The sequence below is a fragment of the Eleutherodactylus coqui genome, chromosome 1 (genome assembly GCF_035609145.1).
Source record: "Eleutherodactylus coqui strain aEleCoq1 chromosome 1, aEleCoq1.hap1, whole genome shotgun sequence".
NCBI lineage: Eukaryota > Metazoa > Chordata > Amphibia > Anura > Eleutherodactylidae > Eleutherodactylus > Eleutherodactylus coqui.
Window position 1 is genome coordinate 198,747,947 of NC_089837.1, and position 60,948 is coordinate 198,808,894.

General features: G+C 45.0%; 1 protein-coding gene across 1 annotated transcript; it reads right to left on the reverse strand.

Moving 5' to 3' along the window:
* Nucleotides 1-22,471: 22,471 nt before the first annotated feature.
* Nucleotides 22,472-60,615, reverse strand: LOC136629200 (adenylosuccinate synthetase isozyme 2). The gene is made up of 13 exons (XM_066605378.1): nt 60,283-60,615; nt 53,070-53,172; nt 50,526-50,594; nt 43,182-43,232; nt 40,563-40,629; nt 36,035-36,142; nt 35,535-35,616; nt 31,334-31,460; nt 28,989-29,143; nt 27,912-28,036; nt 26,241-26,338; nt 24,890-25,039; nt 22,472-23,263 (listed from the first exon to the last, which is right to left on the reverse strand). Exons 1-13 carry the CDS (start codon nt 60,466-60,468, stop codon nt 23,211-23,213), a joined length of 1,374 nt encoding a protein of 457 aa, XP_066461475.1. The 5' UTR covers nt 60,469-60,615; the 3' UTR covers nt 22,472-23,210.
* Nucleotides 60,616-60,948: the final 333 nt, after the last annotated feature.

Genomic DNA, 60,948 nt, shown 5'->3' on the forward strand with positions numbered 1-60,948 from the left:
CCTACCCCTACCCCTCAGCATGCTGTATTACCAGTGATTTGATTTCCCAGGCAGGAAATAAATTGGCGCAAGCCTGCAGGCCAAATATAATTTTTTCGCTTTTTTGCAAAGGGAAGGCCCCACTGCGGATATTCAATGAACAATACGTTTAATAACTGAAAAAGTGTCACACAACTTTAGTGTAGCAGAGTTATTAACTCTGGCAGAGCAGGTATTTGCCAGTCAGGAAAGACAATGGCGCAAGCCTGCAGTAAACCGTAGCTGGTTGCGTTTGATTTTTGTACGTTCTCCACGCAGCACACACGTACACGGAGACCTTAGGACTGACACAGGCAGGCCAAATATAATTAATTCGCTTTTTTGCAAAGGGAGGGCCCCACTGCGGATATTCAATGAACAATACGTTTAATAACTGTGGTGTGGCCCTGAAAAAGTGTCACACAACTTTAGTGTAGCAGAGTTATTAACTCTGGCAGAGCAGGTATTTGCCAGTCAGGAAAGACAATGGCGCAAGCCTGCAGTAAACCGTAGCTGGTTGCGTTTGATTTTTGTACGTTCTCCACGCAGCACACACGTACACGGAGACCTTAGGACTGACACAGGCAGCCCAAATATAATTAATTCGCTTTTTTGCAAAGGGAAGGCCCCACTGCGGATATTCAATGAACAATACGTTTAATAACTGTGGTGTGGCCCTGAAAAAGTGTCACACAACTTTAGTGTAGCAGAGTTATTAACTCTGGCAGAGCAGGTATTTGCCAGTCAGGAAAGACAATGGCGCAAGCCTGCAGTAAACCGTAGCTGATTGCGTTTGATTTTTGTACGTTCTCCACGCAGCACACACGTACACGGAGACCTTAGGACTGACACAGGCAGCCCAAATATAATTAATTCGCTTTTTTGCAAAGGGAGGGCCCCACTGCGGATATTCAATGAACAATACGTTTAATAACTGTGGTGTGGCACTGAAAAAGTGTCACACAACTTTAGTGTAGCAGAGTTATTAACTCTGGCAGAGCAGGTATTTGCCAGTCAGGAAAGACAATGGCGCAAGCCTGCAGTAAACCGTAGCTGGTTGCGTTTGATTTTTGTACGTTCTCCACGCAGCACACACGTACACGGAGACCTTAGGACTGACACAGGCAGCCCAAATATAATTAATTCGCTTTTTTGCAAAGGGAGGGCCCCACTGCGGATATTCAATGAACAATACGTTTAATAACTGTGGTGTGGCACTGAAAAAGTGTCACACAACTTTAGTGTAGCAGAGTTATTAACTCTGGCAGAGCAGGTATTTGCCAGTCAGGAAAGACAATGGCGCAAGCCTGCAGTAAACCGTAGCTGGTTGCGTTTGATTTTTGTACGTTCTCCACGCAGCACACACGTACACGGAGACCTTAGGACTGACACAGGCAGCCCAAATATAATTTTTTCGCAAATTTGCAAAGGGAGGGCCCCACTGCGGATATTCAATGAACAATAACTGTGTTGTGGCCCTGCCTACACAATTCTGTCCCTGTAGTATCAATGGAGGGTGCAATGCTCTGCACAGACGATTTTTTGAAAAAAAAAAAATATGCAACACTGCTAACAGCAGCCAGCACAGTACTGCACACGGTTAAATTTGGCCCTAGAAAGGACCGTTGAGGTTCTTGAAGGCTACACTCACTCCTAACACTCTCCCTGCCTAAGCACCACTTCTGTCCCTAATACCGGGTGCAATGCTCTGCACTGCCGATTTTGAGAAAAAAAAAAAAAAATTTCCACTGCTAACAGCAGCCTGCACACACGTAGATGTGGCCCTAAGAAGGACCGTTGGGGTTCTTGAAGCCTACACTAACTCCTAACGCTCTCCCTACAGCAGCTCAGGCACCAGCATCACTGTCCCTCACTAACTCACAAGACATCTGAGGCGAGCCGCGGGAGGGGCCGACTTTTATACTCGGGTGACATCTGATCGCCCCAGCCACTCACAGCAGGGGGATGGTATAGGGCTTGAACGTCACAGGGGAAAGTTGTAATGCCTTCCCTGTCTTTCAATTGGCCAGAAAAGCGCGCTAACGTCTCAGAGAGGAAACTGAAAGTAACCAGAACACCGCGTGGTACTCGTTACGAGTAACGAGCATCCCGAACACCCTAATATTCGCACGAATATCAAGCTCGGACGAGTACGTTCGCTCATCTCTAATCCTAATAGACCGAGAGACATTATTTGCAGGATCCACTTCTTCAAAATAAAAGATATCATTCTTTGTAAAGCCAGAGAAAAAGGGGACTTGAACTATAAAGGCAAACCGATCATGCTCCTGCAGGACCTGGCTAGACATACCCTACGTTTAAGGGGGGCCCTAAGACCGATCCTAACAGCTCTGAAAAACCAAGGAATCCCGTATAGATGGGGTTTCCCCTTTTCTCTAACCGCCAGGAAAGATGGGAAGACGGCCACGTTCCGTTCTTTAGGGGACTTACCAAGCTAGCACACAGGAGAGCCACTATGCCTCTTAACTGTCGACGCAGAGAAGGCGTTCGACAGGGTGGGGTGGGGGTTTCTGGAGGCGGCCCTCGAGCAAATCGGACTGGGCCCACAGTTCTTGGGATGGGTAATGGCACTATATGCTGGTCCCTCGGCCCGGATTAGAGTAAATGGAAAGTTATCACCACAGCTACAGATAAAAAAAGGCACGCGCCAGGGGTGTCCACTGTCCCCTTACCTATACATCATTGTTATGGAGACCCTGGCAAGTGCCCTACGGGCAAACGAGAGCATCAAGTGGCTACAACTGAATAACGATGAGCAGAAAACAGCATTATATGCCGATGACCTGCTAATCTACATGTCCTATCTTAGAATTGCCCTCCCAAATATATTAAAAGAACTCCAATTATTTGGCCGACTCTCAAATTTTAAGGTGAATCTGAGCAAGTCTGAGATTCTTAATGTAAACATCCCAGAAAAAGAAACAGAGGCAATAAAGTCTGCTTTCCCATTTACTTGGAATAAAGACAGAATTAAGTATTTAGGAATTACAATCACACCTGATATAGCTGACCTGTTTCAGAAAAATTATAAGCCATTACTCACTAAACTAGAGGAGGACTTGGACAAATGGCGGACGGTACCCCTCTCCTGGTTCGGCAAAATAAGTACGATAAAAATGAACATACTACCTAGAATATTATACACTCTTCAAACCGTCCCCATTCAATTAGCCGGAGCATATCTAAACCGAATTAGGAAGGCGATGATGCGGTTTATATAGGGGCGCAGTAGAGATGAGCGAACGTACTCGTCCGAGCTTGATGCTCGGGCGAATATTAGGGTGTTCGGGATGCTCGTTACTCTTAACGAGTACCACGCGATGTTCGGGTTACTTTCAGTTTCCTCTCTGAGACGTTAGCGCTCTTTTCTGGCCAATTGAAAGACAGGGAAGGCATTACAACTTCCCCCTGTGACGTTCAAGCCCTATACCACCCACCTGCTGTGAGTGGCTGAGGAGATCAGATGTCACCCGAGTATAAAAGTCGGCCCCTCCCGCGGCTCGCCTCAGATGCCTTGTGAGTTAGCTGAGGGACAGTGATGCTGGTGCCGGAGCTGCTGTAGGGAGAGTGTTAGTAGTGAGTGTAGGCTTCAAGAACCCCAACGGTCCTTCTTAGGGCCACATCTATCCGTGTGGAGGCTGCTGTTAGCAGTGTTGCCCTTTTTTTTTTTTTTTCAAAATCGGCTGTGCAGAGCATTGCGCCCTGCAGTAATACTACAGGGACAGAAGTGGTGTTTAGGCAGGGAGAGTGTTAGGAGTGAGTGTAGGCTTCAAGAACCCCAACGGTCCTTCTTAGGGCCACATTTAACCGTGTGCAGTACTGTGCAGGCTGCTGTTAGCAGTGTTGCATTTTTTTTTTTTTTTTAAATCGGCTGTGCAGAGCATTGCGCCCTGCAGTAATACTACAGGGACAGAATTGTGTAGGCAGGGCCAGAAGACATATATTATTGATTGAATATACGCAGTGGGCCTTTTCTTTACCAAAAAAAGGGAAACATTCTATTTGGCCCGCCTCTGACAGTCCTCAGCGTTCTGGGTGCGTGTGTGGTGGGTGCAGAACGTAAACAAAAAACATGCGCAGCCAGCTACGTTTAACAGCAGGCTTGCGCCAATTTCTTTCCTGCCTGGGAAAAATCACCGCTCTGCTGTAGTTAATAACTCTGCAACCCTGCAGTTCTGTGACACATTTGCAGGGCCAGAAGACATATATTATTGATTGAATATACGCAGTGGGCCTTTTCTTTACCAAAAAAAGGGAAACATTCTATTTGGCCTGCCTCTGACAGTCCTCAGCATTCTGGGTACGTGTGTGGTGGGTGCAGAACGTAAACAGAAATCATACGCAGCCAGCTACGTTTAACAGCAGGCTTGCGCCAATTTCTTTCCTGCCTGGGAAAAATCACCGCTCTGCTGTAGTTAATAACTCTGCAACCCTGCAGTTCTGTGACACATTTGCAGGGCCAGAAGACATATATTATTGATTGAATATACGCAGTGGGCCTTTTCTTTACCAAAAAAAGGGAAACATTCTATTTGGCCTGCCTCTGACAGTCCTCAGCGTTCTGGGTGCGTGTGTGGTGGGTGCAGAACGTAAACAAAAAACATACGCAGCCAGCTACGTTTAACAGCAGGCTTGCTCCAATTTCTTTCCTGCCTGGGAAATCAAATCACTGGTAATACACCATGCTGAGGGGTAGGGGTAGGCCTATAGGACGTGGACGCGGGCGAGGACGCGGAGGCCCAAGTCAGGGTGTGGGCACAGGCCGAGCCAGTGCGGTGGCCAGGGGTAGAGGCAGGGCCAGACCGAATAATCCACCAACTGTTTCCCAAAGCGCTCCCTCGCGCCATGCCACCCTGCACAGGTCAAGGTGCTCTACGGTGTGGCAGTTTTTCACAGAGATGCCTGACGACCGACGAACAGTGGTGTGCAACCTTTGTCGCGCCAAGATCAGCTGGGGAGGCACCACCAACAGCATGCGCAGGCATATGATGGCCAAGCACCCCACAAGGTGGGACGATGCCCGTTCACCGCCTCCGGTTTGCACCACTGCCTCTCCCCCTGTGCCCCAACCTGCCACTGAGATCCAACCCCCCTCTGAGGACACAGGCACTACCGTCTCCTGGCCTGCACCCACACCCTCACCTCCGCTGTCCTCGGCCCCATCCAGCAATGTCTCTCAGCGTAGCGTCCAGACGTCGCTAGCGCCACAGTTTGAGCGCAAGCGCAAGTACGACGCCTCGCACACGCACGCTCAAGCGTTAAACGTGCACATTGCAAAATTGATCAGCCTAGAGATGCTGCCGTATAGGCATGTGGAAATGGAGGCTTTCAAAAGCATGATGGCGGCGGCGTCCCCGCGCTACTCGGTTCCCAGTCGCCACTACTTTTCCCGATGTGCCGTCCCAGCCCTGCACGACCACGTCTCCCGCAACATTGTACGCGCCCTCACCAACGCGGTTACTGCCAAGGTCCACTTAACAACAGACACGTGGACAAGCACAGGCGGGCAGGGCCACTATATCTCCCTGACGGCACATTGGGTGAATTTAGTGGAGGCTGGGACAGAGTCAGAGCCTGGGACCGCTCACATCCTACCCACCCCCCGAATTGCGTGCCCCAGCTCGGTGGTGGTATCTGCGGGGGTGTATGCTTCCTCCACTAAACCACCCTCCTCCTCCTCCTACGCAACCTCTGTCTCGCAATCAAGATGTGTCAGCAGCAGCACGTCGCCAGCAGTCGGTGTCACGCGGCGTGGCAGCACAGCGGTGGGCAAGCGTCAGCAGGCCGTGCTGAAACTACTCAGCTTAGGAGATAAGAGGCACACGGCCCACGAACTGCTGCAGGGTCTGACAGAGCAGACCGACCGCTGGCTTGCGCCGCGGAGCCTCCAACCGGGCATGGTCATGTGTGACAACGGCCGTAAGCTGGTGGCGGCTCTGCAGCTCGGCAGCCTCACGCACGTGCCATGCCTGGCCCACGTGTTTAATTTGGTGGTTCAGCGCTTTCTGAAAAGCTACCCCCACTTGTCATACCTGCTCGGAAAGGTGCGCCAGCTCTGCGCACATTTCCGCAAGTCACACACGCACGCTGCCACCCTGCGGACCCTGCAACATCGGTTTAATCTGCCAGTGCACCGACTGCTGTGCGACGTGCCCACACAGTGGAACTCTACGCTCCACATGTTGGCCAGACTCTATGAGCAGCGTAGAGCTATAGTGGAATACCAACTCCAACTTGCATGGCGCAGTGGGAGTCAGCCTCCTCAATTATTTACAGAAGAGTGGGCCTGGTTGGCAGCCATCTGCCAGGTCCTTGGAAAATTTGAGGAGTCTACCTAGATGGTGAGCGGCGATGCTGCAATCATTAGCGTCACCATTCCTCTGCTATGCATCTTGAGAAGTTCCCTGCAAAGCATAAAGGCAGACGCTTTGCGCTCGGAAACAGAGCCGGGGGAAGACAGTATGTCGCTGGATAGTCAGAGCACCCTCCTGTCTATATCTCAGCGCGTTCAGGAGGAGGAGGAGCATGAGGAGGATGAGGAGGAGGGGGAAGAGACAGCTTGGCCCACTGCTGACGGTACCCATGCTGCTTGCCTGTCATCCTTTCAGCGTGTATGGCCTGAGGAGGGGGAGGAGGAGGATCCTGAAAGTGATCTTCCTAGTGAAGACAGCCATGTGTTGCGTACAGGTACCCTGGCACACATGGCTGACTTCATGTTAGGATGCCTTTCTCGTGACCCTCGCGTTACACGCATTCTGGCCACTACGGATTACTGGGTGTACACACTGCTCGATCCACGGTATAAGGAGAGCCTTTGCACTCTCATTCCCGAAGAGGAAAGGGGTTCGAGAATGATGCTATACCACAGGGCGCTGGTGGACAAACTGATGGTAAACTTCCCATCCGACAGCGCTAGTGGCAGAAGGCGCAGTTCCGAGGGCCAGGTAGCAGGGGAGGCGCAGAGATCAGGCAGCATGTACAGCGCAGGCAGGGGAACATTCTCCAAGGCCTTTGCCAGCTTTATGGCTCCCCAGCAAGACTGTGTCACCGCTCCCCAGTCAAGGCTGAGTTGGCAGGAGCACTGTAAAAGGATGGTGAGGGAGTACGAAGCCGATTGCAGCACCGTCCTCGGTGACGCCTCTGCCCCCTACAACTACTGGGTGTTGAAGCTGGACACGTGGCCTGAACTCGCGCTGTATGCCCTGGAGGTGCTTGCTTGTCCTGCGGCTAGCGTCTTGTCAGAGAGTGTGTTTAGTGTGGCTGGGGGAATCATCACGGATAAGCGTACCCACCTGTCAACCGACAGTGCCGACAGGCTTACACTCATCAGGATGAACAAAGCCTGGATTTCCCCAGACTTCTCTTCTCCACCAGCGGACAGCAGCGATACCTAAGCAATACGTAGGCTGCACCCGCGGATGGAAGCATCGTTCTCTCTCACCATCCAAAACGGGGACATTTCTGCTTCATCAATCTGTGTATAATATTCCTCCTCCTCCTCCTGCTCCTCCTCCTGAAACCTCACGTAATCACGCCGAACGGGCAATTTTTCTTAGGGCCACAAGGCTCAGTCATATAATTTTTCTAAACAATTTTTATACGTTTCAATGCTCTTAAAAGCGTTGAAACTTTAACTTGAACCAATTTTTCGTTCAACTGGGCTGCCTCCAGGCCTAGTTACCACTTAAGCCACATTAACCAAAGCGATTAATGGGTTTCACCTGCCCTCTTGGTTGGCCATGGCCAATTTTTTGGATGTACATTAGTACTGTTGATACAGCAATTTTTGTGGGCCCTCGCCTACAGTGTAATCAAATGAATTTTTAGCCCACCTGCATTACAGCTGACGTTACATCCGCTGTGCTGGGCAATGCAATGGGATATATTTATGTACCGCCGGTGGCTTCCTGGCACCCACCCATGCTGTGGGTCCACAGGGAATTATAAATGCATCTGTTTCCACTTCTAAAGAACCCCAGTCTGACTGGGGCATGCAGTGTGGGCCGAAGCCCACCTGCATTAAGCACGACATTACTACCTCAGCTGTGTTGGGCAATGCAATGGGATATTTTTATGTACCGCCGGTGGGTTCCAGGGAGCCACCCATGCTGTCGGTCCACAGGGACTTCACAATAGGGAGTTGTACCTGCCTGTGTCTATGAATTAAAAAGCCCGGTCTGACTGGGGCATGCAGACACCTTGACAGAATGAATAGTGTGTGGCACATAGGTTCCCCATTGCTATGCCCACGTGTGCAGCTCCTGATGGCGGTGGCACAGGATTATATTTCTCATTGCTTCTGTACAGCATTGTGGGCTATCGCCCCGCCCCTTTTAAAGAGGGTCGCTGCCTAGCCGTGCCAACCCTCTGCAGTGTGTGCCTGCGGTTCCTCGTCATGGCAGACGCACTTATAAATAGACATGAGGGTGGTGTGGCATGAGGGCAGCTGAAGGCTGCGCAGGGACACTTTTGTGTGCGCTGTGGACACTGGGTCGTGCGGGGGGGTTGGGCAGCATGTAACCCAGGAGAAGTGGCAGCGAAGTGTCATGCAGGCAGTGATTGTGCTTTGTTGGAGGTAGTGTGGTGCTTAGCTAAGGTATCCATTGCTAATTAGGGCTTTTCAGAAGTAAAAGTTGTTGGGAGGGGGGGGAGGCCACTCTTGCCGCTATTGTGGCTTAATAGTGGGACCTGTGAACTTGAGATGCAGCCCAACATGTAGCCCCTCGCCTGCCCTATCCGTTGCTGTGTCGTTCCCATCACTTTCTTGAATTGCCCAGATTTTCACACATGAAAACCTTAGCGAGCATCGGCAAAATACAAAAATGCTCGGGTTGCCCATTGACTTCAATGGGGTTCGTTATTCGAAACGAACCCTCGAGCATCGCGATAAGTTCGTCCCGAGTAACGAGCACCCGAGCATTTTGGTGCTCGCTCATCTCTAGGGGGCAGACAACCTCGACGCAATTGGAGAGCACTTACTGGCCCGCGGGATCGCGGAGGGATGGGAATACCAAACATAGCATTATACATACTACAAGGCCACCTTATCTCGCTGCATTCTAGAACTAACACACAAGAACCCTCAAAAGCGCTGGGTGAGAATGGAGCAGGATGCGGTACCATATAAAGGACAGGGCCTGATATGGATACCGGGATATAAGGGTTTGAGAAACCTGGGATTGTCGCCCTTTGTGGAAAATATCATGGTGACCTGGATAGGCCCAGCCACAAAAACAAAACTAATAGCGAGGCCGGGCCTCCTGACACCCCTGGTAGGTAACGCAGGTATCCCACTATTTTTCAAAGGCACATCCCTTACAAGGATGATGATTGACATAAGACCAACAGAGATTCCTAGGGTGGGGGACATGTTGGGGACGGGGGGACTTAGGCCCCTGAGGGAGGTAATTGGAGATCGGGGACCCCCGGCTGGAGCATGGTACCAGTACTTCCAATTAAGCCATTACATAAGATCCCTAGGGAGGCCCGAGGAGTTAAACATGCCCTTAACATCATTCGAGAAGCAGTTTATCCATAATCGGGAAAAAAGACAAAAAATTTCAGAACTATGTAAATTCCTGTTAGAAGAGGACACACGGGATAAAGGAAAGGATTTAGAGAGGGTGTGGGAACAAGAGCTGGGAGTCACATACACAGAGGAGTCTTGGAAGAAGGCCTACATACTGACTTTCAAAATAAACGTCTCGAGCAAATTGCAAGAGCTAAATTACAAGATCATCACGAGATGGTACAGGACCCCGGAGAGACTGGCCAGATTTTGCCCCCAATGTCCGGATGTCTGCTGGAGATGCCTATCCGAGAAAGGTACCTTTACTCACATATGGTGGGCATGTGCATTGATAGGCCCTCTGTGGCGAGAGGTGGGGGCTCTCCACGCGTGGGTCAGTGGCAACCAAACACACTTAACCCCGGAATTAGCACTATTATCTATGTTTCCCGGGTCGCTGAGGCAGGCCAAAAGCTCACTATTGAGATTCTTCATACTAGCAGTGCGACAGGTGATTCCTAGAAAATGGAAATTCACAGATCCGCCTTCTCGGACAACGTGGCTAGAAGCATTAGATAATATCAGGCATCTAGAAGAGCTATATGCTAGAGATGAGATGAAATATAACAAACATCTGGCTGTTTGGTACACCTGGAATCAGCTCCGAGACTCACAGGAAGTGGCCGCATGGGTGGCAAATGGAACTACCCCGCTTCCCCGACCGCGCCCACAACTGGTTGCCGCGGGCCCTCAGGATTGGAGAGCTACTACCTAAATCATCTAAACTAACAGAATCATTTAAACTAACAGAAGCGGAACAGGTCGGTCCCCTCCCTTGTCCTAATCTTCTCTCATCCTCACCTCTTTCCCCCTCTTTCTTTCTTCCTACTCTTTTCTTAGAGTGAAACCGCAGGGTATGTAGACATGTTTTAGATATCTGTTTTATAAGTTAATAGTTGCGTAAGATTGTAACACGTAATTAACAGCAATAATATCAACCCCGGTGGCCAAAAAGGGACCCACCGAGGGAATACGGACGCTAGAAGAGACTTAATGTATAGAGCTTAACAACAATTTCATTGTAACAAATGTGATTTATTTTGATAAGAAAAGAAAGTTTTTACATATTATGCAAAAATCAATAAAGACATATTGAACCATAAAATCATTTAGCCCTGCTTTTTCAGCGCAGCGCTAAACGCTGTACAATGTTGCCCATTGAAATGAATGGGCAGCAGTTTCAGCGCTGCTGAAACACGGCACAACTTGGTACCACATTTTTGGCAGCGCTAAACGCCTTAGCTACACTACCTGGGGTGAAAAAAATCAATACGCACCTTTCAGGTGCTGTGTGGGTCCCCACCGCTGCTTTCACAGCTTGTGACCAGCTGCCGGGTGCTTGTAAAGAGAGCAAAGCATCTGTTGCTAGTGACAGGGATTGAATTCCCTGCCTCCCAGCAAGAGATTGCTCTGATTGGCTGTAACAGCCCGCTCAGCCAATCACAGCCAGATCTGGATGCTCCACTTACAGGCATTCATCAGTCTGAATAAAGTGACTGTGGGAGAGATTGAAATAAGCAGATCTGATATGGATCTAACCTCTTGAACACTTTAAAGACCAACCTCAGTACTTGGACAAGGGTGGAATATCTGAGGCACCCCTGACTATGTTCAGTTTTTATGAACCATAATTTGAAAGGCAACTAGGAGTCTCTGTATTAAAAAAAAACAACAACAGGGCACTGTTTCTGGACAGGAACCTCTGTAGTTCTTCTGTATATTTCAGGAGTCAGAGGCTTGTTACGTGTTGTCTCTCAAGTAATACGTGTTTGTTTGTCACAAGAAAATTAACTAACTATGGGTAATTCAAATTGTAAGGGTTTTTCTTATGCATATCTGTGCTGTTGTTGTCAGCGGCAAGAAGTCCTGGAGGGTGACAAGAAATATGTGCACAAATTAAATCCAGATTATGTAAAGCATTGTAATAAGTGGCAGAAAAAGTTTGGTTTCAGAAACAAGTTAATGGTTCATGGTTGTAAGGAATTATGTGACAAAATAAAAATAGGGAATCTGAAAGATCAGCAGAAATACGGCCTTGTCGCTGCTGAGGCATGGTTAAATGAGACTCAAAGTCGCCATGCCTATAAACAAAATAAGCCAAACAAAACAGAAATGATGCCTTTTTTGATAAGGAGACGATCATGTAGTCTGTAACGTATCACAAAATCATATAACTACTGATCAATGTCCAAATTTGACATCAGCACCACTGTATCAAGTTCAAATGGCCACTGCCCCACCTTTAACATCCACTCCTACTGGAGTGGGACCAAAAAATAAGACGCCTAAGTTACTATATACAGACTTAAAACAGAGCCACATTTATGGTAACAATATTAATGAAAGCTCTAAAAATCCCATGGAGTGGCATATCACCCCCTGTCCCCCATCTAGTCCTGAAACGGAAAGTAGTCCCAAATGTAGAATGAACAGGACTATGAAAGAAACAATAAAATTAGGGCAACCATGGATCAATAATTGTATGGAACAATTCCCAATGATAGATGTCCCTAATCCAAGGCTGGGACAACAGGATGGAGACGCAGTTGTCCAACCATGGAAGTTTGTCGACCATGGACAGAGAAAGATGTGGGAAAAGCTGCAGAACATATAAAACACCCTAAATTAGACTTCAGACAATTTGCAGAACAATTTAGGGGATTGATAAGAAGTTATAAATTAAATGGGGAAGAGGTAGAGAGAGTCGCTAGAAGGATCTTAGGACCAGATTGGAGTTCTATAGAGGCAAATTGGAATGGAGCCAATAGACAGGGTGGTTCACTCGCACATAATACAGCGGAACTCACAGTCAAAGTGAATGCCCTTTTAGAAAGATATCAAAACAAGTGGGCTAGAAGAACACATTGGATGGAAATAAATAGGTGTACTCAGAAAGATGATGAGGATGTAGATCAATATTACCACAGGTTAAAGGAAGCTTTTGATACATATAGTGCAGGGGTCCCCAACCTTTTTGGCACCAGGGACCGACTTCAAGCAAGACCATTTTTACAAGGCCCGGCAGGGTGGGGCGGGACATGGGCGGGGCTTTGGTTATATGGGGCGGGTTTATGAAGGGGGTTGGAGTTTAGTGCATATTTATTTAATTATGACATTTAGAATGTCCTGGCAGTACACACATAGGGCAGTATAATATATCCCTCCCCCTGCCTGGCAGCACACACATAGGGCAGTGGGCAGTATATAATCTATCTCCCAAACCCCCGCCCCCCAGCACACACATAGGGAAGCATATAATTTATCTCCACCCCCCACCCCAGAACACATTTAGGGCAGCATATAATTTACTCCCCCCCCCCCCCAGCACACACACAGGGCAGCATATAATTTACTTCCAACCCCCCCCCCCACAAGCACACACATAGGGCAGCATAAAATTTACTTCCCCCCTTCCCCCCATCCCCCCAGCACACACATAGGGCAGCCTATAATTTACTTCTCCCCCCAGCACACACATAGGGCAGCCTATAATTTACTCCCCCCCAGCACACACATAGGGCAGCATATAATTTACTTCTACCCCCCCCCCCCCAGCACACACATAGGGCAGCATAAAATTTACTTCCCCCAAAGGCACACACATAGGACAGCCTATAATTTACTTCTCCCCCAGCACACACATAAGGCAGCCTATAATTTACTCCCCCCCCTCCAGCACACACATAGGGCAGCCTATAATTTACTTCTCCCCCCAGCACACACATAGGGCAGCCTATAATTTACTTTTCCCCCCCCAGCACACACATAGGGCAGCCTATAATTTACTTCTCTCCCCAGCACACACATAGGGCAGCCTATAATTTACTTCTCTTCTTAGCACACACATAGGGCATCATATAATTTATCTCCCCTTCCCCCCCAGCACAAACATAGAGCAGCCTATAATTTATCTCCCTCCTTCTCCCCGGCAGGATTACCTTGAAAACTGACCTAGGTCCTAAGAGGTGTAGAGGCGCGGAGGCTGCTGCTGCTTGCACAGAGGCGGCTCTTCCTCCTACTCATGGGACGCTCTGTTGTTTGGTGCTGCAGTCCTCAGCGCTTCAAGAAGGCGCCTTGTGATTGGTTGCGGCAGCTGCTTCCACACCAGCAAGGACCATTGTATTTCAGCCGCACTTCAGTAGCGGAGAGCGACTCCAGCAACCTCATTGGTTGTTGGGTACACACACCCCCAGTTTGAGGTGTGGGGGGGTGTACCCAACAACCAATGAGGTTGCTGGAATCGCTCACCGCTACTGAAGTGCGGCTGAAGTACAATATATGTGGCCCCTTTAGCAGCGCTCTGAGCTCACACTAACCTGCTATGTGTGGAAGCGACCCCTTCAGCAGCGCTCTGCGCTCACACTATAGCAGGTTAGTGTGAGAGTGCAGAGCGCTGCTAAAGGGACCGCGGGATTGTTCCTTTTAGAACAAAAGTTCCCAGCGGTGCCGCGGACCGGCAGTAAACACCTGACGGCCCGGCCCCTGTCCGCGGCACGGTGGTTGGGGACCCCTGATATAGTGGATTACAGGAACCCCTAGACAATATAGGGGATCCCAATACGGTTTATAGCCAGCAACTGAAGAATGCTTTTGTATGTGGGATAAGGAAAGAAATAGGCGATTATATAGCAAAACATATGGTTACCCTTTGGACTGGGTCATTAGAAAAGGTTTTAGAATATGCAAAACACACAGTAAAATTGTACAAGGAAAAGAAGAGAAAGGACAGGAAGTTTTTATACAAGGTGAAGAATGTGATACCATGATCCAGGACAATCAGAGAGGTTAGTGGAGAAACAGAGAACGTGGGAACAGTGGCAGAGGAAGAAATAAAGGAAGAGGATGAATGCAGCTTAGAGAGTCAAATGTATGTTGGAATTGTGGAAAACCTGGTCATTTTGCCCAAGAATGCCCTGAGAAACAAGACAATCAGGTACCCTGGGGACAATGACAAGGGAATGTTGATGTGCAGCACTTGAAGGATCTCTTGGCTATTTGTGCGTTACCTGAGCTAGATCAATGGTTGGAGGATTACTTTTTGGGTGGATTCAGGAGCCAACAGAACATTAATACATCCTGATGATGTACTGGGAATTCAAAAAGCAATGGTTACCTTGTGGTGAAAAGAGTGAATGGCATGACCCATAGGGAGCCTCTCTCAGAACAGATTACCATGACTGACCCAAAAACAAATAGGTCTGTTCACTGTCAAGTGATACTCTCGACGGTCTGTCTTGTTAACCTGCTAGGCAGGAATATGAGGACGAAACTGGGAATCTCCATCATACCAAGTGGAAATAAATTTGAGGTTAGAACAGTGCCAGGGGACAGCCAAACCTATTACTCTTTAAAGATAGTGGTAGAAAAATGTACTATAGAGGTAAACAACATAATGGGAGAAGCAGAGAAACAAGTCATGGCAACAGTTACCCCTTCTTTGGGGGGGGGGGGGTCAAGGCCCATAATAGAATTCCGACAAAAACAAAATCTTTATTGTACCGTGTGGTACAGATACTATCAGGGTCCTGATGCTAAATATGAAGAGAAGCTTTTTGGTGAGAACCCCACCCTCATCAAAGTAGAGCAGCTTTTTTGAGATGCAGATGGCTATTGTGCAGCATCATGTACTCTGAGCAATCACATGCAACCACTATTTAAAGGCAAGAGTCCCCACGTATCTCTCTCAAAACACCCAGGGGCAGACTGGAAGGAATTAGGACAGTATATACAAGCTTGCAAACACGAGTGAAAATTGGGTCCGTGGACCAGATGTCTGGACTAACATGTGCCTCAAAGACACAACTACAACTGTGACACATCGGCCTCATAATACAAGACACTGATTTGGAACAGTTACCAGACAGCCTGTGGGCTAAAAGTCCAGCAGATGTAGGGTTAATTAAAGGAGTGGCACCCATTACTATAACTCCCAAATCTACCTTCCGACCATATTTGAGACAGTATGCTCTCAAACCGGAAGCAGAAATCGGGATAGAACCCATTATTGCAGAACTATTGGAGGCGCGAGTCATTGTACCCTGCCCAGATAGTCCGTATAATACATCTTTGTTTCCTGTCAAAAAGGCCCCACCATCCACCGGCTAGAGGTTGGTGCAGGACCTGCAACAGGTAAACAAAGCAGTAATCCCAAGGGCACCAACAGAGATTTGTTAATTACACCAGGGATGCTGTTAAAGGTATAGCTGAACAACTGGGACCCACATCACTCATGGCATGTCAAAATAGAATGGCCCTTGATATGCTTCGTGCAGAAAAGGGGGGTGTTTGCAAAATGATTGGATGATATTGTTGTACATTCATCCCAAATAACACTACACCTGATGGAACTGTAACACGGGCACTAGACGGGCTCACGGCACTTTTAAATGAATTAGCTGAAAATTCTGGAATCAAAGATCCCTTTACTGACTGAATGGTTTGAACATATGTTTGGATGGCGAAGACAGCACTCCAGGACTTAAGCGCCCTACAGTTGTCCCAGCGATAATCACTCCTGTACTTTCACACCAAAGTAAGGATCGCTTGAACATATGTTTGGACATTGGACGGACATCATTTATTCCATACTAATTTCCATATCAATATTTTCTGCTGCATACCTTGTATCCATGGACTATTACAAAGGCTTATTGATGCTTCTATTACAAAGACAATATATCAAACAGAAGAACAATCACTACTGGAGGACGATACATCAATCAGCGTATGACAAGTTAAAAGCTAAAAGTTCGAAAGAAACGGCATTGACTTTGATAATAAAATAGTATTTGTTTTGATCTAAAGGAGGGATTATTAGGGACATTTCATAGATCAATTAATTGATATGCTTTTATAAAATCTATTTAGTCTAATAAAATGTATTATTGTGAAATCCCCAAAATTACTGCTATGCTTAAAAAACTGCTGATTTAAGATGTTTAACTCAGACTTCTGTCTGAAGATACATTTTACTTCTGCTCTACTTCTGGTCTTGTGACAATGACACTTAAATGTATTTTGCAATAATGTATACTTTCTGTTACATACATTGTGACTGTATCCATTTGTGCTATAAAAGATTGTTGCATTTTGTGATATTCAGACAACTTCCTGTGCAGTAATTGTAAGCTGTATCTTAGTTGTCTCTCATCGATGAATAAAGACTGCATGCTGTCTGAGCGGGGTCCCTCATTGATAAAGCGCAAAATATTCCTGACTAGGCGCAATTCTGCACTGAAGAATAGGCGAAATTGGAAACCGGCGAAAGAAGAAGGCGACGAAAGTAGAGGTTTGACTGTATGTACAAAAATTCAAATAGATAAGCAGTAAATAGAAGTGATTCTTCAAAGTCATAAACTTAAGAAGCAGCACATTTACAATACAGCTCACACACTCACTTGTCTGCAATATATAGCACTTATCTAATACTTCTGTTCATCCTCTGCTTTAGAATGACACAGGGAGTTCCACTGATGCAATTTATTACTGCCTGAATGGGTAACCTCACCCCTAACTAATCACCTATAGAGCCATGGAGCCCAAAACCCACAAGGAGGCTACTTGTGCTTTTTAAAAAAAACAAGGTTTAGCAATATAACCCCTCAGTACAATGTTTATAATCTCTAGACAATATGGCACAATATATAAACTAAAATATTACTATGACTTGATATAAAAACACAAAGAAATGCAAAAAAAAATGGGGAAAGATACACCCAGCAATTCCCCTAATCCCAAATCACATATTTAATCCCTTATGGACCAAGCTGTTTTGTACCTTAAGGACCAGACACTTTTTAGGGATTTTACCCATGTGGCAGTTTTACTGCCGTATTTTGTTTCTTTTAGCTACCAAAATTATTTTTGCTGCTTTTTTTTGTTCCGTGACATATAGGGCGATTTTTAAAATATCTTTTTCACTGAGTTTCTTTTTCCGATTTTTAGTTTTATTGGGGGTAAAATGCTAAAAAAAATAATTTTTTTTAACATTTATAGTTATTTTTTTTTATTTAGTATAGTTATGCTAAAATAAAGTATGGGGTCGAGCTCCTCTATTTGTTTTGGACATTTTGATATAGAATATGTATGGTTTTGGTTTACAGGGCGCATACGGTGACGGTTTTGGTTGGCGTCAGCTGTGTGTTATATTTTTTTCTTATGTATATATTGTTGTTTTATTCTGTAATTTTGTATTATTTGTGTATGTAATTATGTTTTTTACTATCTATGTCCCCCATGATGTCATATAAGACCTCTGGGGGACATTAATTTTTTTTTTTTAGTTGACACTTTCCCAGTGTAGCTGGGGCATCCATAGGAGCCCTAGTTACAGGGGAAAACAACCCCTGTAGTGATATTAGTCACTGGCAGAGCTGGCCAGGGTAGTATGACCCTCCAGCTCTGCTGTAACAGGGAACCCCAGTGGTCACATGACCCCCAGACTCCCGTAGTAAAAGTTACACTTTTACTTTTGAGTACACAGTGCTCATTGGGCACTGTGTACTCCGAGAAGGAAAAGGCAGAAGGGGTTAAACAACCCTTCTGCTTTCTCCTCACTAACAGCTGATAACCAGTCTTTCCTCTTATTGATTGCAGAAGCAGGAGGCTTAAAGCCCCACCGTAATTTTACTATTGGCTGGGTTTTAAAGCCCAGGATCAGGTGCCGTATATTTACTGTGACTGGTCCTTAATGGGTTAAGAAACCAATACAGTAGAGAACACGCACACACTTACGTTTTCTCTATATAGAACTTATCTGTAATACTTCCGCTCCTCCTCTGTTGATTTTTAACATCAGGGAATGTATCTGAATATTTACTAAATAAGTACTATAAACCTCTAGTATCAAGTTGGAATTTTGCAGTTATATAACAACTATTGCAACATTTACCGGATCTATAGTGTGAGGACATGGGATTGTTGTGGACTGCGATAATATTGCTATAAAAGTGTACTCCACATTGAGTGGATATGGGAAGAATACTGCACATTAGGCTATGTAATATAAATATCGCAAGGGCCCCTATGGGTTTATTTTTATTGTGTCCAGCATTAGGTGGTTTTAAATTGCACTGGTTTTAAGCAAATGCATTTTTATTGTGGGGTTTACTATTTTGATATATTAAAAGCAGAAGAATTGAGATGGTAAGTCAGAAGTCAGGAGTGTCATATATTTATGACACTATACCCTGTTTCCCTGAAAATAAGACCTTCCCCAAAGATAAGACCTAGCATGATTTTCCAGGATTTTTGAGGATGCAGAATGGTTTTTCAGTAGAGATAAGCGAACGTACTCGTTTAGGGCGATTTCATAATCGAGCATCGCTATTTTTGAGTACCTGGCTACTAGGGTGAAAAGATTCGGGGGGAGGCGTGGTGGAGCAGGGGGTAGCAGTGGGGAACAGGGGGGAGCTCTCTCTCTCTCTTTCCCCCCCCTACTCCCCTCTGCAACTCCTCGCTCACCCCGGCGCCCCCCGAATCTTTTCACCCGAGTAGTCAGGTACTCGAAAATAGCGATGCTCGATTGCGAAATCGCCCTTAACGAGTACGTTCGCTCATCTCTATTTTTCAGGCTTTTCGAGAATGCTTGAAATATAAGCCCTGCTCCAAAATTAAGTCCAAGTTACAGTTAATTAAAATGGCAATTTAAATAGTGTCCAGGCAGCTATACTTGTAAAAAAGTGAAATCTTTTGGAGCAAAAATTAATATAAGACACTGTCCATTTTGGGAGGAAACAGGGTATGTGTGTACATATACTACATATTGAGCACTTGACTTTTCACTGTGGTAAGCTACTTCAATATTTCGCATTTCTATCTGAAACTTTCTTCTCAGCTAGTCATGTGATCTCAGTTATGACCAGCTCAGACCTACTCGAGTTTGTGCACAAAGTTTCTAGTCAATTACTCAGTTTGTCTGATGCATGAATTCTATCACAGAAACGGTCTGGACGTAGACACAGAATATCCTGTCAGTTACTGTTCACAGTTCCTGTCACACAGTTATAATAGAGAAAATCACAGCTCACCCTCCTGACTATACTTCTGGTCTGTAGCTTTTTTTAATGTGAACTCCTTGTCAAAAAAAAAAAAAAACACCTAGGAGTTGTCTGAACCAAATGAAAAAATGTATATGTGCAGTTGTAACATTTACCCAGATATTGTAATCATTTATCAAAGAAAAAAATTTATTGCAGAAAAATAGACACCTAAAGGAAGGCTCTATAACCCTGTTAGGCCACCTTTAGCTTGGATGCAAGATGTGATATGGGCGGCCATGGAGGCATACAGGTTCTGTATGGTATCCTGCGCTTTCTCGGTCCACATTTACTGTAACTGAGCCTCTATGTCATGCAAACTCATAGGCTGTCAAACTCAAAGTTGGTGTCCTAGAGGGTTCCATACATGTTCTCCTGGCAACATGTCTGGTGACTGATCAGGCCATGGAAGTGTGACAACGTTGTGGAGGCATTCCCGTGTTGTATGCGGCTGAGCATTATCCTGCAGGAAAATTCCTCTTGGAAGCCACCATGAGAGGAACACATGTGGCTGCAGGATGTCCTGAAAATATTGCTGAGCTGTCACTGTCCCTCAGACCACTACTAAGGGTGACCAACTTTCATATGTCATTGCCCCATACCATCACACCAGCAGGGGGAAGTGTACAGCTCCACAGCAAAGGCAGGATTTAAGTGTTCACCCGTAGGTCTCTAGACACAAACATGGCCATCATCAGTGCCCAAACTAAACCCGAAATCCTCACTGAAGACAACCTAGTACCACTCCAAAGCAGTCCACTTTTGTCATTTAGGACACCACTGCAGAGACAATGGTGGGTGGGTTTCAAAGGCACTAGATGTAATGGGGACTACGAGAACAAATCTCCTTCAGCCAAGCACCTGGAAATTGTTCTAACAGACAAAGATACCTGTAATGATGGTGCAACCTTTGTCTGGATGACGAAGGGCTAAACAGTTGGGGCTTCTCATGCTTGGCGGATGATCCTCTCTACTGGTGGTCTAGCCAGGGTGCCCAGAGCTCAGTGGCCTCGTGTGCCCTCACACATTCACTAGTCCCAACACCTCTTAACAATCAGGTCAGAATGGCCAATTCGTTGATACAGCCATCCAGTTCCTCGCATTCTACTGCTGCACCCATTCTCAAACAGTTATCTATGCAAAATCTCTGATTGTGTCAGAGGCGTGTCTAGTGGTCAACAGGATCTACACAAGCAGAAAAAAAGGTCTACCACACACAGGTAGCCTACGAGAGGCTTTTTCTAGGTCAAGGGTGGAACCACTTTTAGGGCCTCTTGTGGCATGATTAGACAAATGGTCTTGCAACCTCTCTAATCATTTGCATATCTGCCTGAGATGTAGCTCCATGAAGAGTTTTGCACAAAAACGACTTTTTGAGTATAGAAGGTAATGATTAAACAGTCAATCGCTGCAGAGAGAATGTGTGTAGCCCCTAAGCTAATGCTATGCGGATGCATGGGAATGTCTGACAGTGAAAAGAAAAATTCTTACTATGAAGGTGGTGGCTGATAAGCAACAAACAAGGGCTGCATGGTATGAAGTGGACTGCAGATCGAAAAGTGTGTTTTAGCTGGAGTGGCCCTTTAATGATTATACAGTATTTAGATTTGTGAATTATTAGATTTTTTTATAGTTTTGTATTAAAGTATTTTAATTGAGTTACAGGCTTAACATTCAGACTACTATGCCTGTTAGTTCTGCTGTTTTTGTTAACTGGATTCCAGCCTGGGACGCTGTGAATGTGTTCCACCTTAAAATGCTATCTCAGCTCCTGAACCCATCAGATATATGCTCTGGTGTTGAGCACAAGTATCCTGCAGCCCAATGTGGAACCTAAAGCTATTTCCAGCCTTAACGACAAAGTTTTTTTTCTTATTTCTGCCATCTAGTGGAATATCCTGCCAGATGAATTCTCTAATCTGTACATAAATGTAAATACTTGGTTGGAGTATGGTAGTCAATAAATGCCCTTCAAGTGCAATCCAATGCAGTGGAATAGTATGAAGTCTGGTACTTTATGGATTGATACATGCTGAGCTGGGATTCTGGGGGGAGCGTTGTACCAGCTGGTCATCAGAAAAGACATTAATGACTTTCTGGACTCCATAGCAATTACAAATATGCTATGATGGATTGGCATCTAAGCTTGCCAGTGCTTTCTCTTCCACTTTTAAAAGTGCATTGGTGAGTGCGATATCGGTCCAAGAAACTCAGACCAATATCGCACTCCCAAACCTGCGATTTCTCCTGCGAGTGTGATCTGGTTTGCAAGAAAAATTGCATGTTTCAATTGGAAAAATAGAAAAACACAACACACTTGAATGAAAATTGCATCTACATACGAGTGCAATGCGATTTTGTCTTCTTCCTGGCATAGGAATTACTTGACGATCCTGAAACAGAAAATCGCCCAAAAATAGGACATGCAGCGATTTATGAAACTCTGACCATCGATCAGCGAGAAAAAATTTTTTTTTGATCATGTGAACAATAGAAAGCAATCGCAATGTTAGATAGCACGTGAAAATAGTCCATGTGAATGCACCATTAATGGAGCCTAACCATCAGAACACAATTCAGTGACCATGGATTGAAATGGACTACAAGCTGGAGAGTGAGTGTAAAGAACCACAAACCAAAGACAGCCCTATCATGAAAGTGGAAGGGGCCGTGATGGTTTCTACCACAGCACTCAAGCTTAAAGACAAATACTAGGTTCATGATTCGGATTACAAAAAAGCCAAACCTATTTATGAGGAACAGGAACCATTTTGGAGCCAATTAAGATTTCACCAAAGAAGACTCCAACTCAGACAAGGACAAAAGCCAAGATAAATGCTCTTTAATATGCTGGACCCAAATCCTTACAAGGGACTATGGTGTCTCTTGATGTCTCCATATTAACTGTATGGGCTGTGTATGCTGCCAATGAGGTCTTAAAGCTTGCAATCAAATGTACACAGCTAGGTTACAAATGAAACGTGCTTCTTTGTAAAACAGTGACCCCGATAACAGATTAGGGGGTTTAATCTGCTGACTGGTTCTCTTTAACGAAAGTGGCTAAAGTAGTGAAGAAATGGCCTTCAACCAATGCTCCATCTGCAATAGGAGACAAGGAATGCAATGTGGCTCTACTTTACTAAACCTTGCCACTTTAGTCATCTGACAGGCAAAAATGAAACATCAAAAGTTGGCAAAAGTATTATCAGTAACATATCTATAAAACTATATCAAGAACTGCATATCGTACACATGTTAAAGCAGAGATTTTCTTCTGTTTATATTTAATCTCTAGATTGTGTTCCTTTAAAGAAAAAATTAAAATCTATAAATCCACATTCCAGCTTGAATGATATATTTTACATTTCAAGAACAATTCAAACAGAACTGACACAGAAAAAAGTACTCTTAAGTACAATAATATTTAATATCCCAATTATATAGTTGCAGAAAAAGATGTATTAGCTTTATTTCCCCACCCCATGGCCATTCCTTTACATCTCCATTGTTCAAGTCAAAATCTATGATTGTAAAATGAAGTCCATAGAGAAGCAACATGCATTTTCTCAGAAACATTGAATCATCGATTCTCTAGATTTCCCAACTCCGATCCACTTAACTGCAAAGAAAAAAGAAAAAAAAATTTAAAAAAAAACAAAAACAGGATTTAAAAAAGGTGTATTATAGCCAAAAGCTTTTATTACCCATCCACTAGATGGGTGATAAATACTAGATCAATGAGGGTCCAACTGCTCAGCCCCACCTCCTCTCTATCTCTTAGGCCACACCACCCCAGCCAGTTATGAGGAGCTTGAATGGAGCTACAATCAAGCATGTGCCTCTCCACACTGAATGAAAAAGCCAAGCGTTGATAAAAGGTTTTGCCTAGAATACACCTTTAACAATCACTCCATGCATTTCAATATTTTCTACAGTATTACAACGAGTGTAGCTTTATACAGCAATATAAATTTATACATAAATGGAATTCATTATTTAAAAAATAAAAAAAATAGTGCATACTTTAAGAAATTCAAGAACTTTGCTAGACTTAGAAAGAAGTTTTACCACAACTGCATGCTATTCCCAAGCCGTAGGATAGAATAACTTGCTGATTGGTGGGGGTCTCCCCATTGAGACCCCTGCTGATCTCAAGAACGGAGGACCCCGTCCTCCTAACTGCGGAGTTACTGTGGAGACTGAATGGAGCGCTGGTCATGCAAGCACTCCATTCACTTTTAATGGGACTGTGGACATACCTGAACAGCACCCACTTGGGTATTTTTGTCATTCCTATAGAAATGAATGGAGCGTTGACTGAATGTGCAAGGTCGGCCAGTACTCCATTCACAGCGAGTTCACTGGCGGGCAAGAAGCGACCCCAGCAATAATAGGAGAGCAAGATACGGTAGTCCCATTGTCGAGACTGGCAGGGGCCACGGCAGTGAGACCCCCTCCAATCAGCAAGTTATCCCCTATCCTTTGGTGGTGGATAACTGGTGGATAGTAGATAACTAGCAATTGTGGTATAACCCCTTTAATCTGACCAGAGACAAAAGATTTGTCCCAGGATGCATTGTTATGGCTTTTTTTTTCTTTCAGCTTTAAAAAGTCAAACATGCAAAGCGCAATTCTTCTGACAGGTCACTGAAGCTTGTTTATGCAAGCTACATGAAAGTTTAAATTGGAACCATCATACTTAAAAACATGTATGGGTAGCCACAGACCTCAGCAGTTAGTGACGATTACTGTAAAAGATTCTCCTTACAGTAGTTACAGGTTGTATTTTTCACTTGTAGTCAATTTGCTTTGTTGGAGATTCCACATTAAAAGCTGCACCATTTAGTGTAGACTGCGTGGATTGCACCCCTTTGATTTAAATTCAATTGAAGGGGTGAAATTCACAGCAAATCCACCACATGTAAACCTTATGATGTGTTGACATATAGCTGATTTGCTGATTACCCCTCTTTAATGTGAAATCAACTGAAAGGGTAAAATGACAGAAATAAGCTAAATGTGAACGCAGCCTTTAACTTAAATGTAATGGCCATTTACATTTTACTTCATGAATGAACACTATAGGCGAAGAAACTAAACAGTAAGTAAACAGATAAAATGTAAGACCATAAATGATAGTTTGAAGTTTCAGATTGAGGATGAAAGGTTAGTTATAAAGTTTATACACAATCCACAACAATCATCAGATAACTCAAAGTAGGCTGCCCGTAATCCGTTCACTTACTTGGAATGCCAAGGGATTCTTCTACGAAATGAACATATCTCTTAGCATTCTCAGGCAGGTCGTCAAATGTTCTGGCAGTAGAAGTGTCACTATTCCATCCGGGGAGTGTTTTGTATTCAACCTCAACTCGATTTAACACTTCTTGATTTGCTGTAAAGGGTTGCACATCAGAAAAAGGTTACAAAACCATTTTCTATACCAAGTTAAATGGACCCTGAACGTATTGATCGTATACATGTCACCTGCTGTCATTTTTCTGAATGAGGTTTTCCATCATAAACTGAACTTTTTAAAAGTTTTGCAGTTAATACAGTGATATGGCTAGTTAGTACAACATATATGGCAAGACATTCATTTCATAGAACTGACATTTTTTATGCAAATCCTATTGGATGTGAAGCTGGGTTAATGGAATTCGAATGAGTGCAGAATAACTTATGGGATATCATCAATATACTGCACGGTATATCTATTTATAAAAGGAAAGCGGTAGTACAGAACAGTCAAGTGCACAGCATACTTAGGCCAATTCCACACAAGCATATTATGGCTGCAGTTATGCGCCTTTATTATACACAAGCATCTCAGACCAACCGCAGGTCTCCTGAATAGAACAGAGCATCATAGATCTCCATCATGCTGCGAATTCAGGTCAGCAGACTGGAGACGAGGCTGGAACACTCACCCATATTATAAGCGCATAAATGTGCCTACAATATGCTCATGTGATACTGGCCTTAAAGTGATTGCACACAGATCTAACATTTCTTGATAAAATTTACATTCATCATGCCAAGTATTTGCATTTTTGCAAGCACAAGTCAAGAAACAAAAGACTAGCAGTTGCAACCTCCCCATAAAGCTTTTTAGGGACATACATTGTGTCTAAAAAAAAAAGGCGGGTGCAAGTGCAATATTACCGGTAGTCTAAGAAATTCAGACTAATATTACACTCGTAAACCTTTGATTTTTAAGTGATTGTGATGTATTTTGGCTTTAAAAACACATTGTGTCGCGGTACATGTGATGTTTAGGAGCGTGAAAAACAGCACTTCTTGTTCCAATAGTTAAAATGAAGGAGGAAGGAGTTGCTCGTGTGAATAAGTTAGACTTCATATCTGCGCGGGTTGTGTGCATCGCACAAAACTTGCACAAGAATATCGCTTATGTGAATATGCCCTTACTGTGGAATCCTGGGCTAAACTGGAGAAACAGCTTGGGAACTTGAAAGAGAACACTCACTACTAGTTCAGGTCAGCTTTACATACAACACGCCTGAACCATGAACACTTGGACAAAGCGGGTTTATTTCTACCCTGTAGTCATTTTATGTGCAAAATGCCACACTTACCTGGAAAGTGAGGTATCTTTACACCATCTAGTTTGTAGGAAACACCTACTTTAATTTCCGAAAAGACATCCAAAATGTCAAGTTTTGTGAGTGCCAACCTATGTAAGAAAAAAAACATTTATTTAGAGTTATTTGAACAGTCATGTCATTTTTTTCAAATCTGTAGGTTTCATAATATACATTTTATACAAACTCACAAGGAAAGCCCAGCTCTCCTGCGTACAAACCCGGATACACAGATTTGTGTAGCACATAAAAGAATATAACAGAGAAATTCTGAAGGTCTTGCTTCTATGGTGTACGCACTGCAGCAAATTTGCCATAACTTTATTCTATCGGTCACTACGATTAATCCGATACAAAAGTTATATAGCGTTTGTTTTCTTTTGTGATTTGATCACTCTCGCAGTATAATGTAATACCATACAATCACAAGGTCATGTTCCCTATGGGGACTTTAAGGCCTCATGTCCACGGGCAAATTCGGATTTTAAATCCGCAGCGTTTTTCCCGCACGCGGATCCGCGCCCCATAGGGATACATTAGACACCCGCAGGTATTAAATACCTGCGCATGTCATTTTTCCCTGCAGGTGCAGGTCCCGCGTGCAGGAAAAAATCCAGACATGCTCTATTCAGGCGCGGGTCTTCCGTGGGGACGGCTCCCACAGGCTTCTATTGAAGCCTATGGAAGCTGTCCGGATCCGCGGGAGACCCGTGCCTGAATTAAACTCACCTGCTCCGGGCGATGCAGGTCTTCCTTCCTTCGCGGCCGGAAACTTCTTTCTTCGGCCCGGCGCATGCGCGCGGCACGCAGCCGACGTGCCGAGCACATCCGCCGGTCCGAAGAAAGAAGATCCGGCCGCGACGGAAGGAAGATCCACACGGACCGCTGCAGGTGAGTTTATTTGCTTTTAATAAAACCCGGTACTGGTGCCTGTTTTTCTTGTTTTTTTTTTCCATGTACAAAGTTTCAGATGCTTGTACACTTTTACAAAACAGCTTTGAAGTTTCTTATTTTACTAGCAAAAATTACACTATTAAGCTAGTATTATTATATATAGAGCAATACTACATATATAGTTTTTCTGATCTCTTGTACTGTATGCAGGCTTCGATAAATTAATTGCAAGATGTGTAGTTTGAAGGCTCATATAATGTGTCACATCTCAGATATCCCTCATGCTAATAAAAAAATAAATAAATAAATTGTACGAACGGTATCATATTCATAATGGCAATTATGCAACCGTCCAGGTCTGCGGGACTGAAAGAGTTAACCCTCCAGATAGAAGTGGTGATCAGTGCAAGTTAATGAATAGAGAAATTTGGGGGATTTTCTTCCTTCAGACTTTCATTCCAAAAAGGTCTTAACCAAACATTAGATATCTCTTTACATTACAATGTTGTAATTTAACCCCTTTGTACGTGTTTTTTATTTCCATGTTTCATTGCTTTTACATTCCTAATCATGTGACATAATCTGTTGTCTGTAGTTTACATATGATTTCATTGTGTACTTGTACCTCTGTACTAATGACTAAGAGCTGACCAGAAGTTTGAAATGCGTCACCAGGTACACTGCTTGTGTGATTTTTCCTCTAAAGGGATTCTTATGACTTAGTAATAGTCATATTTTTATGGGTGCTGGATTATTTTTTTTTAAACTCACGCTGTAAATCCATTGATCATGTGGGCAAATCTGAGCAAAATCAGATCCAACCATCCACATCTTCTCCGCCTTCCAGTGGTAACTCCAAACTCATGACCTCGGGTTTGGAGCATATCTCCAATATCCTATAAAGAAAAATGGAAAATCTGTAGTTTAAAATTTCTTGTTCCTTCACAAAAATATCAATTTCAGTTTTCTCATTTGTAAAGGGAGTAATCTGACACACACTTACACTATAGCTCATTAATTTCAATACACTACTCAAATTGCCAATTTTTCAAAAATGAAGGAGAGGCCAGTTTGTGATGAATATGGATTTTAAGTGGACTGAAAGACAACGAAGAACGAGTGACTAACGAAAAGTACATGATTGGCGCGCGTTTACACGTAACGATTATTGCTCAATTGCAACACTTAAATTTTGAGCGATGATCATTGCATCTAAATGGGCCTTTAGTGTCCTTTTACATTTCCTTTTATCAGACAACTTCTGCTGATGTGAACAAGCGCCAAGAGCAACTTTGACATACAGGCTACAAGATGAGCATAAAGTTGTTTATTTTGTGATACACCTTCATTAAAAAGGTTTTTGTTTTACCTCTAAGTAAAGACTAGAGTGCTACCCCTCTGCAATTTACGGCTTGTCCTTAGGCATTCAGATTATATATCTAGGAACTAGAATGTTAGGATGTTTTTCTTAGCTATGGGGCAGGGGCTATCTTCACAGGGTCAGCTTCCCTGCTCTCAGACCTGCAGTCAGTGTGTACACCATCTCTGCCTCTCCTGATGTTTTATTTAACCCAATTAATGTTGTAGTCATTATATGTCTCTCCGGTTGGCTGTGGGCAATGCAAATATACAGAGTATAGATTTATATAAAGCTCTATACACACAGGCTATTAGATGGACATAACAGTTGGTTGAAAAGTTAGTGCCCTTTAAAAAAGGAAATCAAAGCTCATTAGTGAACAATTTGCAAAATATGCACTTACCTAATTGATGGTTGAATGAAATGAATGAGCTGTACACATGCATATATGTAATTATATTGACCAATATATACAAATGACCACTTACATTATTTTGCTCAGTCGGAAAGGCACCAATACCAACTCGAGTAGTGTACGCTTTAACCACTCCATAGACATCCCCAATACTCTGTGGTGGAATGCCAAGGCCTGTACAAACTCCTCCAACTGTGCAATTTGAAGAGGTCACAAATGGATAAGTGCCTATAAAATGGAACAAAAAAGTGTAACAAAGTTACATTATATATTTAAACCTCAACATTATATGGTAGAAAATGCATTTTTTAATGCAGGGGTGTCAAACATATTTTCACCGAGGGCCATCAGGCTTATGGTGACCTTCAAAGGGCCGATTGTAAGACAGTATAGTAAGGGCTTGTTCACACAAGCGTATTTGCGTACATAATATACAGTGAATAGAAGCCATTGATTTCAATCAGTTCATTCACATGATGTATATTTTCACACAGCATGACCTATTTTGTTGCGTACTGCACAACCCAATAGGCCATTGAAGTAAATGGGGCGCGCAAATACGTGGTGAATGCACAGGAAACCTATGTATTCACTATATATTTGCGCACCATTTCAGTGGGCCCATCTGCATTCTTTTTTTGCGTGCCCAAATATGCAGGCATAAGAGATATTCGATTGCACAAATATGCAGAGTATTTGAGCGACCGAAATATGATGACGCCCGTGTGAACGAGCCCTAAGAGTGACCCCCACAGTGGCCTCAGTAGTAACATTAACCCCCTCAGCAGCCACCACTAACCCCCACCCCCCCAGCAGCCACCACTAACCCTCCCCTCAGCAGCCACCACTAACCCCCACACCCCCAGCAGCCACCACTAACCCCCCCTCAGCAGCCACCACTAACCCCCACACCCCCAGCAGCCACCACTAACCCCCCCCCCTCAGCAGCCACCACTACCCCCCCCAGCAGCCACCACTAACCCCCCCCTCAGCAGCCATCACTAACCCCCCCTTCAGCAGCCACCATTAAACCCCCCCCCTCAGCAGCCACCATTAAACCCCCCCTCAGCAGCCACCATTAAGCCCCCCCCCCAGCAGCCACCATTAACCCCCCCTCAGCAGCCACCATTAACCCCCCCCCCTCAGCAGCCACCATTAACCCCCCCCTCAGCAGCCACCATTAACCCCCCCCCTCAGCAGCCACCATTAACCCCCCCCCTCAGCAGCCACCATTAACCCCCCCCCTCAGCAGCCACCATTAACCCCCCCTCCCTCAGCAGCCACCATTAACCCCCCCCAGTAGCCACCATTAACCCTCTCCCCCCAGCAGCCACCATTAACCCCCTTCGCCCAGCAGCCACCATTAACCCCCCCAGCAGTCACCATTAACCCCCCCCCAGAAGTCACCATTAACCCCCCCCCAGCACTTACCATTAACCCCCCCCAGCAGTCACCATTAACCCCCCCAGCAGTCACCATTAACCCCCCCCAGCAGTCACCATTAACCCCCCCCAGCAGTCACCATTAACCCCCCCCAGCAGTCACCATTAACCCCCCCCCCCAGCAGTCACCATTAACCCCCCCCCCCAGCAGTCACCATTAACCCCCCCCCAGCAGTCACCATTAACACCCCCCAGCAGTCACCATTAACCCCCCCCCCCAGCAGTCACCATTAACCCCCCCCAGCAGTCACCATTAACCCCCCCCAGCAGTCACCATTAACCCCCCCCCCCAGCAGTCACCATTAACCCCCCCCCCCAGCAGTCACCATTAACCCCCCCCAACCCATATACTTACCTCCTCCTTGCTATCAGCACCGCTCCTCCTCTGCTCGTGCTGAGCCCGGGTGGCATATTAACTTTTTCTTCCCCACTTCTACCCTAATCATCAATTCCAGCAACCTGATTGGTTGTTGGCTGATTCACAATGTCAGCAACCTATTTAGTGATTAGGGCAGAAATGGAGAAGAAAAAGTTAATATGCGCCCAGGTGCACACTGACATCAGTGTATGCGCCCAGCACGCTTCCTCCCGGAGTCCTCTCCTGCAGAACTGAGGAGCAGGGGACTCAGGGGAGGAGGATCCTGACTGCACACTGACGTCAGAGTGTGCGCCGGGATCAGCGCTGTCAGTGTGATTACCAGTGGGGAGCTGCGGCACCCCCGGCTGGTAATGACTACAATGGTGAGCGGCCGTCAGAACCGTTCAGCCAGCAGGTGCAGTTTGGCTGCTCCCCGAATAGAACAGGAAGACGGAAGCCCTGAATGCCGATGTGAAGAAGTGCCAAGCGCAACTGTATCTCAAAATGGAGAAGAAATTTTGAGCATTACATCACATCATAAAAAGTGTTCAAAAAAAAGCAAACCAATGAGAAGCTTGGAATTCGGCTGTAACAAAAGAAAAACTAAAAACCACTAACCAAAGTCAATATCCAGGAGTGCTGCATTTGCGCCCTCTACTAAAATCTTCTTTGGAGTGCCGTGAAGAGCTTCATGTATGAAGTAAACACCATCCTTCACCATAGGTCTAACTTTCTCAGCATAGCCCTTTAAAGAGAAAAAATAAATAAATGCAACTTTTATCTCATTCTATTTCCTCAACCCAGTGTCATCTCCATGGCTGTTAATTCTTGTTTTGGCTCGTAAATCCCCATATCTACTGTATATTCTGTGTAAACAATAAATAGTCATAAGTTTTAATTAAACCCAACATATGCCAAGAATGTCTTTTTAGCACATGTTCAGGCAGTAAGTGTTGGCATACCTTTTTCCTCACTGTACTGAAAAGCATAGTCGACTGCGCTTTGCACTTTTGACTCCCATTGTAAACTTTGTATTGAAATGTATGCAAATGTTGAGTACTACAAAGCTATACCTTTAGCTCATAAGTAGGGAAAATGGAGATAGGGGAAAAGATGAAGTGCACACAGAACCTTAGGCCTAGACACACGGCCGTGACGGGCTCCGCAGGCGGAATTCCGCAGCGGAGTCCGTCACGGCCCCCCCCCCCAGAGACCCCATACTTACCTCCAGATCCGCCACCCGACGTCCCGCATGATGCTCCGGAGCGCATTACACGCCGGCAGTGTCATGTGACGCACCGGCCGCGTCATGTGACACGCCCACATGGTGGTAGGCGGGGAAGTGTTTTCACGCTATCTTCCACTGTGCTACAGCAGAAGATAGCTTGACGGACGGCTTCCATTGACTGCAATGGAAGCCATCCGTGCGCACGCCCGCGGCAAAATAGAACCTAATAGTTGCAGGCAACGCGTAATACGCAGTGGAAATCCGCCCGTGGGAATTAGCCCTTATTCATATATTTAAAAAATAAATAGATAAAAGTAACCACTTTCAATTCGGTTTTTAAATCCAAAAGGTGAATTTAGCATTTTTTTCAATTTCATTAAGCAATACCGCCAGATGCCTTTAATAGAAAGCTGCTCTAGCCCGGCTGTGTCTGTCCTACTCCGCTTTGCAGCTGATGACCGTTGCTAAGGAAAATCCATCTTCAGCTGCATGGAGCTACTGAAGACAGGACACCTCTTAGCATGCCTGTACTCTGGCACACAGATGTATACAGCAGCTCATTCATTTCAACAACAAACCCTCTGCACTCCCAACATTAAGAGAAAAATAAGGAAATCGAGGCTCAATTCATTAGTAAATAAAAAGTATCCACATTTCGATGTCCACTACAGCTCATTCATTTCAATACATCACCAAAGTTGTTTTGTTTTTTTTTAGAAATAGACAAAAGCAGCTAGTAATGAATATGGATTTATTTAGGCAAATACTGTAATTAACGCTACGTTTTGTATTAGTACTGACTCATCCATCCATCTAGAATTCCTTCATTTGCCTCCACAATTGCTTCTTCTGATCAGCCACTGGGCAGAAGCTAAAACTGCAGGGCAAACAAAGTAACTATGCATGGATGTACACTCATATGCCAAGAATAGCATTGCAGAGTACAGGCATGCTGAGGAGAAGCATCCACCCTCATCAGTAGCTCTAGTCAGGTACAGCGTGTACTGTAGCACGAGATGGACTTTCCTTAGCAATGTAGCTGCATACCCAAGTAGAAAAGCCATGCTAGGATAATTTTCTATTAAAACCTCTTGTATCGGTTAATTAAAAGGGTTATTCCAAGCTATTTAAAATGATGACCTATTCTCAGGGTAGGCCATGAGTAGTTGGACAGGGTCCGCCACTCCATGTCACTGCAGGTGCTGGACATAGTCATCAGCAGTCACTGCAGGAAGTGAGAGCGCCGGCTTCACTCCCATTGAACTTGATGGGAGAGTCATGCTTTTTTTTTTGGTCAGAAAGTCCCATCTAGTCCTAAAAAAATATTTTAAAGCACCACCACTAAGAAAACAGTAGGAAAAAAAGTTGAAGGCATTAGTCTTTAACAAGACAAGTACTTTTCTATCTAGTTTAAAAGGCTGACATGAAAAGTAACTGAAACAGAATCCAATGAAACCTCTCTCACATATTGATCATTACGGTCATGTCCCTTTGTGGCTTTCTGCACAGAAGACAAGGCAGGCATGGTGCAGACACTAGGTTGAACAGCATGGTGTGAAGAGAAACTGAGGTGCGTTTACACATAATTATTGTTCAAAGAACAGAGAAAACGAGATAAAAGTAAAGCGCAAACTTTACTTTTCATTTATGGCCCGTTTCGCTTGTTAATGTGAATGATTCTCAACGATCTGCCTGTCTAAACTGTTAGCATGAGTTAGCAATGACGTCACTAAGGCCTCATGTCCACTTGCACACACAGATTTCACTGCTAGATCCCGCAGCATTACCCGGGTGTACCTGTGGACATGGAGAGGAAAAGACATTTTCTTACCTCTCCGGGTCCATTGTGGGTCTCCTGTGTCGGCTGGATCATCTTTCTTTAGCACAGCGAATGCGTCCGGCGACGTGCCCAGCATATGTGCAGTGCTTTCTTTTTTGTTTTTGAATGTCCCGCTTTCCCGCGGCATGTCCACAGTGACAGCTGCGGGTGTGCCATCCCTGCGGGATCCGCAGGAAAGTGGAGGATGCTGCAATTTCCTCTCGCACACGCGATCCGCACGACGAGGGAAAAAGAAAACACATATGTATGCTTTTACTTGCTATGCGGATGCTAAGGCATCCCTATGGGCAGCAAGAGGTGCGGATCTCTCACACAGGAGCCACGCGCGCATGTTATAGTTAAAATCCCCCTGTGGATATTGGGTCTCACTCGTCTGGTCTAAAAAAGGACGTCAGTCACATGACCATGCTCCCGCTGCTTCTCAAGTCATGTGTCTTTTCCCATAAAGCCACACCCTTTTTCAGACATAGCTAGAGGGAAAAAAAAATCCCTGGTCTCAACACCTCTTAACAGTCTGGTCAGAACGGCCCTCGTCTGGCAATTAGTCAATACGACCATCTAGCATCTCACATGCCAATAGTGCGTCCCTTCTCAAACTGTTAAATGGGCAAAATCTCTTTGACTGTATCGTAGAGGCATCTACTGGTCAACAAGCTCTATACAAGCAAAAGGTAGCCTGCGAGAGCCTTTTTATAAGTCAAAAGCGCTAAAACCGCTCTTAGGGCCTCAGGTGGCAAGACCGTTCATCTAATCACTCCACAACGCTAACAATTGGCATATTTGCCCGAGATGTTTTGAAAAACTCGGCATGCAGTTACAACATCTAGGTGCCTCATTTTTATTTTTACAAAATGTATATATGAGAGGTAGCTATAGGGGAGCACGATCTCCTCTTCTCTAGGTGCAGTGAGTGGGAGACATTATAGCAGCTGTTCCCCACCAATCAGATCAGGACAAACTTCATAGATATGGAGTCCGCATAGGAACCAAAAACTGCTAAAAATGCAGGACACAAGATCTATAATGGCCGGAAATAATGCTATTCCTCGTGTACATACACAACAGCTTATTTTGAAGAGTTATCTGAAGGGTTAAATAGGCTTGAAGGTTCATCATTCCGTCCTTTTCGGGATGTTATAACAAGTTTGCAGCTAAGCCACAGCAACTGCATGAAGATTACTGCCAATCGCCACCCTGCACATGTAGTTGCAATTGGAAATCGCAGAATGGGCAAATTGTGTAATCTGCATGCGGTTACCGTGGCTCCATCGCAAATGTGATATCACCCTTAAGCTGGATTCACATGAGACCATGCGTATTTGCGCCGCATTTTTGAGAAATAGGCGTTGTGTATTTGCACGTAAAAAAAAATATGCATGATTTGAAATGGCCAATTTCCATGACTTCAAAATGTTCTTTCCCCGTGCAAATGGGCAGGAAAATAGAACATGCTGCGAAATGCGATGGAACAAAAAGCTCACGTGAATGAATCAATTGAAAAAAGTGGGTTTTATGTCCTGTGCATTGTGTGCACAAATCCGCTCATGTGAATTCGGCCTTAGAGTTATATTAACAAGACCTGTCATAGCTTTTCATGATGCTTCATAATGTAGAAGATAACCTGCCTGTAGCAATTCTTATGTTATGGACCCAATTTGCGTTTGTCCAGTATGTGTTTTGGTTTAACATATGCCGTGTAGTTCAGTTAGAAATACAAATCACAGAGACAATTCTAGGTAGAACTGAAATACCTTGAGCTTGTTAAGTTCTCCTTCAATGTTGATTTCTAGTGAAGGGTACATCGATTTATACTGTTTAGCCAGAACTTCAAATCTAAGGAAAAACAACACTTTTCATTAACAAAGGCTGGAAGTGTTGAACCATTAAAGTGCTGAAGTGATGAGCAGCCATATAAGACCAGAGCAAGATAAGCACTTTCTAGCATCTGTTCAACATGGTTCATAGAGGGGGGCATGCAGACAGCGGTAATTTATGATTTTTAAAGAATAAGAGGACAGAGAGATGTAAGGTAGCATCTTCAATTCAGTTTAGTACCAGCCTTTTGAAGTACCTCTACCTAAAAAGGGTGCGCACGCTGGCTTATTTGGACTTTTGTAGTAATGTCTGCTGTTCCTTAGTTTACTTCCAGGATACAGCTAAGTGACATAGGCACCCTTCTAAAGAAACACATGGTGCTGTTTCAATAGGTTTTGTTGAGCCATGGATATTTAAACATTACAGTAGTACAAACCTCTTAGAAAATTCACTAAAATCGGAAACGAGATCACACATTCTAAGGCCACTTCTTGCAGCTTTGGAAGAATACACTGGTCCAATTCCCTTCTTTGTGGTGCCCAAACTGTAATGGGGAGAAGAAAATATATAAAAAGCACTTTTAAAGCTTTTGCTCAAAAATAAAGTAAATTTGCTAACATTACAGAAAATAAAAGGAATGCTCCAGGTAAGAGCTGCTATTATTATACAAAGAGGTGCAAAGGTGAAATGTGTAAAAACACAAGATATATATTTTACTAATTCCATACCATCAGACTTACACCCTTTAACTCCTTGCTCTCACAGCCATTTATTTTTACTGACATTTTCTCAACCCCACATTCTAAAAGCTATACCTTCTTATTCCTCTATTGACACAGCCATAGAACAAGTAGACATAGGATTTTTCCATTCATTGCTACCTTAAAAAAATATATATTATATTATAAAGTGGGGTATAATGGGGGAAAAAATCCAATTTCACTTGTATGGCATTCACTAAGAGGTAAAAGTTACATGCTAACTTTATTGTACAGGTCAGCAACAGTAAGGCTGTTGTCACACAGGACGGAAATTCTGCGAATGACTGCACGGAAATACCACAACATTTCCATGGGAGAAATGTAGCTTTAAAACCCACGGCCTTTTGCCGCTGATTTTGGAGCAGCTTCGCTATCTCTAGCCACAGAGAGGAGAGCAGCCACAGCGGAAACGGGGAAAGAATTGACATGCCGCGGCTTTGAATTCCATGCGGCTTGGGCGCAGTATGTGGATGAGATTTTTGCAAATCTCGTCCACTTTGCCGCTTTATCCCAGCATAAAAAGCCATGGGCGGAAATTCAGTGGCAATTACGCTCAGTGGGAACCCAGCCTTAGGCTGCATGTCCACGGGCGTGATTGCGCCGGTGATAAATCGCCAGCAAATCACGCTGTCTAAGCTTTCCATGGAGTTACTATGAAAAGCACATCCGCGGCTTCCACGAGCAGAGAATCATAGCGCTTATCCGCTCGCGGGATCCAAAATGCAGCATGCTGCGATATGCCGAAATTTTCCGCGGTGAGCTATCTGTCAGATAGGCTCAGTGCGGAGAACAGTCAGCTGTCTCCTGCTCTCCGGCGGTGGCTTCCGCGACAAAGATCTGCCACAGGATACTGCTACGCCCGTGGAGAGGCAGCCCAAAGCTTATATGCTCTAAACCAAAAACCACTTAAAAAAAATATATAAATTGGTTTGAGTTGTTAAATTTGGAGTCTGAGGAGGCAGATGTTTGGCTTACCAACTCTACATCCCTGATTTTTGGGGGTTTGTGAGGGTTCTTCAGGGTGAGCTGTAGACTTCAATCGTACAATTTTTGGCCCACACATTGATATTTAAAAATTAAAAAAAGAACAATTCTGAAACTAATTGGTGTGGAATAAATACACGTGAAATCCGCAGCGGAATTAGTACAGCCTGTAGATTTTTAAAATTAGTAGAATGTCAATTCTTTGCTAAGGATTTTGCCAACTTGCCAGATAAATGTAAACAGCGCAGTCAGCTAATCAGCAGTTGGACCCCCACCAACCTGAGAATAGGCCAAAAGTTTTAAAAATCCGGAAAACCCCATTAATTGTGCAGGTTAACAAGATTAAGGCAATACCTAATCTAGATACCTTTTACTACTTCGAATTAAAAAAGAAAAAACCATTCCTATTGTTTATAACAAGTTGTGTTACCACATTCAAACACCCACTGATGACATTTATGGGTACCATTCTGTGGTTCACACAACCTTTTGACGATTGCCTTTTATTGAGTCTTTATTTGGTGCGAGATGGGATAAGAAAGATGGCATTTTTAACCCAAAGACAACCATACACGTGACCTCGCACAATACCTGTTAATTTGTATTCTTTTTTTTTTCTTAATAGGGAAGAGAGAAATGGTTCCCCCCACACACACTCTTTAGTTCCCATTAGGGTGGACTTCAATTTCAATTAAAATTGATCATTCATACAAATCTACCGCTACTTTTGTATTGCTATGTATTAGACCTGCTCATTAGACCCAGTCTCCAGCAGCGCCTAGTGAACGTCTGTAGACTCTGAGGCCAATATTAAGGGTCTGGCTGTTATAGCAATGATCACAGGGAGTCTAATGGTGAACCGGCGGCACGCAGAGCCCTCCCTGCTGGCACGCGTCGCCGTCGGACGCTCACCACAACAGTGAATACCGGCAGGGGCCGCGGCTCCCCTGCCGCCATTCACTTAGCAGCGCTGCTATCTGCGTACACTGTGACGTCAGTGTGCAGCCGGGATCCTCCTTCTACTTGGTTCCGCGAGAGCAGAGGGGAGGTGTCAGGCAGCACACCGACGTCAGTGTGCAGCTGCGATCAGCGCTGATCAGGCAGAGGAAGGGGTAAGTATGTGGGTCTCGGGGGCCGCTGTGGGGTTACTTATCGCTGGGGTATGTTTACATGTGGTGGAAATGGGCAGGGCTGTTTCAAAATAGACAGGGTGCAGATTTTGACTGCTTTTTGGATATAAAAATGCTGCAGAATTTTCCACAGAAATTTCCACGGAGGACGTTCTGCAGTATTTCCGCATCCAAAAAGCAGTCAAAATCTGCACCTGGTCTATTTTGAAGCGGCCCTGTCCTTTTTAGAACAGGGGTAAAATAGTACGTTGTGATAAACCCCGCCCCCTGACGTGTTGGCACTTTGCAGTAAATAAGTGGGTTTTGGGTTGCAGTTTGGGAACTCGGTCTCTAAAAGGTTTGGCATCAATGATCCCGAACCACTTAAACGCTGAGGTCAGCATCGACTGCAGCATCTAGCATGGTAAAACAGCTGGGATTGGAGTACAGAAGCATTGCTAGTTGCAGTAGTTCTCATGAAACACTGAAATGGTCCTAATCTGTAGTATCTTGGTGTGCTGAACACGAACATGAAATTTTTTTATTGGCTCTCGTTTGGAAGATATTTCATATGGTTCATTTTCTGTGTTTCACCGTATAACTTTATCCAGTAGGACTGTAACATCCTCACAGTTACGATAACGTAAAGCAGCTACTGAATTCCATTGAGTATAACAAGTAGAGCTGGCACCTCTGTGGTGATTTGAAGGTAGTTGCAGCAAGGATATACAAAATCCGTGTGTTTCTTATGTGAGTGGGATAACCGAGCAAGGGACTTGCACTACTTGCGGAAGGAATGGACTCGCAGACAAAATGTAGCAGTTTGAGAGAATATCCAGCACCCAGCTCTGGTCGAGGCTCACAAAATCCTGCTACCACCCCTTTACATCAAGCTAGGTTTAATGAAAAACTTTGTGAAAGCCATGGACCGGATTTCCCAAGCTTTCTGATACCTTCATGAAAAATTTCCTCGACTCTGCGAAGCAAAGATCGGTGCCCGTGTTACTGCAGGTAGCAGACGGCCGCACTTCAGGACGGACATCTCTCTGCAGCGCCGGAAGAAAGAACATGTGACCGGCTTCATTGCCGGTCATGTGTTCTTTCTTCAGCCCTTCGGGGAGTCGTCTGTCCTGAAGCACGGCCGTCTTCTTCCTGCAGTAAGCGCTCAGTCACACGGGCGCATCGGCGCCCGTGTGACTAAGTCCTAAAGAGGGAGTTTTTGAGGGTCCTCAGATTCGAGAGCTCTTCAAAAGATGACCGGTTCAACAACCTGCTGCAGGGTGATGTGAAACATGCATGGAATGCTTTTCTCCTAGTGTCTACAAACTTTCTTGGGAACGTTAGGGCATAAAACTACAAGGAAGAAGACATGCTGATGCAGTATCAGAAACTTGGCTGCAGTATGTCTCTAATGATCCACTTCCTTCCTTCCCATCTGGATTTCTTTCCAGACAACCGTGGTACTGGTGAACATGGCAAATGTTTTCATCAAGATATGGCAACTATGGAACAAAGATACCAGGGTCCACTACCATGCTGGCTGACTACTGCTGGACACTCAATGCTCCCGAACAGCTGTACAAGAGACAGGCAAAGAAATCTAAGACGTAGTCCAAGACTTGATTTTTTACAGGCATTAACCAGAGGCCTATTACTTTTGGCAAGCATTTCATGATGTAAACAATTATTGCAGACTACACAAAAAAAAGCGCCAATGTTGCATTTTGACTGTCATTCGTGTTGCGCACATAAACATTGATAAGAAATGACAAATTTTATTTCAGTAACATGACTTTTTTAAAATTTGTTGACCAGTGAAATCAAAAGGGACCTGGCCTTGTGTCAAGAGTCTTAGTCACTAGATTTATGCCCTCAGACAGGGCAGGGCAGAATAAACATGGTGACAGATTATGGGTAAAACAAATATAGATTACAATACTTTGCGCTAGGTTTGCCCCATACACAAATGAAGTTACAGCATTTATTTTGCCTTTTCAAAATCGAATCATCCCATTCTTGTAATATAAAGCAGTCTACTGTGACAAAGAATTACCATCAGCAATAAATAAGTATCGACATATAATGACAAACTGTTGGGTAGTGTGCATACTTCTTTCCAGCTTGTTCTTGTCTCTCTTGTTCTTGGATACCATCAGCAGCTTGGTGAAAGTCAAAAACTTAAATACATATATAAAATAAGAAAAGTTACTTCAAGAGAATGCAAAAAGATAGATAATATAACAATTTATACAGAGGCAGGTTTAGATGGAGTTTATCAAATTGTTTTATTGGATGCAATTGTCAACAGGTTATGGCTGAAGTGCTGCGACCAACATACTGTTTCATTAATGAACTCAAAGTTAATACAAATGCAACTTTGTAGATACAATGTTGTGTAAATAAAGCCATTGCGGAGTAATACAAAACACATGCACTACTGACACCCAGTGGACATTGTTAAAATTACACACTTGTAAAATTACTAGAACATTACGTTTTAAATTGGCCTGTCCTGGCTTCTGTAATTACCCAAGTGCCGGCAAGGTCCTCACTCCTATTGTTTAAACTATCCATTGGTTTAGTGCTATAGGTTATGGTGCTACAGAATATGTTGGCACTATATAAAGATTGTTCTAAATTGTAAGATTTTTTGTTTGTTTGTTTATAATAGCCAATCCTTCACAAGTTATTTATATGTGCACCTTTTAGTGCTTTTCATCCTTTATATTATAATACTATTATGTACAATTACAAAATGCACGGTGCCACGTTCATAGTATAAGTCAGACTTTATAGCATTTTCCATCCATCATCCACACCCAGCAATTTTATTGCCAATACTCTCCATTAGGGCTCGTTCAAACAAATGTAGTTTGTTCCTATAGAAGCGTTCACATGGACGATTGTTAGGCACGCAAAGCTAACAAAGATAGGACATGCGATTGCAAACTCACATGTCGGCTCCGAGGTGCAGGCAAAGATAGGACATGTCCTATCTTTGCTGCATGCTTTCCATACACTCCTATGGGAGCCTTGAAAGCACGCAGCTCGCACCAAGGATCGTGTGAGCAGGCTACTTCATGTAGCTGGAAGCAGCCCATTCACACGATCTTTACTGCTCTCTAGCCGCAATCTTTTTGCGCCGCTAGCAACGTGAGAACTACGTTCGTCTGAAAGAGCCCTTATATTAACTGCTTTCAGTATAAGTACTAGCTTTATTGATTCTTTCCCCACTAATGCAATACCTGACTGGCTGCAGAAATCTGTAACGAATCGACTGACTATAGTTTGTAAACAGAATGCGAGCTGGGAGAATGGAGGTGCGGTGCTAGAGCTGAGAGGACCCAGGATGGGTGCATATAGGAGAGTTTGTGTAAAAAAAAAAAAAAGTATATGAAATTTCTTGTTTGTTTGCATATCTTCATCATTTCAAAAGGCCAGCTCACTTTGAATTGAATTGCCACTAGCCCATGTAAGTGGGTAAAAAATTGGCTCAATGATAGAAAGCAGAGGGTGGTAATAAATGGTTCGTACTCTGATTGGACCACAGTCGCTAGTGGAGTGCCACAGGGCTCAGTATTAGGCCCCACTCTGTTCTATATATTTATCAACGACCTGATAGAGGGGCTGCACAGTAAAATATCAATATTTGCAGATGATACAAAATTATACAAAATAATTAATACAACGGAGGACAATGTTTGGCTACAAACGGACCTAGATAAGCTGGGGGCTTGGGCAGAAAAATGGCAAATGAAGTTCAATGTTGATAAATGTAAAGTTATGCACATGGGCAGGAGAAACGGATGTTACCAATATACACTAAATGGGGTACTGCTAGGGAAAAGTGATATGGAAAAAGACCTGGGGGTACTAGTGGATTGTAGACTAAACTGGAGTAACCAATGCCAGTCAGCTGCTGCAAAAGCTAATAAAGTCTTGGGGTGCATTAAAAGAGGTATAGGGGCGAAGGACGAGAACATTATCCTCCCACTATATAAGGCACTTGTCAGGCCCCACATGGAATACTGCGTACAGTTCTGGACACCGGTGCTCAGGAAAGATGCTACGGTATTGGAGGGGGTTCAAAGAAGGGCAACTAAACTAATACATGGAATGACGGGACTGGAATACCCAGAGAGGCTATCCAAATTGGGATTATTTACCCTGGCAAAAAGACGGCTAAGGGGTGATCAAATAACTATGTATAAATACATTAGGGGACAATACAAGGATCTCTCCCATGATCTGTTTACACCCAGGACTACGACGGTAACAAGAGGACATCCGCTACGATTAGAGGAAAGTAGGTTTCATCACCAACATAGAAGGGGATTCTTTACTGTAAGAGCAGTTAGACTGTGGAACTCTCTGCCGGAGGAAGTGGTGATGGCAAAATCCATAGAGGAGTTTAAAAGGGGACTTGATGTCTTTCTGGAGAGGAAGGATATTACAGGATATAAATCTTAGGTTAATTGCTAATCCGGGTATACAGGCAGGTAGGAACTGTTAGGGGTTGATCCAGGGAGCAGTCTGATTGCCATTAGGGAGTCGGGAAGGAATTTTTTCCCCAAAAGGGCTATCTGGCTTCTGCCCTTGGGGTTTTTTGCCTTCCTCTGGATCAACACAGGAGGATAGACAGGCTGGACTAGATGGACAATGTCTTCATTCAGCCTAACGAACTATGTTACTATGTATGTTACATGTTGAAGATTTTCAAAAATCTTACCAATGTGTGCTCGGTCAGAGATGGTAAGCCTATCTGCCCAGCCAGCCAAGCCTGAAAACACAGATATCAATAGGTTAATGAAAGATTTATATAAAAATAGTTCCAGGTACATTGACTGAAGAAGGTACACAAGTCTGGCTATTACTTCATACAGTGACATTATTGGAATGAGAAGGCGCGTATTAATATTTGTTATTACATTCATTGTGCAAAAATAATCGAGCCCCTAAAGGAGTTGTCAGAATTCAACGAAAACGTTATGTTAGTGATTGTAACATTGATATGGGTGATTACAATAACAGAGCAAAAGGATCATTTATTGCGGAAAACTAAACACTTGGAGTGAAGATTAAAGTACCACTGCTAAGGCCCAATGTCCAAAATGGAATTATTAAAACCACGTGTGTACCGCACGCGTGATCCGCGCCCATAGGGGATCATTGGAAACCTGCGGATGTCATTTTTCACTAGCGCACAGATCGCACATGCAGGAAAGCACCCACAGCATGCTCCATTTTGTGTGGTTTTCCCACACTGACGGCTCCCGCAGCTTCCATTGAAGCAGTCCCGTCCGCGGTACACCCGCAGCTGTATTTGTGCTGTGCCACGGGACATAGTAACATAGTAACATAGTATGTAAGGCTGAATGAAGACAATGTCCATCTAGTCCAGCCTGTCTATCCTCCTGTGTTGATCCAGAGGAAGGCAAAAAACCCCAAAGGGCAGAAACCAATTTAGCCCTTTTGGGGAAAAAAAATTCCTTCCTGATTCCCTAATGGCAATCAGACTGTTCCCTGGATCAACCCCTAATAGTTCCTACCTGCCTGTATACCCGGATTGACAATTAACCTAAAACTTGTATCCAATAATTTCCTTCCTCTCCAGAAAGACATCAAGTCCCCTTTTAAACTCCTCTATGGATTTTGCCATCACCACTTCCTCCGGCAGAGAGTTCCACAGTCTAACTGCTCTTACAGTAAAGAATCCCCTTCTATGTTAGTGATGAAACCTACTTTCCTCTAATCGTAGCGGATGTCCTCTCGTTACCGTCATGGTCCTGGGTATAAACAGATCCTGGGAGAGATCCTTGTATTGTCCCCTCATGTACTTATACATGGTTATTTGATCACCTCTTAGCCGTCTTTTTTCCAGGGTGAATAATCCCAATTTGGATAGCCGCTCTGGGTATTCCAGTCCCGTCATTCCATGTATTAGTTTAGTTGCCCTTCTTTGAATCCCCTCAAGCACTGTGACATCTCTCCTGAGCACCGGTGACCAGAACTGTACGCAGTATTCCATGTGAGGCCTGACAAGTGCCTTATATAATGGAAGGATAATGTTCTCGTCCTTCGCTCCTATACCTCTTTTAATGCACCCCAAGACTTTATTTGCCTTTGCAGCAGCTGACTGGCATTGGTTACTCCAGTTTAGTCTATTATCCACTAATACCCCCAGATCCTTTTCCATATCACTTTTCCCTAGCGGTACCCCATTAAGTGAATATTTGTGACATCCGTTTCTCCTGCCCATGTGCATAGTCTTACATTTTTCAACATTGAACTTCATTTGCCATTTTTCTGCCCAAGCCCCCAGCTTATCCAGGTCCGTTTGTAGCCGCACATTGTCTTCCGTTGCATTAATTATATTGTATAATTTTGTGTCATCTGCAAATATTGATATTTTGCTGTGCAGCCCCTCTATCAGGTCATTAATAAATATGTTGAACAGAGTGGGGCCTAATACTGAACCCTGTGGCACCCCGCTAGCGACTGTGGTCCAATCAGAGTACGAACCATTTATTACCACCCTCTGCTTTCTCTCATTGAGCCATTTTTTTACCCACTTACACACGTTTTCGCCCAGTCCGAGCTGCCTCATTTTGTATATTAGCCTATTATGTGGCACGGTGTCAAAGGCTTTAGAGAAGTCCAGATATACAAGATCAATAGATTCTCCCTGGTCCAGCTTAGAGCTTACTTCATCGTAGAAACTGATCAGATTTGTCTGACATGAGCGACCCTTCATGAATCCATGCTGGTGAGGAGTTATTCCCTTGTTCTCCTTGAGGTACTCATCGATGGCGTCTCTCAGAATCCCCTCGAAAATTTTTCCCGTTACTGAAGTGAGACTTACTGGCCTGTAGTTACCAGGCTCATTTTTGCTCCCTTTTTTGTAAATTGGAACCACGTTGGCAATGCGCCAATCCAATGGTACTAAACCGGTCTTGATAGTGTCTAGAAATATTAGATACAGCGGCCTAGCTATCTCGTCACTTAGTTCCCTTAGTATCCTTGGGTGTATTCCATCTGGGCCCGGCGATTTATCAATTTTAGTCTTCTTTAGTCGCTTCCGCACCTCCTCCTGCGTTAGGTATGAGATATTTTGTGATGGGTTCATTTTATTCCCCTGCATCTCGTGTGGCATTTCCTTTTCGTTTGTGAATACACTTGAGAAGAAACTGTTTAGTAGATTTGCTTTCCCTCCGTCATCATCAATGATCTCTCCTGCATTATTTTTTAAAGGGCCAGTGCTCTCCCTGCAAATCCTTTTGCTGTTAATATACTTGAAAAATAGCTTCGGGTTGTTTTTGCTCTCTTTGGCGATCAGTCTTTCTGCTTCCTCCTTGGCAGTTTTGATCTTATCTTTGCATATTTTGTTTTTTTGCCTGTATGATTTTAGAGCTTCTTCGCTGCCTTGTTGCTTTAGTAGTTTGAACGCTTTCTTTTTTTCATTTATTGCCCCTCTTACAGTCTTGTCGAGCCACATTGGTTTCCTTTTAGTTGAGTTTCTTTTATTTTTAAAGGGAATGAACTGCTCACATGAGGTGATTAGGATCCTTTTAAACTTTTCCCATTTGTCCTCTGTACCGTCATTTTTGAGGATATTGTCCCAATTAATGTTACGATAGTAATTCTGAGCTCATCAAATTTTGCTTTACTAAAGTTTAGTTTCTTTGTCGTTCCTTGATAAGGCTTCTTATTGAATGACAGCTGGAAGTTGATTATATTGTGGTCACTGTTCCCCAAGTGTCCCTCAACCTGTACCCCCTTTATACGTTCCGGTTTGTTGGTTAGTACTAGGTCCAGAATGGCCCTCCCTCTTGTTGGTTCCTGTACCAGTTGGTTCAGGTAATTGTCTTTAATTACTCTAAAGAACTTATCACCCCTGTGTGATTTGCAGGTTTCGTTTTCCCATGGTATATCTGGATAATTAAAGTCCCCCATGATAATTACTTCGTTGCGGTTTGACACCTCTTCTATCTGCCTTAATAGTAAGTAGGGACAGTAGGAGTTAAAAAAAAAAAAAGCTGCCGGCGTGCCGAGCAAATCCGCCGGGCCGCAGAAAGAAGATTCGGCCGCAACGGAGGGGAGACCCGCAGCGTCCAGACAGGTGAGTATAATCTAATTTCTTGGCCTCATGTCTGTGGGCCAGGAGGGACCTGCTGCGGAATTCTGCATCGGGAATGCACGCGGGCCCGAATTTCCCTGTGGACATTAGGCCTAAGGTTGACCGACTGTTATATGGGATGGCCCCCAAACCATCACACCAGCAGGGGGCAGTGTCCTGCTCCATAGCAAAAGGCAGGAATGAGGCGCTCACCCCGAGGTCTCCAGACACAAACACGGCAATCATCAGTGCCAAAACTAAAGGCCTGTTTAGACACAACGATTATCGCTCAAAATTCACTCATCTTCCATCTTTTGAGCGATAATCGTTGTGTCTAAACACGTGGCCGTCGTGCACATTTCACTGATCGCTGACTTTTAGCTTGTTAAAAGTCAGCGATGAGCCTTATCAGTGCTGCGAGTGGAGTTCTCAGCGGGATACAGCTGATACTATTGTTTCAGCTGGTATCCTGTTCAGAGAAACAAATCACAATTATGCAGAAGACAGCTGCAAATTTTGAGCGATAATCATGTCTAAATGGGCCTTAACCCTTTCCAATCCACTGTCTGACCTCTGAAGACATTATGATTTAAGGCTGTACAGCTCCGATGTTGGAAGACATCCGTCGGGGTTCTCTTACTGTATATTGCCAGCCTCTCTGCTGTTGCAGCCTATCCATTGTGTCTCCTCATGCAGTACTGGCTTTGGCCAGCATATAGCGCTGTTATATAACAGCAGAAAAAGAGTAAGCCCCCCTGGGAAAACCAGGATACAAATTGGATTGGAAAGGGTTAAACCTGGATTTGTCGCTGAAGACAACCCAGTTCCACTCTGTAGCATCCAGTTTCACAGTTAACGACACCACTGCAAATGGAGGTAACAGTGGATGGGTGTCATAGGCAGTTCATGTAATGGACGCTGGGAGACCAAGTGTCCTTCTGCCAAGCACCTGGAAATGGTCCCTACAGACACAAGGGCCTGTAATGTTGGTGCCACCTGTCTCTGGATGGCGGACAGCAAAACAGTTGGAGCTGCTTGTCAGACGATCATCTCTACTGGTGGTCTGTCGAGGGCGTCCTGAGCCCGGTCACCTTGTGCGAGTGCCCTCACACATCCACTGGTCCCAACCTCTCATAACAGTCCGGTCAGAATGGCCCAGGTGGAGACAAGTTTGTCCATACAACCATATTAACGTAGTGAAAGCTCTTCTCTGCGTTTTAGAGGCGTCCACTGGTCAACAAGCTCTACACAAGCAGAAGAAGAGGTCACTACACACAGGGAGCCTCTGAGAGCCTTTTATAGGCCATGGGGGGGAACCACTTTTAGGGTCTCAGGTGGCAAGACTGTTCATCTAATCATTTGTATATCTGCCTGCGATGCAACTTCATGCCAAGATTTACTTCAAAACAACTACTTCTAGGTGCTTGCTTTTCTTTGACAATTAGTGTCTGTAGGATTGTACGCTATTGACAAAATAAAAAATTAATTCAAATGGAGCCTCTAACACAGATGTGAACACAGGCAGAGTTCCAAAAATGATTACCAGCATTCATAATAATCATTTATATGAATAATGGCTGGGAAAACAATCCGCTTAACTCTGTTCTGTTCAAGTGAAATGCAAAGGACATGCTTCTCCCCGAAGAGCCGTACCCCTTCATTCAGGGTAAATGAATTGCGGTTTTGTCATGGCACCATTAGAACTTGGGCAGCTCAGTGATAGCGCTAATGTCATCCACCAAGCTCAGTAAGACAGTGGCTTCTTAAAACAACGGGGTTTATTAGTTAAACTACAACAGTTTTCTGGGGTAACAAACAGTTCTACATGCTTTGCGACACATTTACTATGTGTTTTTGGACAGTTTTGCCTACTTGAAAAAGGGGCATGGCTTAAATAGCACCAAAGTTTTGGAGCAATTGTTGGTGTAAATTAAACCAACTAATGGGTGGTCTAAACTTACACTACACTGCTTTTTTCATTTAGCAGTGCTACTCTGATAAAGCCGGTGAATATTAAAACTGTTTAGCCTAAGTTTTCACTGTCTGACTTTTAGACATTATTAGTAAATAAGCTCCATTATGTTTTTTTCCTGTACACTTTGCCGTTTATGAGGTGGGTATGAATGACCAAAGAAGCTGTCATAAAAAGGTGGAAACACTGAGGCCTCATGTCCACGGGCAAAAGAAGAATTAAAATTCGCAGCAGATTTTAACTCTTCTCCTGCCCGTGGATCCGCATCCCATAGGGATGCATTGACCACCCGCGGGGTTGATAAATACCCGCGGATGGTCAATAAAAGGGATTTTTTTAAAAATGGAGCATGAAAAAATCTGGACCATGCTCCATTTTCGTGCGGGTCTTCCGCGGGGACGGCTCCCGCGGGCTTCTATTGAAGCCTATGGAAGCCGTCCGGATCCGCGGGAGACAAAAATCGGGATTTACTCACCCGCTCCGGTTCTTCTCTTCGCCGCGGCGCCATCTTTTCTCCATCGCGGCCGGATCTTTTTTCTTCGGGCCGGCGCATGCGCAGGGTACGTCACTGACGTCATCCTGCGCATCCGCCGAGCCGAAGAAAGAAGATCCGGCCGCGACGGAGAGAAGATGACGCCGCGGCGAAGAGAAGAACCGGAGCGGGCGAGAGGTGAGTTTATTCTTATTTATTCTCATTTTCAGCGCTCATGTCCGCGGGGCAGGAGGGACACGCTCCGGATTCTCCATGGAGAATCCGGAGCGGGCCCGATTTTCCCCGTGGACATGAGGCCTTAGGCCTCATGTCCACAGGGAAAATCAGGCCCGCCGCGGATTCTCCATGCAGAATCCCGCAGCGGGTCCCTCCTTTCCCGTGGACATAAGGCTAAAAAGAATATTAAACTTACCTGTCCGGACGCTGCGGATCTTCCCTCCGCCGCAGCCGGATCTTCTTTCTTCAGCCCGGCGGATGTGCTCGGCATGCCAGCAGCGTGCCACACGCATGCGCCGGGCTCTCCACTTTTTTTCAACTCCTACTCTCCCACGCTGGAGAGCAGAAATTCAGGCGCGGGTGTACCGTGGATCCAGACGGCTTCTATAGGCTTCAATAGAAGCCTGCGGGAGACCCGCACTAAACATGGAGCATGCCGCGGGTGTTTTCCCGCAGACGCAATCCGCGCCTCAGGGGAAAATGACATCAGCGGGTGTCCAATGCATCCTCATGGGGGGCGGATCACGCCGCGGGAAAAACGCTGCGGATTCTTAATTTTATTTTAGCAGTGGACATGAGGCCTAACTGGAAAAATGGATCTCTGGTGCCTTTTTTGTGATGGCTGAGTGAGACTTTCAATCTTTCAGACCCAGAGAGATGGGCATGGGGAAAGAGGGGGGGGGGGGGGGGTCGCATCAGGTGCCCAACCTAGGGTCCCTACCTTCATCGGGACTGGCTGGGATAAAGACACAGCAAGTCAATAGAAAAATATACAAAAGATAAAAAGTTGGTGAACAGTGTGCCAAGTTGGTTTTTAGTCTCATTTCTACCGTGCTTGAGGTTTAAAGCAGCTTCTCACCAAAATGAGCATTTTATTATTCTAATTATATTTGCATAATTATTGAACATCTGATGGAATTATACAAATAATGTACCTTCTGCATCCTCAGAGATATGGAAATAGCGCAGCTTGTAGCACGACGCCATTTACGTAACTCCAATTCACTTTTAAAGGAGTGAAGGAAAACGCGTAGAAAAATTACATGACCGCTTTCATAAAACCCGGGTATCTCAGGGTGCTTTGGGCAGCAGGAAGAGGTGAGCCAGGATTGGAGAGGGAGTTTGAGATAGGAGCAGATCCCAGAGGTGAGATCTGCACCCATCGAAAATTTATAGCATATCCTATACATACGCCAGAAATGTCTGAGATAGAAAGACTCCTCTAACCATAGAAGCATGTTACTCAAACCAATCTCTTTACAAATGGTTTACCTACCATGTCCTTTTTTCAGATTTTTCTCTGCTTCTTCAAACAAACCGGGTAGATGAATTACAACCCCATTCCCTAAAAGAAAAAAGAAATACAGGCATCATGGAAACGTGTTATTGCATCCCTAAACAGAATTGCAGCAGCAATGCCCCAGCTTGATGTTTAAACGGTTTTTACCATCTACAGTGTCTACACGCAGGGTGTATGTGGCCTGCAGGAACAGACTCCAAGGTTACAGCTAAATACTCTTCCCCTAATTACATTATGCTAGCAAGCAGCAGATAAGAGATGGAGGAGCACAACTGCAGGGTTCTGTAGTCTGACGCACAGGTCTGCATAGAAGCTGGAGCTGCAAGAGGCCAGGAGCTAGTTAACCCTTTCAGCACCAAGACATTCTGATGCTTGAATGTGCACAGTAAGATTTAGATTTCTATTTCTTCCGGCACTAATAAGGCTAAACTCACATCTGTGCTAAGGATTCCGCTTTCACGCTCAGTTATGGGAGCAGAAAAACTGAGCATCCGTGGGTGAACGGATCACGTTGACTATAAGGGATGCGTTCAGTTCCTATATGTACGACTTTTCTGTTTGGCGTTTCATGCTGGAGGCTCTGAATGGAGCCTCGGACACCTATGTGAGTAGAGCCTAAGGACTGACTGACATGATCATGTGTGTAACACGCTGCGTAGGTCACTACTTCCCCAAAGTGATGCAAGGCAGTTTGGAGAAGAAAAAAAAGAAATTGCACGTTCCAGATTGACTTACAGAACCGGAGCTACAGATGCTTTAAGTGGGGTTGGGAATAGCGAGTTTACTGCTGTCCTTTTTAGTCAGTGTGCAGAGCGCCGAGGGGAGTGGGAATAAAAAATAAATCACAATGTTGTATATATACCTCAAAATGGTACCAGGATAATCTACAAGTCAAAAATAAGGACTTAGACAGCTCTGTTGGCAGAAAAATGTTAAAACGTTCTGGTCTGGGAAAGTGGTGACAAAGTGTTTATATTACACAAAACTAGTAAAACAGAACCTTTATCAATTTGGTGCTGCTGTAGCTGTAATGACCCACAGAGTTAACACTATTTATACCAGAGACATATCAGAGTTTGAGCGGGTGCAAAGGTGGGCAACTAAAGTAATAAGTGGAATGAGTGGAGTACAATATCCAGTGAGGTTATCAAAATTGGGGTTATTTAGTGGCACCTAATAACTATATATAAGTATATCAGGGGACAATGCAGAGCTCTATTCCATGATCTTGCTACACCAGGACTGTGACTGTAACAAGGGGGTGTCCTCTACATCTAGGGGAAAGAAGGTTTCTACACCAACATAGAAGGGGGTTCTTTACTGTAAGAGCAGTGAGACTTTGGAATTCTCTGCCTGAGGATGTGGTGATGGAGGACTCACTAAAAGTTTAAGAGGGGCCCGGATGTCTAAGTGTAACAACATTACATGTTAGTCACTTTTTACTTCAAAAGGGTCAGTGATCCAGGGATTATTCTAAGGGTGGACACCCACTGGCATTATATTATATAAGTGAAAACACTCGCCTCGCAGCGCAAGAAAAACGCTGGAACATCGCCATGGCAGGAGTTTCCTTCATCCCCGTGGGAAGGGCTTGAAATATAAGCTCTTCCCTGAAAATCATCATTAACTGGTTAAAAAAAAAAAATGTACTCACCTCTCCAACGCTCAAACGCGTCCTCCGGCTGGCTCCCCGGCACTGCTGTCCAGCACTTTCCTGAAAGGGCTGTGCTGATTGGCTGAGCGCTCAGCCAATTACAGCTAGTGCTTAGCTATTTATTCAAGCCTTTCCCGAAAATCATACTGCGGGGATTGCCACAAACTACTGGTTTCAATGGGACCGGCAGCAGCGCCGAGCCCATTGAAAACAATGGGATGGCATGCTGCACTTCTGACACAGCTGTCACAGTTGTGGCAGAAATCCGCGGTACTCCCCCAATGTTTTCAATGAGACTAGTGCTGCTGCCGCTGGCCCCATTGAAAACACTGGCGATGTTCCAGCGTTTTTCTTGCACTACGAGGCGAGTGTTTTCACTTGCTCTTGCATCGCAAGAGAGAATATAACGCCAGTGGGTGTCCACCCTAATAGATAGAGTTTGGAAGGATTTTTTTTCTCCATGTAGAAAAATTAGCTTCTACCTTCCTCTGGATCAACACTGGTGGGGTATGGTGGGGTAATAGGCCGAACTGGATGGACATATGTCTTTTTTCAGCCCTACACATTGTTACTAGGTTATGGTCAGTGATTGGCTGCATAAGACGGCACGAGACCGCTAAAGGAGGTACAGAACCTCAGCAGATCAGACATCCAACAGGTGATAAGTCTGTTATTTTAGACCATCCCCTTACAAGTTTTTTTTAATGAGAAAAAAAAAAACCCACCCTGAAAACCCCCTTTAGTGAAGTATTGTAATGTATATTATCTAACCAGGCCAGATATTGCAGCCAAACTAACAGGTTTTTAGATGGTTTAAGAATGAAATGCTAAAACTAAAAAGCAGATTATAAGGCTGGCAGACTTACCTATGAAGGCAGTAACTTTTGGGTTTATGATTCCACTTGGCAAGAGATGAAAATCGTACTCCACAGAATCCACCACAACAGTGTGGCCGGCATTGTTTCCCCCCTGCAAAAGGAAAAGGAATACGTTTTGAAAACAGTATTTTCTTTAGGACTTTTATGCGGAGTGGTGTTATACGCCCCGTGAGTCAACAGAGACTAAATGCTCCATTTTCAGTCATAATAAATACATTTTCCATATGGAAAATGCGCATGGTGGTTTTTTGTGGTCCCTCAAATTACAATATTAATTTGTTCCATGACAACAACAAAAAACTGAAGGAGTTGGAAATATTAAATAGGAGCAGAGAAATACAGATAAAGCAAATCCTCACAAATCCTGTCCGCAGCTGCTGGAAGCTACAGCATAAATACAGTTAGGGCTCATTCACACGACCGTTATTTCACGTGCATTACGCACACCATGCACGGCCGTGTGACACGTGGTGAATGGAGTCAATGAAAGTAGATGGACTCTTACTGATCTGCCCACATCAGCTATGAAACAGAACAGAGCAGGCAATTTAAAAGACACGACAAGAGTCACTGCGTATGACCGCCTGTGTGAGATATGTTGTCCTACACAAGGCACCTGGTGTCATATGCGGTGATAGGCGGCTCTCCGTCGGCTCACAGACTGGTAAAACGCTGCGTGATCCATGCAGCATGTCATGTGTGAGCAGGCCATCAATGCGTAGGGCAGTGATTTTGCACTGCATATCTCATGCACGTCGTCATCCGCAGTGTGACTTTTTTTTCTTATTTAAATTTCCTGCTGTCTCTTAGCGACATTATGTATAAACACTGCACATCCGCAATGTAATTGTACAGAGGCAGCAGAACATAAATTACCATAATTACACATCGAACAACAGTAAAACTTAATGCAATTTATATTGCACACAACATACCACAAGATAAGAGTATTAGCTATTGAACTTCTATAGTTAATGGGACATTTTCAAGCTGTGGGAGAGGGGCTATCTTCACAGGCCGACAGATCTGCAGCCACTGAGTAAACAGTCTCCACATTCTCTGCCTCGCCTGCTGTTCCCATTACTTTGTGTTTACAAGTCATTTGGCGAGTGTCTCTGAACACCCAGCTAATTGTCCTGGGCAGCAGAGGGGAGGGTATTTAGATACTGCCTCTGCTGATTAGACCAGAAACAGTATAATGCAGAATGGGAAGTGAGAAAAAGGAAGTACAGGACAGTGAACTACTGGCAGAAAGGTAGGCTTGTGACACATCCCTCGCTTGAAAGTGGATTGCAAACACTAGAAAAATGGGGACGAACATCTGAACTTAAAAACATGAAACGGTGCAACAGCGGCAAGTAAATTGGTAACAAGAAACTGTTATATTTTAGATAAAAAAAGGAAAAAAAAAAACCACAACAACACTTCCTGAATTTGTGGTAAGAAATTTAAATGAAAAAAAAAAAATGAAATTTTTGTTCCAATGTTACGTTAAGTCGTATTAGAATTACAATGTTTCTAATAATATGTAGATTTATAGCATTTTTCCTTAAGAGAATGACACCTTGTATATTTTTATCAATCCAATTGTTTAGGAGATAGGAATTAACAAAAATTATGGTCTCTTGGTGACCTTGAAAAAAGTGAACCCCTGCCCCCCTCAAACCCATGACCCGAAGGGGCGGAAAATTGAGATTTTTATATGCATTCTAGTAAAGAACAAATATGTAAGGTTTTGTACAAAAAAAAAAAAACACACACAAAATGTTCGGGTGTTACCCCCTTGTAAAAGTTGTCCTGAATGACCCTACTGTCATTCTGAATTTTTAAATATTTTCTCGGGGAGAAACGGTGCAGTTACTTCCCCAAAAAATTCTGTACCCCATCATGTGCTGCATTTGCTGCAGGTTGTAACCAAGGTTAAAATGTATCAAAATTCTTAAAGAAGTTGTCATCTTTAAGATGATGTTCCCCACGATAGAAAAACAGGCTGTCCTCTCTCCCAGCAGCTCCGGTCTCTCCTGTGATGTGCTGTGACTGGCTGCAGCAGCCCGTGACCTCTGATACAAGCTTCTGTACACAGTACATCACAGTGGGTGATACAGGGAGCCGGAAGAGGCAAACATTAGCTTGTTTGTAATTTTCGATCATTGGGAACATCTTTTTGAAAAACTGTATATTTATTTTACTTTCAGACAAGCCCTTTAAAGAAGCCTGTCCGCAAAATATACACCCTAAAGTACTGCCAAAACTAGGAATCCGCTATGAAGAGAGGGCTCCATTGTACCTTATGTTCTCCTAACAAAAAAAGGAGAGACAGCAGCAATTTCATGTGCTGCAGGCCATTCGTAAATCAGCTGCAATCCATCCGATTGGCTGCGTCCACTCAGTAATCCCCAACCCCTTCCATCCAGAGGAGGGGCTGTACATTGAAGGAAGACAACCCAGACCACTACAGGCTGCAAGACCACCAAGTCACATACAGCGCTCGTCGCAGAAAAACAGTCTGCATCATGCTTGCTTTTTCAGGATAACACAAGGTGGAACACAACTGCTCTTCACAGCGGCTACTGAGGTTTGGTAGTACTTTAGGGTGCATATTTGGCTGACAGACTTCCTTTAAAAAGGCCTATCCCATAAAATACATCCCCTTTTAGAATGTGGTGCCCACAGCAATCGGCTGATTTTCCCAAGGGAAGCTGCAGCCATCCAGATGAAGGGCTGACCTGTAACACAAGGACCGCCAAGAACACGAACGCAGGAGCAGCTTTTCAAACGTCTGCTAAAAACACTATACTGAGCCTCCATTGATTTCAAAGGGGTTTTCGGTTGAGTTTCTAACATGCACTAAAACAAACGTTGTATATTCTATTTTTGAGTGTTCCGCACATTAATACACCCCATCACCCATTGCAATGATTGGGTGCACTAAAGATGCCATTCTAAAATGCTGAAGAACGCAGTGTTCTTACAAACGCCACTCTCAGAGGGGGGAACCCTGCTCTACGATATCCAATACCCTAAAAGACCATATGAACAGGGGCGCGCACTTCTCACAACCCCTTCAAGTCCAGCAGATTTCTACTTCACAGGAAGGAAGAAGAAAGCTTAAGCTTTGCAGAAGCCATATATAAGGAAACTCCCAACTCGCTCACAGACTTCTATTATCTGATTACTTCTGCTTTCAATACAACAATAGAACTAGGAAATAAAGTCTTCTGGTGACGGTCAGCCCAATAAAGGCACAGTGCAGCGAGCAGAGCAGCAGTGATAGCGCCCAGCATCTCTATGGCACCTCCGCTCCTACCAATGGAGGCATGCAGGTAATGCTCATTTCAGACAACTCTAACTTCCTTAATATGGGAGTAAGGTCTTTTTACATGGGACTGTAAAGTGCAGTAGCATCCAACAGCCGTCCCACAGACTGCTGCCCAACTACTGTTCCCATGCTTACACAATGGAGGTGGAGCAGGCCAGGAATCATTCCAGCCGCCTGTCTCTATTCTCAGTAAACAGACTGAGCAGCTCCAGATTACACGGCCCAACAGTCACTTTGTTTTCAGTTCTGCTAAAAACCAAGCGACTCCAACAGGTGAGCGATTTCTCGTTCAATGTCTCATCAGCGGTTCCATGTATGCGGGGCGATTGTGGTCACGGACACAGCATCTTCAAGTCACAGCATCACAGAAGAATTTGGGAGCATAAATTTATGGCCATGTTTGACACCCTCAAGAATGGAATATACCTCGGCCCAGGATTCTTGGATAAGTTGAGAATATGATAGGTCTGAAGGAGGTCAAGAAAAAGGTCTTTCCATTTTTTTTTAAACTTCATAAAAATTCAGAAATTGATTTGTAAGAATGTTACCATCCAATAGGTGGTGCTGCAGGGCTAGTGTTTCCATCTCTATGTTTGGACTTTAAAGGAGAGATAGCAGACAACATAAAACTGTCACATTCCTTAGCCCAGTGGACTGATCAAGTATTTATCTCTTTTCTCGAGTTGTTTAGTGTTATTTTAAGTCTTGAGAGCGAGACCATCTCACATTTCTCTGTGTGAATATTTATTTAGATCAAGAGGGGTGTCCTCTCTGCATCTGTGTTATAATTGTGCCCCCATCCAAACCAGTTTCATTAGCCTGACGAAGGGTGGATAATAAGCACCCGAAAGCTTGCTGTAACATGTATCTTTGTTATCAAAAGGTATCATATCTACAAGATTACTTGGTTTCTCTTACTGAGAATAATCACACTTTGCTCTACTGGCTAACACCGTACCAAACCATTTTTTCGTTTTACCTGCAGGGTAATTATCACGTGAATTTGCTGTTTCCTATGTGAAGTCTCTCTAAGGCTCTTTGGTGAGCCAAGTTCAGTTTGGCATAGCAGCAGAGTCTAGGTCTAAAGAGAACATTAAAGGGGTTGTCCATTTGTAAGCTACTGATAGTCCATCAATCACAGATCAGTATCAGTCTCTTATCTAGGAGCCCTACTGATCTGTGGTCCTCATGCACTAAGCTGATTTCTGCAGGAAGCAGACAGCTCTGTTCCCACTGCACTGGCCAGACCTGGAATTAGAGCCAAAGTTCCTAATGGAACTTGAGTCTGCAATACCAATACCAGGTCTGGCCACTGCAGTAGGAACAGAGCTGTCTGCGTCCTGCAGAAATCAGCTTAGTGCAGAAGCACGCTGGCCAGCCCTATTCTGGGTGCTGGACCTCCACTGATCTACTATTGAGGACCTATCCTGAGGATAGACCATCAGTTGTTTACACCCAAACAACCCCTTTAAAATGCAGCCGTATTGTGGACATCTGAAACTGGCAGAAGACTTAATGATTGTTCAGTTTAAACGATCAATGTGCTTGTTCGTAGTTCAGTTTCAGCCAGCATAAAATCCAGCGTCGGCTCTGGCACTTCTTGTGCACTTTAAACACTGATCATTCCGTGCTTCATATGGGCAACACTGAACAAGAAGATCCCGAGGCCTGCGCCATCCTCAACCAGAAGAATGCAGTCTGAGCAGGCAACCCGAGTGCCAACGAGCGTGAAGTAATGTCAGCAGCCAGCTTGCTCGGGCATACAACAAGCGTGCCGTGTAAGAGGGGCATTAGGCTGCTTTCAGAAGAGTGTACTTATACCACACCCCAAAGACCGGTCTGTAATACGCACGCATTACAGAGGACATGACAGCGGCAAGTCATCAGTATCCAATCTGTAGATAGTATCTACTGCACAAGTATGGTCATATTAGCCCATTAGTAAATAATAGCAATACAGGGGCAGCAATGGAAAAAGGAAAAATGACGGTCCGCACGAACCAAATACGGAGCTAAAACACGCTTGTCTAAAAGCGGCGTAATAGGACAGAGCAGATGATGAAACGCATCTATAGCCAGCAACAAAAGGTTCCCCGGTCAGTAGTAGCCTCAGTGGTATTCCTGAAACATAAAGGGCCGTTCACACGGGACAATTATCCCACTAAGTTTGTTCAAACTAACGAATTTGCGCAATAATTGTTGCATCTAAATGCTCAGTCATCGTGCACTATTCGTTTGAGGATCAATGGCTCTCCGCCCAGCGGTGATCTGCCGGTCTATACGCACTGCACCGGCGCCAACAACCCTGCGGTGACATCAGCACTCATTTAGCCGACTGCTGTATCGTCTAAGGTCGCCTGCACTCGGCAGAGCCCGACTCTGCATGTGGAAGCCCGCAGCGGGATCCAGCCTCGACAGCAGCGGCATCTGCGCATACCTGTGTTTTACCTCTTTGTCTGTACTGCGGATGCAAGCTGCCGCCGGTCATGCACTGTAGATTTTTTCTTTCCCTCACATTTTTTTCCCCCACGCCGTCGCTAGGCGATGATGCAGAATCCGTGACCTGTCTGCAGTGTTAATTGTGGATGGGCCGCATGTCGATGGCTTAGGCTGGGTTCACACCGGGCGGATTTGCCGCGGAAATTCCGTCCGGAATTTCGCCGCGCCCGCTAATCCCGAGATTAGCCAGCCATGTTCGTCCACACGGGATGGCGAACCCACCGTGGCAAAGCTGGCAGAAGCCGGCGCTGCGGCGCGGATTCGCTGGCCGCAGCATGTTCATTTTCTTCTTCTGCTGTGGCCGCATTCTCCTCTATGGGAGCGCCGGCCACAGCGGAAGTGACTGGTCAGGCCGCTTCAAAACCCGCGGCTAAGTGCCGTGGGTTTTGATGCAGCAGTTCTCCCGGCGGAAATCTTGCGTTTTTTTGCTGCGGCCAAACCGCGAGATTTCCGCTCGGAATCTTCCCACGTGCAAACCCAGCCTTACACTGATTCAATGGACACTGTCCATGCGGAGCCCACACAAGAATGGAACATGCCATAACTTTCCTCCTTTTCCATAACTATGGCGGTACGTGCTGAGGAACCCGAAGGCCGATTCCGAAGTAAAGCTCTGCCTGTGTGCAGGTGGCATAAACGGGGCATAAGGCTGGCTCCATCTGAGCGCTGCGTAGTTGTGGAACGAATTATGTTTTTGCGTTGGCACATTTTACTGTACATTTTGCGCCCGCTATATTCACTTGCGTGCAAACGAAACGCGCACGGACTGAAGTGACTAATTAGTTCTAGATGTTTGTGTCCAGCAGAACTGCGCAGTGTTCCACGCACCCCCTGGTGTATTTACACCCCCCGACTTCTATGGGGATCTACGGTGCACAAATACGCAGAATAGAGCGTGCGCCACCTTCTTGTGCGACCACAACGCCTGCACAAACCACGAAAACGTGAATGAGCCCATTGAAGCCCTTCTCTGTAGCCCCAGCCGCCCCCTGCCAGCACTTCCCTATTGCAGATATATGCCCGCAGTCATACAGACACTGGCGGCCTGCGAGCAGCCGCCGTCCTTGTGCTGCCGGCACTCCCCGCAGGTAGACAGGTGACTGCAGCACAGCCTCCCTGCGGCCTGCCATATAGCAGTAGGCCTGAGCACAGCGGCTAACAAGTCCCCCGGCGGACGGCTACAACGAGCCGCTCACCCGTGCGGGCGCCAATACAAGCGCGGAGGGGCCAATAACCTTGACAAGTAGTGCGGCCGCGCCTCCTCCGCACGCATGGCGCGTAATACTGAGGGGCGCCCCACGTGTCACCGGCGGGCGCGGAGAATATCATTCACTGCGGGCGGCATGTGGCTGCAGCCTCCCCCCTCCCCGGCCCTCCGCTCACCTGGCAGCGGCACACGATGTCTGCGTCCTGTGCCAGCAGGTCCACCACCTTGCCCTTCCCTTCATCGCCCCACTGCGCGCCCAGCACCACCGTCACTCTGTTAGGCACTTGTGCGGGGTGGACGGGCACAGCCGCGCTCTCTCCTCCGTTAGACATGATGGCTGCTCGTCCGCTGCCCGAAGACATGACACATTAATCCTGCGGAGGGAGGACTGCGGGTGGTGGGAGAACTTCAGCAGGAGCGTCGGGCGGCTTTCCGTAAGTTACCCCCCCAGCTAGCGAGGAAGGAAGGGGGAGGTAAGTAACCCTTTGTGCACCTCCCTCCTCATGGAACTTGCCGTTGGCGGGATTTGGCTTTATGTAGCGCCGCCTGCTGGTCCTCGGAGACAGTGACAGTCGTGGAAATGCCGGATCCAATAACTGTCAGCTCTATCAGTGGCTGGGAGAGCCGGCCGGGGGTGAGGGCTGCTGCTGCCCGGGAGAGAGAGCCGGGGGGTGAGGGCTGCTGCTGCCCGGGAGAGAGCCGGGGGATGAGGGCTGCTGCTGCCCGGGAGAGAGAGCCGGGGGGGTGAGGGCTGCTGCCCGGGAGAGAGAGCCGGGGGGGTGAGGGCTGCTGCCCGGGAGAGAGAGCCGGGGGGTGAGGGCTGCTGCCCGGGAGAGAGAGCC

Bases quoted from the DNA above. Each gene is read 5' to 3' on its own strand.
- LOC136629200 (XM_066605378.1), bottom strand. From the start codon at position 60,468: ATGTCTTCGGGCAGCGGACGAGCAGCCATCATGTCTAACGGAGGAGAG. The intron at 35,617-36,034 runs GTTTGTACTACT...GTTTTTCCTTAG, and splicing joins TTTAGTGAATTTTCTAAGAG to ATTTGAAGTTCTGGCTAAAC. The intron at 31,461-35,534 runs GTATTTCAGTTC...TTCTCTTTAAAG, and splicing joins GAGAACTTAACAAGCTCAAG to GGCTATGCTGAGAAAGTTAG.